General features: G+C 37.3%; 5 protein-coding genes across 9 annotated transcripts; 4 read left to right on the top strand and 1 right to left on the bottom strand.

Annotated features, from left to right (window-relative positions):
- The first annotated feature begins 1,614 nt into the window (after positions 1-1,614).
- Positions 1,615-10,882, top strand: LOC103453650 (U3 small nucleolar RNA-associated protein 21 homolog). 3 transcript variants are annotated; one of them, XM_070810678.1, is made up of 18 exons: positions 1,615-1,931; positions 2,018-2,045; positions 2,499-2,603; positions 2,894-3,093; positions 3,226-3,469; positions 4,336-4,511; positions 5,189-5,271; positions 5,636-5,708; positions 5,825-5,890; positions 6,949-6,991; positions 7,373-7,512; positions 7,738-7,950; positions 8,297-8,381; positions 8,482-8,776; positions 9,318-9,573; positions 9,714-9,930; positions 10,054-10,265; positions 10,429-10,882. In XM_070810678.1, the coding sequence occupies exons 1-18, from the start codon at positions 1,806-1,808 to the stop codon at positions 10,576-10,578; spliced, it is 2,712 nt and encodes a 903-aa protein (XP_070666779.1). In that variant the 5' UTR covers positions 1,615-1,805; the 3' UTR covers positions 10,579-10,882. The 3 variants fall into 3 exon arrangements, with proteins under 3 accessions (XP_070666779.1, XP_008391428.3, XP_008391429.3); XM_008393206.4 differs by having other exon boundaries at positions 1,663-1,931; positions 2,499-2,599; positions 2,890-3,093; XM_008393207.4 differs by having other exon boundaries at positions 1,665-1,931; positions 2,499-2,599; positions 2,890-3,093; positions 6,949-6,988.
- Positions 10,883-20,171: 9,289 nt separating this feature from the next.
- LOC103453651 (cycloartenol synthase 2) lies at positions 20,172-33,065 on the top strand. Of its 3 annotated transcripts, none has more exons than XM_008393208.4 (19): positions 20,172-20,556; positions 20,691-20,891; positions 23,107-23,292; positions 23,491-23,580; positions 23,739-23,933; positions 24,067-24,151; positions 24,727-24,893; positions 25,427-25,615; positions 26,398-26,511; positions 26,995-27,117; positions 27,216-27,338; positions 27,414-27,512; positions 28,653-28,709; positions 29,360-29,406; positions 29,507-29,650; positions 29,775-29,952; positions 30,840-30,920; positions 31,498-31,581; positions 32,669-33,065. In XM_008393208.4, exons 2-19 carry the CDS (start codon positions 20,694-20,696, stop codon positions 32,777-32,779), a joined length of 2,271 nt encoding a protein of 756 aa, XP_008391430.3. In that variant the 5' UTR covers positions 20,172-20,556; positions 20,691-20,693; the 3' UTR covers positions 32,780-33,065. The 3 variants fall into 3 exon arrangements, with proteins under 3 accessions (XP_008391430.3, XP_070666692.1, XP_070666691.1); XM_070810591.1 differs by having other exon boundaries at positions 29,775-29,957; XM_070810590.1 differs by lacking the exon at positions 20,172-20,556 and having other exon boundaries at positions 20,578-20,891.
- A 2,532-nt stretch (positions 33,066-35,597) lies between these two features.
- On the top strand, positions 35,598-40,500 carry LOC103424169 (TORTIFOLIA1-like protein 2). The gene is made up of 8 exons (XM_008362257.4): positions 35,598-35,946; positions 36,244-36,987; positions 37,544-37,738; positions 37,828-37,930; positions 38,348-39,003; positions 39,180-39,887; positions 39,993-40,158; positions 40,251-40,500. The coding sequence occupies exons 2-8, from the start codon at positions 36,337-36,339 to the stop codon at positions 40,253-40,255; spliced, it is 2,484 nt and encodes an 827-aa protein (XP_008360479.3). The 5' UTR covers positions 35,598-35,946; positions 36,244-36,336; the 3' UTR covers positions 40,256-40,500.
- Positions 40,501-43,133: 2,633 nt separating this feature from the next.
- LOC103424168 (probable serine/threonine-protein kinase PBL17) lies at positions 43,134-48,434 on the bottom strand. The gene is made up of 6 exons (XM_008362256.4): positions 47,784-48,434; positions 46,678-46,982; positions 45,906-46,041; positions 44,744-44,880; positions 44,334-44,457; positions 43,134-43,885 (listed from the first exon to the last, which is right to left on the bottom strand). The coding sequence occupies exons 1-6, from the start codon at positions 47,845-47,847 to the stop codon at positions 43,359-43,361; spliced, it is 1,293 nt and encodes a 430-aa protein (XP_008360478.3). The 5' UTR covers positions 47,848-48,434; the 3' UTR covers positions 43,134-43,358.
- Positions 48,435-49,574: 1,140 nt separating this feature from the next.
- Positions 49,575-52,293, top strand: LOC103414775 (prefoldin subunit 1-like). Its single transcript, XM_008353147.4, has 6 exons — positions 49,575-49,805; positions 49,892-49,945; positions 50,037-50,142; positions 50,296-50,302; positions 50,423-50,507; positions 52,050-52,293. The coding sequence occupies exons 1-6, from the start codon at positions 49,782-49,784 to the stop codon at positions 52,161-52,163; spliced, it is 390 nt and encodes a 129-aa protein (XP_008351369.3). The 5' UTR covers positions 49,575-49,781; the 3' UTR covers positions 52,164-52,293.
- The last annotated feature ends 18,439 nt before the right edge of the window (positions 52,294-70,732 follow it).

Raw genomic sequence — 70,732 nt, 5'->3', positions numbered from 1 at the left:
CCTCAATGGCCCTTGGATCGACATCTACATTAATGGACTTCAAAACGCATCTTCTACACGTGACAAACACATGTATACGATGCACCTTGAAGTGGGGGCATTTGTAGACATCGAAATTTCGGTGAAATAAATATTGATCAATAATTAAAATTTCAATGTTCACATGTCACATAAATTTTACACATAGCATATAACTCAACGAAAAATCGAGAATCATCAGAAAAGTCATTAAACATGACATGTGTCAACACTTGGCAGAAATGATTTATTTCATCTGATTATTTAAATCCAAAAATCAAGTTTTGGAATTCTATAAATAGGAAGCCAAGGCATTCATTTTAAGGACACCAATTCATAACCAATTCACATCACACAAAAACCTTGAATCTTTGAAACTCCAAAGCTCCCAAGCAAATCCCGAAGGATCAAGAAAGGTTTCTTCGTTCTTCGTCAAATCCTCCTTCAAGATCAAGTCCCAACGGCCCTTGAAGAACTTCCACCAATTCAAGATCCAGCCCTGACGGCCCTTGAAGAAAGTGTTCATCGTTCATCACCGTTCATCCTAAGATCAAGCCCCCGATGGCCCTTTGGATCAATAACATCAATAAATTTGTTTGTACCATACTTGACCAATCCCGAAACTACTAAGCACCGGTCAACGTTATACCGTTAATGATCCAGAAGAGTTTCCCTTTAACCAGGAGGCCAATCACAGTGCAACACATGTCAACATCAGAAGCCAATCATAGCGCGACACGTGTCAACATTAGAAGCCAATCACAACACGACACGTGTCAATGTCAGAATGAAACTAGAAACTCTCTTCTATAAATAGAGATCATTCTCTCACAATATTTCCTAATGTCAATTGTACTAAAGCATTCACTAGTACTCACTAAAGGAGAGCTTGAAACTATGTACTTGTGTAAACCCTTCACAATTAATAAGAACTCCTCTACTCCATGGACGTAGCCAATCTAGGTGAACCACGTACATCTTGTGTTTGCTTCCCTGCTTCTATCCATTTACTTACTTATCCACACTAATGACCGGAGCAATCTAGCGAAGGTCACAAACTTAACACTTTCTGTTGTACCAAAGTCCTCGCTGATTTTGTGCATCAACAAAATTCATCCACTGTTCTTCAAGATCAAGCCCAAAAACCCTTGAAGATCCGTACACCACCGTTCATCTTAAAGATCAAGCCTCGACGACCCTTTGGATCAGCAGCCCATCCACAAATCAACACCTTATGGAGATCGAATCAGAGGATTAAATCTGAGAGATTGTAACCCCAAAATCATTTATACAAAATATTATTTTATACATGTGTTCTTGTCTCATTCATTTAGGAACTTTCGTGTTTACAAACTTAAGACTCAAAAAGATTTATTTTATACTTTGTATCTTTCTTTTTAAATATAGAAAATTTGAAGTATAAAATGAGAATTTTAAAATGCCAATAACAATTGCCTTTTGTTTTGTTGAATTTAATAGCTAAATTTCCCAAACAAATAACTAAATAAAATTTAATGGCTAAAAAAATTGATTAGACAAGACGCACCGATTTTGGGAGGGCTTATTTGTATTTAAACGTGTCTACCAAAACGCACCGTGTTGGTTATCATCGTTTCTTCCCTCCTCCTAACCCCTAACCCCTAACCCCTAACCCCTACCCCCGTCTCAGTCCCTCCTCGCTGCTTGGCGTCTCCATTTTCCTCTCTCTCCCTCTCTCTCTCTCTCTTCTCTATTTGTTGGCTTTCGGCAAGCTCCAGAAACCCCTAATAAGATATAAAGAGAGAGGAATGGGAATATTCGAGCCGTTCAGAGCAATCGGCTACACAACCAGCTCCGTGCCCTTCTCTGTTCAGCGTCTCGGCACCGAAACCTTCGTCACTGTCTCCGTCGGCAAGGCCTTCCAAATTTACAACGTAATTTTTAATTCATTTATTTATTTATTCTTCAAGAATGCCCATTAATTTATGCTTAATATTTTTTAATTTCTACTTGGTTGCAGTGTGCAAAGCTCAGTCTCGTCCTCGTTGGTATGTTTCTATGTTCTTTTGTTTTCAAATTTGAATTTTTAATTTTTATTATTATGAACAATATAATTATTTGAATTACTATCTAAAGTAATGTTCGGAATTGATATTAGTAGTATCAACGAGGAAATGGGACTAAGTTGGCTACATTTGCCTATATTCTTCCAAAATATCTTGCTTTCGATCAATCCTGTGCACGAATCTGCATAAAGGGTACCTTTTTATTTTTATTTTTATTTTTTATTTTTTTAAATCAGCTTGGAGTTGTTTAAAAACTTTAGTTTTACTTTCACAAAAGAATGAACAAACCGTTGCGGGTGCAAAGTAACAACACTTTTAATGTTGGAGGAGCAGCATGACGTTATGCTGGAGAGCATCATGAGGTTATTTTAGGCATTTTAGGTTATTTTGTTCATGCATTATAATTATGATAATTTTTTTTATCACCTATGAAAGGTCCACAATTGCCAAAGAAGATTCGAGCTCTTGCTTCCTACCGTGATTATACATTTGCTGCATATGGGAATGAGATAGCCATTTTTAAGCGAGCTCATCAGGTTGGTTGGCAGTTCTTTTCTATAAAATTTTCTTAAAAGGAACGAATGTTGCTTATGTAGTCCCACCTGCCCTTGTCTTGAATCCCAAGATACCTCCACACCCATCCTTTGTTTGTACGTTTCAGAGTTATTGCTTTCTTTCCCTTTGATATTGGTTAACCATCCTAATTTCAAAGCTCTTAATTAGAATCTTATAAATAACCTGCTGCAGGGGAGTCATATGCGTCTGTTATCAGAAGTATCTGATGGACTGAACTTCACGTTTAACACGTTATTTAATATTTTAACAGGCAGCAACATGGAGCAGCCATAATGCCAAGGTCATTTCTTTGCTATTGTTTGGAGAGCATATCCTAAGTGTTGATGTTGAAGGTAATCTGTTTATATGGGCATTCAAAGGAATTGAGGAGAACCTTACTCCGATCGGACATGTTATGTTAGACAACAACTTTAGTCCTAGCTGTATAATGCATCCGGATACCTACCTAAATAAGGTAAATACATTCTCAAAGAAGCTCTATTGCAAATTTCAATGCAAAATAATCATAAAATGTTCAGTCATTAAATTTGATGCAGCTTCATTTTCCTCTCAATTTAAGGTTAAAAGCTATCTATAATCTGTACAGATTATTATTGGGAGTCAGGAAGGTTCTCTTCAACTTTGGAACATCAGTACAAAGAAAAAACTCTATGAGTTCAAGGGATGGAATTCTTCAATCTGCAGTTGTGTTTCATCTCCTGCACTAGATGTTGTTGCAGTTGGTTGTGCTGATGGAAATATTCATGTTCACAACATTCGTTACGATGAAGAGCTAGTCACATTTTCTCATTCGGCACGAGGTGCTGTGACTGCCTTATCTTTCAGCACAGGTAAGAGTACCAGGCTTTTGGTTTATACTTTACACTTTATGTTAATAGCTGTCTATGAATTATTATTTTGACCATGGTGCCGTGGAAGTTGCTGTGTTAGGCTGTGATACTGTAGACGTATTTCTTTATTTCTCTTAGTTACCAAAATAGAAAAATAGAAAAGGTATTAGTACAATTCTATCCTGGGCCTCTTTAATCGAAATAGGTTGAACCTAGGACAATATAAATTATCATGTAAGGCTTAGAAATCTCGATATGGGGTTCTATACTTTAAACACACCGGCTCACGTAGAAAATGTACAGTGGTTGATGTGGAGCATGTTTTGTTGAAGGATTGGACCAAATGGAAATAAGTTGAGACGTCCAAAATCCTATATATTGTTATGCAAGCTTAGATTTTCCATTGTGGGAATTCTCACCACAACCCATCACATGTGGGCAACCGAGCCAAACACACTGAAAAATTAAATTGGGTGACGCGGAGCATGCAAGGCTTCGATGTCATGTTAATGTTAGAGCATCCAACTAAAAACCAATTGGAAATGGGTGGAGAGGCCCATGTCATTATATCTTGTAATGCAAGGCTTGAAATCCTCGATATTTATTCTCTAATCTCCATCAGGTGCATTTTGGAACGAGTAGTATTTTTCATGCTGCTACCGTCTTGCAAATAGTCTATTTTTTATGGGGACATCAATCTTGATTTACGTCTCCTAGTTAGTTCTCAGTTGTCCTTTTTGAGTTAGGAATTATATGTTTGTCCTACGCAAAAAATAAGAGAAGGGGTTGTGTCTGCTATATTTTGATGATTATCCATGAAGTCAATTACTAATTTATGCTTACGTTTATTTATTCCTCCTTGTTAGATGGGCAGCCTCTTCTAGCATCTGGAGGTTCTTCTGGTATCATAAGCATATGGAATCTTGAAAAAAGAAGGCTTCAATCAGTAATAAGAGATGCCCATGATGGTTCCATATTATCACTTCACTTTCTTGTGAACGAACCCGTGCTAATGAGTTCATCATCTGACAATTCTATCAAAGTAAGAGCACCTAATTGTCCTTTGTAGGTTTCATTTGCATCTAGTTGTCAAATCTGTGGGGATAACACATGCTATTCCCCTAATCATGTATTATGAGTGGAAATTTATTTGTTAATGCTCCGAAGAAACATACAACCATGATTAATCTAATTTCCTTCTTCATCAAGCAAAGAACCCGTTTTATGAGTAACATGACCCCTTGAACTGTTTCTACTACTTCAGATTTATAAAATAGGTAGATACTAGATAGTAATTAGTAATTACTTAAGAGTGTCTACCAAGTTACTAACATAAGCATATTGGTTGAAAGTTGGACCCCAGTATTTGTTATTACCAGACAAAAACTTTGGCCTTGCCAAGATGGTATGCTGTCCTCTCTGCCATAGGATCCGATTTGTGCTCACCTTATATCAATCATTAGTTATTTTCTTTTCTCTCTTATCTTCTTTTTCCTTCAAGTTCCACTGTGAATTGTTTCCATTTTTCATTTAATTGTTACAACTTACAATTGAGACGTTGTGGCTGAGTTACTACTTTGGTAGTTTGAACATTTCAATCAATATTTGAAGAATTTAAGACATTAGAAGGTTTTTATACTATCATTATTGTATAACCTTGGTTTACTTAGAAAGAGTGCACCTGTATAATTGATTTGTACAACTCTTTATGCCCCTTAGATGTGGATTTTTGACACAATTGATGGAGATCCTCGACTTTTACGATTCAGAAGTGGTCATAGTGCTCCTCCACGATGCATAAGGTATATTGGTCGTGACATTAATTTTAAGTGAATTTTAAAATCTGTCAGTGTTGTTGTTGCCATAGATTTGGTGCTATAGGATTCACGTATTTCTGCCCATTGATTTTACAATCTTTGGCTTCCATCTATGTTATCTTGTGGTGCTTATATGTATGAAGCAAAATCCAGTTTTCTATTTCTTTGTCTGTTGCTCCTTATCATGCAGCATTTCTACACGTTAAGTTAAGGACTTGATTTTTAGTTTAAATTGTGCAATAAATCATTTGTAAAGGCTTTGGGTTTTCCATGATGCTCAATCCATTGCTTTATTTTGAGGGTATTGGTTGCATTTCAACCTTCTTTATTAACCATGCTTGAGTTTTAGGTTTTATGCGAATGGGAGACACATTCTATCGGCTGGTCAGGACCGTGCATTTCGCCTTTTCTCTGTAATGCAGGTTTGGACTCAGTCAGCATCGTAGTCTGAATGTTGCTTGTGTTTTTTAACCACCATTTTTATTTTTGTAGTTTATAATTCTATTCAGTGTTTTATTTAGTTACATGTTGTTATTAGGATCAGCAAAGTAGAGAGCTTTCTCAGCATCACATATCCAAACGAGCAAAGAAACTGAAGATGAAGGTATGACTTGGAAGTACAATATCTTTTATCCTTATTTGCAGTACTTAGTATAACTCAACTGCGTTGGTATTATTGATTTATAATTTTTTCTTTAATTGAATTTCGCACTGACTCTTTTTGTTATGAAAACATTTAAAAGTGAACTTCATATGCTGTATACACTACAATACATGAACTCAGATGTTCAAGTTCATGTATGATGTGGGCATGCATACAAATGTCTCAATTTTTGTTTGTTTGCTCTTATGTATTTTGCAAGATTCTGTTCACATATTTGAGTGTCTGGCACCTGTACCATTACCAGTGTCTTGTTCTGTTGCCATTATTATGCTTGGGTGAAATCATCCGCCAGTGTGTGATGCTTTATGTCGCATTTCACTATTTCAGTGAGGTTCATCCATGGATAATGATTTAGGTGGCTAGGTCCTAAGATCAGGCCACGACTGATTTTCTGTATTTATATTTAAGTCACCATGATGGGTGATCACGAGATGTGTCAGCATGATGGGTGATCAGTGAGGTCCATGTGTTGCAGTGTGGATAGCAATGAAAAGAATGCCTGATCATTTTTCAATTTAAAAATGTTCAAAACCAGAAAATGTCTTAGATAAATCCATAAATTGGTCACACTACATCTGCATCCTCCCTGGTAAGTGGTAATTAGTGCCTTTTTATAGTCTTTGTTACTTGGACCAGGGGAATTGGTGCTGGATGTGAGTTGTTCTGTTTCCCCTCTCTCCGTTTCCAAATGTTTTGCATCCTTTTGACGTCTGTCATGCTTTTCATGATACTCTGGGGGTGAAGTAATGTGTAAATGTTTTATTGGCCTCAGGATATATACTGTACATAAAGCTTGTTTATTTCCTGTTACTCCCCACCTGCAGCTATACATTATTGTATCAAGTAGTTAAGTAAGACCATGTACCATGGCTTAGACATTTATACCCATTTCCCTTGATGTTCGATGAAACGTACTATCTTGTGAATCATAAATTGACAAATCTATTTGAGTTCGCTGATAGTTTAACTTTGTAATTTATGTTTTCTTTACCTTTTAGGAAGAAGAGATAAAACTGAAGCCTGTCATCTCTTTTGACTGTGGTGAGGTCTTTCTCTCCCTGTAACTTTGTGTATTTGTTTTCATTTAAACTTTATTAACTCTTTTACGACAAAAATTTTTAATAGCTTCTTACTGAGATACTATATAAATTCTAAAAAGTTCTATAGGTTACAATTTGCGATCTTATATTCCAATGATATTACCAGTGAAAATAATTTTTGAATTATAATAAATTTCAAATTTGTTTTGGTCTCTTCTTGAAAGAAATTACTGCTTATGTTTGAAATTTAAATATCAATACCATAGATTTAGTGTAGTTGAAGTAAATAAGACTGTTGTTAATTCCTATAATCCTATTCAATTTGAGAAACCTGTAATGTTTTTAAATTATCTGATTTTCTTTATGCAACAAATATCTTCAGCTGAAATAAGAGAGCGAGATTGGTGCAATGTGGTTACATGCCATATGGATACTGCAGAGGCATATGTATGGAGACTTCAAAACTTTGTTCTTGGTGAGCATATTCTGAAGCCAAGACCAGAAAACCCCACACCAGTGAAGGTTAGAATCTGCTTGAATATAGCTCATTTTTTGTAACTTCCATTTTCCAAGTTTGAACAATCAAATTTGAAATTACTCTCTTTGGATTCGTATGGTTCCCAATGAATCGGTTCTAATGACTATGCTCAGTGCAATCTTAAATACTTGTTAAACCACATCCATACTGAACCATCTTTTTAAAACAATCTACAATATTAATGAATAGTTTTCTTTTGTTGGTAATAGGCTTGTGCCATCAGTGCATGTGGCAATTTTGCTGTACTAGGGACAGCGGATGGTTGGGTTGAGCGGTTCAACCTCCAATCAGGAATCAGTCGTGGCAGTTACATGGACACGTCAGAAAGAAGAAGCTTTGCCCATGATGGGGAAGTGGTTGGAATTGCTTGTGATTCAACAAATACTCTAATGATAAGTGCAGGATATCATGGAGACATAAAGGTCAGTTTTATTTCTTATTTCAAAAAATTATGCTCAACCTTTATGTCAGAGGTACCGGTAGGCAGGCTCTCATATAATAGAATACGAGGTCTGTGGTGCTGAAGGGCAGGATTTAGATTGATTTTTGAGAGTGATGGTGGCAGGCTGGCCTAAACCTTGTTTTCTAAAAGATATTAGAGTTTTGCACGAAGATGCATTTTGCCCTTATATTCTCATCTTGATTTATAAGAATCAGCAAAGTAAAGAAATTTGCTCCATTTCAACTAAGCTTCCCAAGTTAAAGGAAGAAAGCAAAATGGCTAAGTTTAGTTGGATGTTTCATGCCTCACTCGTCTTGACCTCGCAGGTTTGGAATTTCAAGGGGCGTGATGTAAAATCTAGATGGGAAGTTGGGTGCTCTGTTGTCAAGATTGTATACAATCGTTTGAATGGTAACTTGTGTCTGATATATTTTTGTCATTTAGATTTACTTGACTTGGTTTTTTGCCATCATAAATGCCTTGGATAATATTGTGATAAAATAACTTTCAGGTCTTTTGGCTGTTGTGGCTGATGACTTAATCATCCGTTTGTTTGATGTTGTGGCATCAAGAATGGTTCGTAAATTTGAAGGCCATACAGATCGTGTTACAGACATGTGTTTTAGTGAGGATGGGAAATGGCTTTTGTCATCAAGTATGGATGGAAGTCTTCGAGTCTGGGATGTTATTTTAGCAAGACAAATAGATGCGTTGCATGTTGACGTGTCTATAACAGCATTGTCTCTGTCACCGAATATGGATGTTCTAGCGACTGCTCATGTCGACCAAAATGGGGTCTATCTTTGGTAAGTCTTCAATTCTGTTGACTTCCAAATTGCTATTGAGTTTTTATTCGGAGGTTGAGTTCTTAAATGTGATTGTGATGCATATAGAATGGACGTTTCTTTTTCAAAGAAAAAACTAATTTTATCAGGAATACAGTAACAGGAGAGACCTACTAAATAAATGATGCAGAACATAAATAAGAAAACAGCGTTAATGATTACAGCTCAGTAACTCAGCCTATGGCTTTCTTCCAATCCAATATCGCCTAAACGTTACTCTCTCCAACCCTACCCTTTATAACCTTTGAAGACCCTCGTATACCTTTCCATCCAGATTACCCAGGTTAGAGCCAAGACACTGCAACCTCATAGAACCTTAGCCTTTGTCACCTCCACCAAATGCATCATGATGTAGCATAGAATCAGTGGAACGTTAGAATATAAGTTATCTTAAATTTTTAAAGTGAATGGTTTAGCATGCAATAGATCGTTTGATATTGTAATATTGCTTTTTTCATTTCCTTATTTTTTTACCTGAAATTAAACCTGACAATTTGAACAGGGTAAATCAATCGATGTTTTGTGGAGCTTCAAAAGTTGATTCTTATGCAAAGGAAGTTAGGAGTGTTAAGTTGCCATCTATCTCTTCAACAAAAGGTTCTCAAGACGAGGACTCTGATGAGCCTATTGTGGACCATCCGCAGTCTAAGGATGCTCCTGCTTTTACAACTCTTGACCTGCAAATTCCAGATCTTGTCACTCTCTCGTTATTGCCTAAAAGCCAGTGGCAAAGCTTAATCAATTTAGACACTATAAAGGTACTTTCTACTACTGATTATTGTTTAGATTCCACACGTTTGACCTTATTTGGAAATATTATATTTACATTTGTATCTGTTTTCCTGTACATTTTGTTGGTGACTGATCAGTAATTATGTTGCGTCTCTGCTATGCTCAGGAACGAAATAAACCAATTGAACCGCCAAAAAAACCTGAAAGGGCTCCTTTCTTTTTGCCTTCAATTCCCTCCTTTTCAGGAGAAATATTATTTAAGCCCACTGGATCAGAAAATGAGGAGGCCAAAGGTGATAACGTAGAAGACACTAGAATAAAATCTGGTCTGGCACCATCACAATTCTTGCAACATCTTCAGTCGTCCGCAGAAATGAAGAATTGTAAATATTTTAATCTCTTATTACAGTAATATCCCATTTATGTTTCTGTTGACACGTTGCCTTTTTTATCGTCATAACATCTATGCAGGAAATAATGGTCTTGAATTGTGTTTTTGGTTGCAGTTTCAGCATTTACTGACTATATCAAAAGTTTGTCTCCATCGACTCTGGATATGGAACTCCAAATGCTTCGGATTGTTGATGATGAGGAGGAAGAACTTGAAAGCCGGCCAGAGTTGCTTTCAATCGAACTGCTTCTTGATTATTTTATACATGAGACTTCATGTAGAAACAATTTTGACTTTGTACAAGCTGTAATCAAGGTGTTTCTCAAGGTATAGATTTCTCCTTTTTGCCTTTATCCTAGTAGTAGTGTTGTCAGAAGGCTTTTTAGAGCTGTGAGAATTCCGGTGTTTACCGATTATTGCGAGTTCCAGTTGGTGCTCAAAGACCCTCAACTTCAATTTTAACCTCTTTCTTCATTTCCCTTATCAACAGATCCATGGCGAAACAATTCGGTGCCAATCAAGACTGCAGGACAAGGCCCGGGAGTTCCTGGATATTCAATGCAAAACATGGCAAAGAGTAGAAAAACTGTTTCAAAGTACAAGTTGTGTGGTCGCTTTTCTTAGCAATTCACGGTTTTGAGTGGCCTGAAATTTTGTCTGTGTATTTCTGATTATCTAGATGTCCACCCCCAATTTTGTATTATCGTTTGTTCTTGGTTCCATGTAATCGATATTATTTCCGTCGAGACTGGGTTTCAGTGAAATTCGCAGATGTTTAACGAAACGCTGTAGATTTTGCATCATCTGTAAAACTCTGTTGATTTTTGGTCTTTTGATAGGATATATCAAAAGAAAAATCAAGAGACGTAAATTAAGAAGAGTGCGGGTGAGCGGAAATCTTTCTCAATGTACCTTCTTAATGTACCTGTCGTGGCAAATCTCCATTCTCCATGTGTGTATTAATCAACAGTGTGACGGCATATTAACACCAAAATGTAGCTATGTTATAACCGAAAGTGCGTAAGATTGATGAACATGATCAAGACATTTGTTATACGCTGCGAGAGACAGCCAAGAGAAGAGAATAATGATGAACGTAAACATGTGTGTGTGGGCTTCTCTAGTAAGGACATATATTTTTGGGTCCTCTTTCCAATCGGCGCCCAAAAGCTTCTGCTTCTTCCTTACGACGAACAGCAGGGGCAGGAACAACACTTGAAGAGGTCGACATACTTTCTTGAATTCGAAAATGGATCAAGGGAAAAGGGATTTGAAAAGAAAGAATTTCAGACAAAGTAAAGCATAAGCTTTAGGGATTTTCTTCCCTCAACTTCAAGGCTTGCAAGTTTTTAAGCAAGAAGAAGACGGAGAACAAATCTGAAAATATTTATAAAAGATATTCCAAAAGTCATCTTACCCTCGAATTCCAACATACTATCTAGTTGTATTTTTTTTTTACTTGTAAATATATTGCTATATATAGCCAAATATTAGCCTCTAATTTCAAAAATGTCAGTTTTTATAAAAATTTTCAAATATATCTAAAATATCACTTAAATAGACACAAATACCCTAATTCATACATATAACTAGTTGTTTATCAAAAGATTCTTGTGCGATAATCAAGTGGTGCTTTCACTAATTTTTCTAATATGCACCCGAAGAATTTATATTTCGTAAACCTTAACATATGTTTTTTGTACTTTCTAAGAACACAACAAATCTCTCGATTCATTACCACAGTCAATGACAACCTTCAAAACAGAATTCGGACATGGACAACACCCTTAATGCAAAGGTGGAAAATTAAATATGAAGCACATATAATCCATAGGAAATTTGAGATAAATAATGTTTCAAAAATTGACAGTTCATTCTTCCATAAATATTCAATCGAAGGAAGAAACTACAAAAGCAAAGAGAAAACGTAGACGAGGAAAAGTGCAAAAAAAATTAACCATCTACACTCATCTTCGTTTAGGGGTGCACAATTCTTCACCAACAGTCGATGCCTTCACTAGGTCTCCTCCAATTTTAAGGTTTAGCTGTGAGAACTCTTTGGGCTGGTTTGGTATTGATGTGCTTTGAAAAAAAGCTGCTGTGAGAATAAGCGGTTGTAAAAAAATCAACAGAGTGTTTGGTAAACTTTTTTTTAAAAGTGCTTTTGAAAAAAAAAGCAGTCTGATAGTGGGTCTTTTCATTAAAGGAGCACTGTAGCTCCGTGTGCTTTGAAAAAAAACCAGTTTTCCAAAGCTACAAATAACAGCTTCAGCTTTTTCCTTTGATTTCAACTTATTCTCACAGCAGCTTCCAAAATAAGCCTTTTTTTTTCAGTTTACCAAACACCTAAAACCCTCACAGCTTTTTTTCATGGGTGCTTTTTTTTTAAGCACCTCACTCCCAAACCACCCCTTCATCTAATAGGGTTTTCGTTTTTTAATTTATTAGGTTTAAAGCTTAAGGGTATTTGTGTCGAGTTAAGTGATATTTTAGATATATTTGAAAGTTTTTATAAAAACTAACATTTTTGAAATGAGAGGCTAATATTTGGCTATATTTGATAAATACTCTATAATATGGTGGCCTCACTCTTCCATTAACATAGGTTTGTTTGAAAGTGATTTTAGAATAACTAAAAGTGCTTTTAGACCACCAAAAGCGCTTTGATAGAAAAATTTGAAATTGTTTTCTAGAGGAATCACATGTTGTATGCTTCCTTCAGAAGCACTTGCATTTTTCTTAAAAATTTTGAGGCACTCCAAGTAGAAGCCTTTTTTTTTTAGAATAAATGCTTTTTAAATAAGCATTTCCAAAACGGGTCATAACTCCATTTAACTATCGGTGATATTGAGAGTGTGAATCCCAAACTATAAAAAGAAGAGACCATGCATGTACTTGAAGTAGTTGAGCTCCTCATATTACAAATTAGTGAAACCTCAACTTTCTTCATCCTCATTCTCATCTTCCATTTATATTTTCTTTTCCATGAATTCTATTGAGGTCGGATCCTGAAAATCATAGATGCCATACTTTGTCTATGCAAATAAACTTATGGCTTTTTCGCCAAAATAATTCCTAAATTAACATAAGTCCTAACTTTTGTCCCTAACAATGAAATTGATAAAAGTGGTATTGAGTTTGTCTACTGAAAATCATGTTAGTCATCCTGTGAAAATTTTGTCAACTTCGTTAAGTGAGGGGGTTGGTTTGATAAAAATATGGGTAAAAAGGTGGTTTATGTGGTCGTTCAGGTGACAATCTAACATGAAATGATTGGTTTGACAAGAATACCCATATAAAGGTGGTCATGTGGTCGTTCACGTGACAGTTTAACGAGGATATTGACAAATTTTCACGAAATGACCAAAATGATTTATAGTGAACAAACTCAAGGACCACTTTTATCTATTATAAAAATAAACCTAAACTTATAATACTATTCAAACTTTCCCATACATCAACAACCCATGGGGCCATGTGTCACATCCCGGCCCGAGCGCGGACCACTTTCTGGGCCCGTTCCACCACCGTAGCACGATATTGTCCGCTTTGGGCTTACCATTCCCTCACGGTTTTGTTTTTGGGAACTCACGGGAAACTTCCCAGTGGGTCACCCATTCTGGGAGTACTCTAGCCTCCTTCTCGCTTAACATCGGAGTTCCTACGGAACCCGAAGCCAATGAGCTCCCAAAAGGCCTCATGCTAGGTAGGGATGGGAATATACATTTAAGGGTCACTTTCCTGGGCGATGTGGGATGTTACAATCCACCCCCTTAAGGGCCCGACGCCCTTATCAGCACACTTCCGCCCAGGGATTGGCTTTGATACCATTTGTCACATCCCGGCCCAGGGCGGACCACTTCCCGGGCCCGTTCCACCACCGTAGCACGATATTGTCCGCTTTGGGCTTACCATTCCCTCACGGTTTTGTTTTTGGTAACTCACGAGAAACTTCCCAGTGGGTCAACCATTTTGGGAGTGCTCTGGCCTCCTTCTCGCTTAACTTCGGAGTTTCTACGGAACCCGAAGCTAGTGAGCTCCCAAAAGACCTCATGCTAGGTAGGAATGGGAATATACATTTAAGGATCACTCTTCTGGGCGATGTGGGATGTTGGCCAGCATGCCCTCATTCGGGACGGGGTGTGTCACCATGACACTGAGAACAGTCAACAATGTCACTCTATATTCCTATACATCACATGACAACTAATAAACTATTCAAACTTTTATGACAAACCCCTTACTACCTTGGGATCTTAAGTAGGAAACCTTTAACAATTCTGCAAATGGTGATTAAAAATTTGGGAACTTTAACAAAAAGTTCTCGGTATTGTTCATTTTAACGAAAAATCACATTTTTACACTAAAAAATCAATCCTGATACTATTCACTTTACTCTTTATTTTGTCTTTATCGTTAAAACTCAAAGTTTTCAAGCCATTTTTATTAGTTTTCCATTAAAAATTTCTTTAAGCCACACTATGTAGCATGTGAGTCATAAGTTAACCGCCCTCAAAACAACTTGAACTTTTTTTATAAAATATAGTATTATTTTATTTCAATTTCATACAACCGTTAAAAAAATATGTTAAGTTAACCGTTAAGTGATGACATGGCAAATATAGGATCCTCATTTGTGCTAACGTGGCTGCCACATTTGTGCCACGTGGCTAAACACTTAATAAAAATTTTAAAATATTAAAATAATTAATTAAAGGAAAAAAAACAGAAACCCTCTCTTCATCTTCCCTACCTGAGCCACCCCTCCATCTTTTCCACGGCTCCACTCTTTTCCCCCATCACTTTTGCACCTTTCTCTAACCATAAATCCCTTTCATCTTCCTTCTCCTATCACCAATCCTTTGCCCCAAAATTTTCCCACCCCAGGTCGCAGGGCGATCCACCCTATTCCCCCATCACTTGTGCATCTTTCTCTAATCATAAGTCCCCTTATTCATCTTCCTTCTACCCTCACCAACATTTAGACCCAAATCTTTCCCACCGCAAGTCGCACACTGCAGCTACCCCTTGCCTATCACAAAGGAATTGCATGAGGTGGGTCCGATTTCAGGTAGCAGCGATGGCAGGACGTGACTCGGTGGAGCAGATCTGGCTCGACTTGGTGTCGATGCTAGAAGTCCCAATTCGAGGAGGCTCGATGTCATTATAATCGAACATGAGCTTAGTGGGTGGATAAGGGTGGTCAAAATAGAAGGTTGAATCGCTGGAAAACCAGACGGTGGCAGAGGTTAAGGAGAGTTGGTGTTTTGATGAGGAAGATAGGTTTTTGGGTTTGAGAAGGAGTTTAGAATTAATGGGGGAAGGGAGTGGGCTCGAGTGGGGAAGATGAAGGGGATTTTTGGTTTTTTTTTTTTTTTTTTACTTGCTTTAATTAATTATTTTAAAATTTTAAAATTTTTATTAAGTGTTTAGCCACGTGGCACAAATGTGGTAGCCACGTGAGTACAAATGGCAACCCCATATTTTGCCACGTCATCACTTAACAGTTAATTTAATATATTTTTTAACGGTTGTATGAAATTGAAATAAAATAATACTAAATGTATGAGATTGAAATGTTTTAAAGATGTTGTATGAGGTTGTAATTGCACTGAAACCTGAGGGGGTAAAATGTAATTTACCCTTATACTAATGGATGAGATAATAAATTAGTTAAGAACTTGCCATTTTCCAAATTCGAATTCAATATTTGTTAAATATAAGTGAAGAGTACTAAGTGGCAGCCCTCATAATGCCTCAAATGACATCTTTGTGTCGTCTCATATCAATGTACAATCAACGTTTAAGTAATACTCAAATTCCATGTCATTTATTTTACAAATTTAATTTCTCTTGAGTTCATCCATAAATATTCATCTAAAATTGTTTTTTTTTTTTTTAAGAAAACTGTTGTAGTCCTATTAGATTAGGAATGTGATTGTGTAAATTCTTGTATATCTTGGAATATCTCTTATATTCCTATTAGGAGTTGATTACCTATTAAATGTTGTAATCCTAAAAGGAAAGGTTTTTACATATCCTACTACTATAAATAAAGGCACAATGGGGTGGAATAGAACACACTCACAATTACACTTCTCTCTCATTCTCTCCACCTATTGCCGCACCCCTCTCTCTATGGCCTCCATAGTTGTTCAGTAAATTATGCCTACAACATGTTATCGCACGCTCTTAACGTTGTTCTAAAGAAAGCTTGATTTTCAATCGGGGGAGTATTACGTTTTAATAATTCTTTTTATGATTAATTTATTATTTTGAATTGATCTACATGTTATTGATTCAATTTATTTTTTTTATGTCGAACGTGATACAACGCATTGGAGATACAATTCCGGCTTTCGAGAATGATCTTCTACAAATTCAAAGGCTTTTATTGTTTTCTGCCCATCAGGTACGCTTAAAATAAAGTAAGATATTTGAATCGATCATGAAGCATGAAAAGATTCCCCATGATGTATGAACCCCCTATGTTTATATTTTCCTTCCGATATATATATTGTATATGTTCATATATTTGTCTCTATATATATATATATATATATATATATTTGTTTCATGCACTATGTAATTATATTGCTATGTGGAATTTGTGAGTCAAATTATATAAAATAAATTAGAAGAAATTTAGGGTTTTCAAACCCTAATTCTGTCGAAAAATATGGGTACTTGCGGCACCACCACCGCGGACACCTTGGACCCCTCAGGCAGTAGCCCTAGGGCTTTGATGCGCCAATCCAAACTACTAGGCCTTTCGGCCTATCTCTGTTTATAGGACTTGCAGTCCCTAAGCGGAAAACCAGCAGATTTTGGCCCATTGTCCCTGTGTACCTTGGCCCGTGAACTAACTAGGCTTCGCCCCAGTCTCGACTTGCTTGCCATCAGCTTTGGTTGCTGGGCTTAAGTTGCCTCGCACCTAACCCGCAGGCTAGCATTTCGCTGGGTCTGATCCGTGCCCCTTTTTTAGCCCAAAGAGCTAGCTGCTGCTGCTGCTGGGCTCCATGCTCTCGGCTCATGGCCTAAAGACCATTCCGTGGGCTACTTTTGCAGCCATACCCAACTCGAGCCCCTCCTTTGGCTCACGGCACCCAGCCCTATCTTTTGGGCTATGGTATTTTCGACCCAACGCTATTATTTAGCATTTTAAATAATTTAAACCCGAATGTTATTATTATTTTTGCTTCTACGATCGACTCCGAATGGTCTCGATCTATTAAATTAATTAAAAGTGACCTGCAGTCCATTAATCTGATAATGAATCCAAAATTATTGACCTGAAGATCACTTTTGGACATTAACGATTCAATAATTTATTTTTATACTTTGAACCATTGACATACTTTCGTAGTCCCAAAGCACTCACACTTGAGTTCCTGAAGAAACTCAAATCCACTACACTTAGTTGTATATTGTATTCTGTGTTCTTGCAGGAACCTCTCTTTTATGAATTAAACGTTCATAAACTAAATTGAACCTATAGTTTCAAATTTAGTGCCTTTGAAACCCAAAGTTTTCATAAAACAATATACCCATGAAAACCCGATGTTTTTCATGAAAACGATGGCTTAGAACTCGAATGTTCTAACTTTGATGCTTATGGATGATTCATTCCCATAGCACTAATCACAATATTGTTCCCTCCAATTCAGTGGATTATCGAACCGTCACAAGTTTGATTTTCCTAATTTGGACGTTTTCTAATAAAAACCACTTTATGTGGGGTACAAGACGTGAATCTCCATTTGACTATCAAGAAGCTAAGACACCATTAAAGCTAACAATGGCATGGAAGAGCTGAATAAGCCTCCGCCATGATCTTCACTCGAAGACTTATGCCCGAAGCATTACAAATGGAAGTACCTCTCAAACGCGGATTTCATGGCTCTTTGGCTCGCTCATACGGACTGTCTAATCATGAAAAACATTGCCTGAAGCACACTATGATTACGTCCATGAATGAGTACGATTCTGAAGTTTATAAATCCGATCGAATTTTGACTGGAGAATACTTTTCTCATCCTTCCTTATTTCTAACTTGCCCTTAAAGCAGCAATGTAGATAGCAGAAATTTATCAAATTCTCAGATCTAATTACTACCACAAACGTGAGAGAAATGTATGGACCCAGTTTGGCTGGAGTCTATCGAATTGCTCGACCTAGTTCGGTCAAAGCCTATCGAATGGTGATGCACTGCTTCGATAAGGAGACACCAAATGGCATATTCTCTCACAATCCAATTTCGAGTTTGTTTTTACAACATATGGTAGAATCAGGGCCTGCCAAGGTGTGGCATCATGCCCGAAGCATGATCCTTGGTACCTACGACCTAAAACTTCAAGAATAAGGGAAAATATTCTCAAACCTCAACCTTGCAGAATCTACTTCTGTCTCGATGAAATAGATCATTGGTTATGCACATGTTTGTGCCCATACCAATGTTGTTAAGGAGTACCATTCTAATAGTCAATATGTGAGACTAATTTTGCTTCACCAAACATCGTTGGAAAAGCAGAATTTTGACATGGATGGCCTTGTTGGCCGAATCCCCTTAGTAAACTATTTACTTTGTGAACATTTTTCCATATTCTTGGATTCAAGTTTGGTGTATGTTTTACTTATGGACGAATATGAGTTAATTGAATCATGTTTCTTAATACATATGACCGATTCAATTAAACACGTGATTAGGTAAGAATGTGGGAAAGTTAGTTGTCTGGATGAATGCGTACTACGCACACTAACTTTACACCTAAATCACATCTCTAACAATGACTTCAGGTCTATCCAACCTGATTAAGAGTATTGGCACGCTCCTCGTTGTATGAGTGATACTGAATCACCATTTAAGGGACCTTAAATTCTCCTTGACGTTGAGTTTTTCAGGATATTCGAGATGACAATGATCATAAATGAAACCACTGAAGAAAATAGAGTGAAATATCTTTGCACCACCTCCACAAATGAGCCTGAAGCTTTCATTTGGGGCCAATGGGTCGGCCTGGAGCCGGGTGATTGAGCAGTTTACTTGTTTTGGTACGACCTTTTGGGACACTTAGGTCGAACAATGATGCTACAACGCATCTCTTTACTCGAAGTAAGGATCTTGTGCCTACAAGCACACTTTGCGAAGCGTACCCATTAAGGAAATTGATTTTCTATATCATTCCTTGCAAATATACGACACGACTCTATTTTCATAGTCGATTCAAGACTCACCTTACTTCACTATGCCACAAGTGAGATATGGTTAGGAGTTCTTGTTGAACATATTCGAAGTACTTGCTGTGTTTTCATCCATCGTTGAGTCCCGATGACAATCCATGAAGACTATGCCGTATGTATTAACCCGACTAAGCCATGATACATCAACGAAGTCAACACCAAGACATATTGCGTCCACATCTACATCAGCAACTCATCATGAGATTGAAATCATGCAAGCCTATCCCAAACAACCTTGCTGACCTCTACACGACGTCACTGCCAAAGTCAACCTTCCAGAAGCTTGTCCGAGGAATTGGTATGCCTAACTATTCATATGCAATGCTTGTAGTTCTCATTTGGAAGTTATGTCAAACTCAGGGGAAGTATCTAGAAGTATACTCACTTGATCTTAATGTACTCTTTTTCTCTATGGTTAGGAGCATTTTTTCCACTGGGTTTTTGTTACCTAACTAGGTTTTAACGAGGCACCCATCCTGGGCTGATCATACCCTTGTGAGCTCTTCTACTTGCGTCCAAAAGGCATATAGTTTTGACTTAATGCATCTTCTCATTTTTCTCCTTAGTCTATGAATTTTCTCCCAGCTTGAGTTTTACCATTGCGAGGTTTTGTAAGTTTTACTTTTTATGCATTCTTTCGTTAATTTGAGACTCGCATTCACTTATTGTGCCGACGACTTCATCAACTATACTTGCTTCATTACTAAAGACCTGATGCGCCATTTACTTGAGTATTTACACACTTAAGGGGGAGTGTTGCATTCCTATTAGATTAGGAATGTGATTGTGTAAATCCTAGTATATCTTTGAATAACTCTTATATTCCTATTAGGAGTTGATTGCCTATTAAAAATTGTAATTCTAAAGGGAAAGGTTTTTACCTATCTTACTACTATAAATAAAGGCACAATGGAGTATAATAGAACACACTCACAATTATACATCTCTCTCATTCTCTCTACCTATTGCCGCACCCCTCTCTTTATAGCTTCCATAGTTGTTCAGTAAATTATGTCTGCAACAAAGACCTCAATTTTTTAAAATTCACGCAAATCCAAAAGTTCCTATCTTTTGTGGATTCTAATTTACCATGAATTTTATAATTGTTATCAAAAGCATCCCAAAACAATCACGGTGTTTTTGTCGGCCATGAATCCAAATTGTTTAAAATTCCCAACTGCCACATGCCTCCTTCAAGCTCCTTCAAAACGTCGCAGTCACTCGGTGAGAAGTTCCTTCAAAACGTCGCAGTCACTCGGTGAGTAGGAGAGAGAGAGAGAGCGAGAGAGAGAGAATGAGAGACTTGTTTGTTTGTGTTAATTGAATTGGACGCACCATGCAATTCTTCTCTACTTTCGGCTGAGAAAGTCGCAATCTGGTAAGCTCTAGCTTTCTTTTTTGGATCTCAAATATCCCAAAAAAGCAAACGACTTTCCGAATTATTGCTGCATTTCTCTTAGTTTTTTCCGTTTCTGGCATTTGGGTTTTTATATTTTCCCGGGAACCAAACAGAAAATGTGGAAGCTGAAGATTGCGGAGGGAGGGAGTCCGTGGCTGCGTACACTCAACAACAATGTGGGCAGGCAAGTCTGGGAGTTCGATCCCAAGCTCGGTACCCCCGAAGAGCTCCTCGAGATCGAGAGAGCTCGCGAGAACTACCATAATAATCGGTTCGTTAAGAAGCACAGCTCCGATTTGCTCATGCGCATTCAGGTCATTCTTTACTTCTGAATGTTTTTCTTCAATTGATTGCGTTGTTGGTTTGATGAAAACGAAAGCTCTGCTGCCTGTTTTGAGATCGATTACTTCGGTTTTACGCTATTTGGTTTCGGTTTATGGATCTAGTATTTTGTTGAAGACTTGATTGTGAATGTATGGATTTTATATTGTTTGTTGTGATATTACCTGTTAGGGAGTTAGAGTTGAAGTTGACTGGTGGTTATAGGGTTAATAAGGGATTGCGTGGTGGACTGAATTGTGAGACTGGTGGAGAAAAGGAAGTCCTTGAGGTTATTTTTTTTGTTTTTGAAGTTGGTGGGGTTGGAAAGCTAATTGGTAGCGGGTTTGTTTGTGTCACACGGTATTTTTGTTTTGATGAGATACGTAATAACAGACTAACAGTATCGTGGTCGCGGCGAAGACTCTGAGACTTTGAGTCTTCCAGAAGAGTTCCTAAAGTGGTTGTCTTGTCTTCCTTTGGATGAGTTTTCTAAACTAAGTGGGGATTTGTCTTTATTAATAATCTTTGATAATCTAATTGCTTCATAAAATGTCAGTCTTAGAATCAACGATATTAAAATTGAGGATAAACAATTATGATAATGTTTGTTTAATCATATGTGATTTGCATTTTCTACAGATGGTTTTTGACCTGCTCTCTACTGTTCCCATCTTAATTGTTATTTGTATGCTGCTGACTCCTTTAGCAATTATTTTGTTTATGAAATATTTATCAATATCGAATTAGTCTAGGAAAGAGGTCGCACTTGGTGCGATGGCAAGTGCCTTCGCCCATGAGCGGTAGGTCTCGGGTTCGAGACTTGGGAGCAGCCTCTCCATAAATGGGGGTAAGGCTAGCCGACATTCACCTCTCCCAGACCCTGCGTAAAGCGGGAGCCTTGTGCACTGGGTACGACCTTTTTATCGAATTAGTCTAGGACAAGCCCTGCATTCCACATCAATTTAGTGCCATTTCGTTTGTAGTTTCATTGAAAAAGAGTTCTGAACTACTTTTGAGTTTTGAGCTAGGCTCTTCTGGAATTCAAAACTACCAACGTGAACTCTGAACAAGTGCAAGCCAGTGTGCAACTAGAAGTGGTCAACTCTAAAACTAGCATGTGTTGTCCATTCTGAAATCGGTTATACTGTAAAGTTTGCATCGCTAAATTAAGCTAATATAGCAGTAAGCAAGCACCCTGCACAATATCAGGTTATCTACTCGTAGTCAATGATAAATCTTGTAAACCATTTACCTTTCTTCTTTTTTATTTTTAAATGTGAAGGGCTAGTATGTAAGGGCCCCTTTTGCAGATAGCACTTCTGCCCATAAGTGCTTTTGGAGAATGTACTTTTAAATATTTTTCACCACACGTTACCGCAAGTACTTCTGGTTATCTAGAAGCATTGCCTAAACTCTAATGATTTTCGTTAAATAGAAGCATAATGATTTTCATTAAATAGGTGGAATAATTTAACCTTCTCTTTTATCCTAGAGGTAAATTGTTTCTTTTTGTTTAATATACTTCTATTAGTGATATTGTTATGAGTCTTATGACTTGGGTTCTAAGGTTAGTGAAAACGCAATCATAAGCCTTCACCTTTGCATTTCCATTCAGAACATTTTAGTGTTCTGCCTTGGGTTTAAATTTTTTTATCTTTTGTGGGTTGCATCGAGAGAATTGTTAAGAACAGTAGGAGACTCCTCTACACAGATTTCCCTTTGATATCTTGTCCAATATTATTCGAATAATTATGCTTTTAAGTTTTCTGATATAAAATAGGTTCAGAGATCTCCCATATAAAGATAGAATCTAAAATTTCCTACCCTTCCATGCTTAGAATACTGGTCAAGATTTATGACTGGCTACTTAACTCATCCAGAAAATGAAGCTGCCTCCTTGATTACTTTTCTGTTACAATCTCTCAACTGGAAAAGTTCAGATCATCACAGACTATCATCTTTTTTGAGATAAAAAAAAAACATGTGAGAGTATTGTTGAATATATTGGTTGCTCTACATGTTAGTCAGATTGTGAGTTGGTTTAAGCTTCATGGGAGACTGTTCATATGATATATTATTTTTTGTTTTTGCTCTGCTCTGTGGGGAAAGGGGAATGAGATTGTGAATGTTCAAACATTTATCTATATTAATTTATTTTTATATAATCTCACTGACTATAACTATTTATCTTTCGTCACCAAATTGTAGTTTTCCAAGGAGAACCCAGTTCCTGCTGTTTTACCCCAGGTCAAAGTAAAAGACACAGAAGATGTGACTGAGAAGACAGTGACAAATACATTAAAAAGGGGTATAAGTTACCATTCAACACTTCAAGCCCATGATGGACATTGGCCTGGGGACTATGGAGGTCCTATGTTTCTACTCCCGGGCCTGGTAAGTGCTGATGCTGCTAATGGGAAGTCTTAAGTTGTGAAAAATATTCCAGGTCATCCAAAAATGTAGTGGGTTGTATTTTTGATCAATTGTCTCAGCCTTCAGGAACATAGTACAGTGGAGGCAATAAAATCTTTGATTCTTACTCCATAAAAATAATCAGTGATTTCTGACACTTTTTTCCCATCAAATGATTAGGTAATTGCTTTGTCTATCACTGGGGCATTGAATGCAGTCTTATCAGATGAGCATAAGAAGGAGATCTGTCGATACCTCTACAATCATCAGGCAAGGATTCACTTTGGATTTAAATTTGTGACATATGCGCCTTTTCACTGGTGTACCTTCTCATTTGCTCAACTTTTGGTTGTTTATCAGAAGTCTCGTGTTCCAGCATTTCTGCACGAGGGATGAAAATTTGTTAATTTAGAGATGTTTAATTGCAGAATAAAGATGGTGGGTGGGGCTTGCACATTGAGGGCCCAAGTACTATGTTTGGCAGTGTCTTGACATATGTTACTTTAAGGTTGCTTGGTGAAGGAAATAAAGATGGACAAGGAGCCATGGAGAGTGGGCGTAGGTGGATTCTGGACCATGGTGGTGCTACTGCAATTACATCGTGGGGGAAAATGTGGTTATCAGTTCAGAACTTAACCTTCATCTTGTTGGTCTAACTGACCTTCACATCTTTTATTAGTTTGTGCTGGAAAGAATTCTTTGTATACACAATCTAGTGCATTCTTTAATCATTGTAGCATTGCTGGGTGGTAATAGGTACTTGGAGCATTTGAATGGTCTGGCAATAATCCCCTGCCCCCTGAGATATGGCTTCTTCCATATATGCTCCCAATTCATCCAGGTTCTTGCCTTTTATTCATTCTCTGCGGATGAGTGTTTTTCCTGTATGTATTTGTTTCTGTATTTGTGAAGAATAAGTATTTTTTCTTATCAGAGAGGGAAACAAAAGAATAGGCGTTTTCTGTATTTTCTCTAACATGTTACTGGCTGATAGAAAAATTACCTCATAACTTGTGATGCACAATCAACTATGGTAATCAACACAGCTTAGGTGGTCATATTAATTCAATAGCATACATTTGAACCTTCATTCTGAGGCTTTTTTTTCCTTCATCAGCATTAATTTTGAAAAGTTTGACCTCTGGTTGATTGTTTAAGTACCTTGCTAGTGATATTACATTCTTACTCTTACAATAAATAAAATATGCTGTATTCTGGTGGGCTTTCTTCCCTTCTCAAAATTTAGTTTATAATGAGATTTCAAATGCCATCATTCTCGACTAGTGTGGTTATCGTTTAGTTAAAATGAAGTTTCTGCTGTAAAAGTTCAAATAAATGTTTCTTGTGGCATGCATGAATAATTCTTTGATCGTCTAGTAGACACCACCAGAGGAATGATTGCATTTTACTCTGCAGGAAGGATGTGGTGTCACTGCCGCATGGTCTATTTGCCAATGTCATACCTATATGGGAAGAGGTTTGTTGGTCCAATCACACCAACAGTTTTGTCTTTGAGGAAAGAACTTTTTAATGTCCCCTATCATGAAATAGATTGGAATGAGGCACGCAACCAGTGTGCAAAGGTTGGTCAAACTAACTCTGTTCTCAAATCAGAGCTAACATCTGATGTGATACAAATTTGTCCAGTAATAATAATCTCCTTCTTTAACAGCTTGAAAGAAGGGTTGAATATAATAGCTTTATTATTGTTGTGTCTATCATTTTCATATTTCTACCTATTACTATATATCACTATGTTTTCTATTAAAATAAGGTTACATTATCGAGCAAAGTTCAGTTAATGTGTTCTAAACACCTTAGTGGATTACAGTCAGCAGTTGCAGATTGCATGTTTATATTGTTCTATCAATTGGGATAAAGTCAACTAACTGTCTGTACTTTCACATTGACTGTAATTTTTCTCACTAGAAAATTCATTTCTTTCTTTTCAGTAATAAAGGAATGTGTTCTAAAATACCTTAGTGGATTATAGTCAGCAGATTGCATACTTATGTTGTTCCACATACTGGAATACGGTCAACTATCTATCTATACATTCACATTGATCCGAATTTTTCTTAAGAAAATTCTTTTCTTTTTTTTTTTTTTTTTGCAGGAAGATTTGTACTATCCACACCCCCTTGTACAAGATATACTTTGGTCTTCTCTTCATATGGCTGTTGAACCAATCTTAATGCATTGGCCTGGGAAGAAGTTGAGAGAAAAGGCTCTTCGCACTGCAATTGAGCACATACATTATGAAGATGAGAATACTCGTTATATTTGCATTGGACCTGTGAATAAGGTATGTATCCAAGTGGTTTGGCACTACGTACACTGTTTAGGTTTCTGTCTGTTAAGGGGAGCAAATATAATCTTTTAGTGCTGCCACTTATACTACATTTAGGTTTCTGTCTGTTAAGGGGAGCAAATATAATCTTTTAGTGCTGCCACTTATACTACATTTGGAAGAGATGATGAAGAGTAGGAAGGAGGAAAATGATAGTAGACATGGGAAGAGGATAGGAAGAGAGATGGATATAAATGTATTCTCCTCTTGTTGGGTAGAAAGGAAGGAGAGATGAAGAATAGTTTATTTTAAAAGATTGCATATAGTCTTTTACTGGTCTCAGTTAACAATTTTGTCTAGATTTATACCAATTCCACCATGAACCCAGTGGTTTTAGTGGGTATGGAGGGGCTCTTCATCCACCCGATCGTCATTTTTACTCACCTATCTCTGTAGCAAGTTAAGGAACTCCTCTCATTCCGTCCCTTTATCCCACACACTATTCGTCCATGCCAAACTTGTATTAGTTATGATGATAATACTGTGATTAAAATTTTAAGTCGAGAATGGTTTATTAGTTAGGTTCTTAAAATGCTTTCACTGATTTTTAATCTATTTTGTCCTTTGTCTGGACTACTTTTTTAACTGCTTTTGAGTTATTCATTTTGGTCTTTTTATTAATGTTCACATTCCCCCCCCCCCCTCTTTTACACACACACACACATATATATATATATATGACTATATGTATTTGTCAATTACAATTTTTTGAGTTTCGAGGTTGATGCGGATTGCAGGTTTTAAATATGCTTTGCTGTTGGGCAGAAGATCCGAATTCAGAGGCTTTCAAGTTACATATTCCAAGAATCTATGATTACCTATGGATTGCTGAAGATGGCATGAAAATGCAGGTCTGTATACTATCATCATACCTTGAACTATTTTTAACAGTCCATATTTCTGGAATGTGTCCCATCCATTGACACTTTACAGCTGTTTAGCATGCTTATCCTAAAGCTTGCTACATAACTGCTGTTTCTAATTGTACTCAGTAGTCATCAATAATTTGATACTGGAAACAGAAATACGTGTGATGATCATGCGAAAAACAATTGCTAGGAAGTTGAACAAGTTTTTGAAGTTTTAATAGCCTCAAGTGTGAATTATTTTTGAACATTTAATAGCCTCAAAGTGTGACTTATTCAATTATCCAGATATTTGCTTTGAGTGCCTAGTGCTTGCAGCCTTACCCAGACAAAAAAATCTGCGATTTTTAATACCCTCTTCCTGCAAATAAACTCAATTATGCTGACTTTGTTTTACAGCACTTCTTGAGTCAGCATCTTTTTAACGAGTTTTCTGCCAAGTAACCTGATGTTATGAATTTACTGCAGGGGTATAATGGAAGCCAGGCTTGGGACACTTCTTTTTCTGTTCAAGCAATTATCGCAACCAACCTTATAGAAGAATTTGGTTCAACTCTAAGAAAGGGACATCAATACATAAAAGATTCACAGGTGGTGATCTTGTGCATCCGAGTTCATTTTTTATTCTTAATACTGTTACATTTAATGGGCCCCTCATATCCATGATTGACTGTTTATTTTCTCTCAAGGTTTTAGAAGATTGCCCCGGTGATCTTGACTATTGGTATCGCCACATTTCAAAGGGTGCTTGGCCTTTCTCAACTGCTGATCATGGATGGCCCATCTCAGACTGCACAGCTGAAGGATTGAAAGTGAGTGTTGGTCAGTTAAATGCACTGCATTTACTTATTCATTGTTCACTATTTCTATTTTTTTTTTTCTTTCAGGCTGTTCTATCATTATCAAAAATTCCATCTGAAATTGTTGGTGAACCACTAGATGCAAACCGGCTTTACGATGCTGTCAATGTCATACTCTCATTACAGGTTAGCCCAGACCATGATAGTCTGAACTCTGAAGTAGATAAGTGTACGAATTTTCTACCACCCAAGCCATCTCTAGAACTCCTTATAATGTTCTTAATGATGTCGTCAGAAGCGTGAAGTATGCTGCTTGCATGTGATTATGTATAAGATGATTACAATTCTTGAACAAGAAACTTTTCAAACTTCACAGTAGTCATTTTTTCAAAAGATTTTTTAGAATTTTTTGCTATTGCTGTTGTATTTCCATTTAGCTTTTATCATAAACTCCTCTCTTGAAGATCATCAACATTAACAACGGCAAAAGAAGGGTAATTTACATCAGTCCTCCCATAAGGTTACAAGATATCTGTTCTCAATCTATTAAGCTTTCTATCAGAGGCTCCACTCTGTTTCTATGCTAGGTTTATCCATCATTAGATTTAATATCTTATAAATGTATCAATAGTGTCAAGTTCATCGTCATCAGCAGAAGCAGCAGAATTTTGTACTACATATTTGAAATCAATATCCTACCTTGTACCAACCTGAAACCTTACCTATATTTTTCTATAGTTTCTAATGCCTATTGTCTCCAGACAAGTGGTGGTTTTTATATGGGCATGTACCCTTAATTACGAAAGTCTAGAGAGGGATGAAACCACAAACAAATTTGGTTTAAAATTCTGATGTGGACGGTTAGTTGCGATGATATAAGGATACAAACAAGAGAGTGTATGTTGCCATGTGCTATGTGTGACAAGAGTTCTATTCTCTTAGTTGGTCACCCACCCTTGGATTTGATATCAAAGGTTGAGATTAAAACATTAAAAGGGCATCCCTTTCTTCTCCACGTTGATATCAAATTCAAGGGCGAGTGAGCATGTATTTCTTTGTCACCTAGTGACCAGGAGAACATTTATGTGTGTGACAATGCCGTCTTTATTTGGACCTATTACATCAAAATGGGAAATGTTCTAATTGATCATGAAGCTCCTTTCTTCCCCCATATGCTGGTTTCATATAAATACTCTTCCCTGCAGCTTGCCCTATCTACATATTTCCTATGAATACTCATCGTTGCTTTTTTTCTGTAATAACTGATTTATGACCTGAAAGTTTTGTTTTAATCGCTGATAGCTATTTGTTATAATGTGATTGCAGAATAATGATGGTGGTTTTGCAACATATGAGCTCACAAGATCTTACAGTTGGTTGGAGGTAGCCTCATTTTAACGACTCTCCATTGTCATTCACTTTTCTTCATTTTATTTTGGTGGGTTCTGCTAAAATTTGTATAGCATGTGTCCAGTAATATAACTGCCATCTAATAACTCCTTCCGTAAGTGTTTGAATCTGTATTGCGACTGAAAGGAGTTTCATTACTCTGCCTATGCAGTTGTGCTTATTTCCATATTTACATAATTTAGAAAGATAAGGAAAACTTATTTTTCTTCATTTTGTGGGTGCATATTATCAAACCCCTTACACAGGTTCTGTTTTTTGTAAACTAATGATAGTGAAAACCACTCCATTAATAATCGAAAATGTACAAGAAAAATTTACAATCTATGTGGTTCATGCTCTTGTCATTGGTAATCTCAACCCGCTTTTCCTGCAACAACCCCGTGGTTGACATCTTATCTTAGCACTTTATCACCAATCTTTGCCAGGGGAGTCCCATCTTCTCTATTAAATAATACTTGAAACTTGGAGAAGTCACTATTGCATGTCAGGACTCATTGCATGATATAAATAAGAATCCTTTGCTTTCACTGTTACCTCGTGAGATCACAGAGACCTTTGCTTTCACTGTTACCTCGTGAGATCACAGAGACCTAATCTATTTTACTGTTTCATTTATTTGCCAGTTGATCAACCCTGCTGAAACCTTTGGTGACATTGTAATTGATTATCCGTAAGATACCACCACCTTGAACTGCATCAGTTCTATCTTTTCTTTTCTACTTCCATTTTTCTTTCTCTAGAAATTAAGTACTTACTACATGTCTCTGTAGTTATGTTGAATGCACCTCAGCTTCTATTCAAGCTCTGGAATCATTTAAGAAATTATATCCTTGTCATCGGCGAGAAGAAATAGAACACTGTATCAAAAGAGCTGTTGAGTTTATTGAAAAGATACAAGCATCTGATGGTTCATGGTTAGCCCCATGTTTCTTACTTTATAAGCTATTTCTAGCTGCTTTCTCCTTCTCTGATCTATCAGTTCCAAGATCTTGCTCAATCAATGTGAACGCTTTTTATGTTACTATAATTGCTGAACAGGTATGGTTCGTGGGGGGTTTGCTTCACTTATGGTACATGGTTTGGGGTAAAAGGGTTGGTGGCTGCTGGAAGGAACTACAACAATAGTTCTAGCATTCGGAAAGCTTGTGATTTTCTGCTATCAAAACAACTTACTTCTGGTGGGTGGTCAGAGAGTTATCTATCATGTCAAAACAAGGCAAGGTCCATTGATTTTACATCATTCTTTTTTCTCAAAAATATTTTCTATAAATTATTAAGTTCATCAATTCTCAATTATAAACTCTGTTGTATTCCTCATTTTAGCTCTTAATCCCTTTAAATTGAAAATTTTAATTAATTAATGTTAGGTAGTTATTTTGTTTGGTGTGCTTCTTGTATTGTATATTTATAAAGCTGGAAAACAGGTAAAAATGGGAATTCGTTAACCTTTCCTGGTCAATACACTAGGTTTTTCTTCTATTGGTTCTTTTAATGGTTTGCACTGAGCTAAGCGTGTCAATCCTATCTTATCTCTTGTAAGCTTTAACCACCTGCAGTTGCATGGGGATATGACCTTGACTGTACTCAGATAACATATATCTTTACTCCAGTAATTTGATATTTTCCATACTTTGGCCAAAATTTAATTGATGTGGCCAAATATTGTCTTGTTGCTAGTTATTTCTGATACAAGCAAGAAAATAAAATGCGTTTGTAGTGTGTCTATCGTTATATGCTGAATCTAAATGATGCTTTTGTTTCCCTCATCATCAATGTATGGTTATGTAGCCATGAAAACAGTTATAGTCTTGGGTGCTTTGCCTTTTCTTTTGGTAAAACTCTCACAATGATTTGAAAGAGAACAGGTTAGCAAGGTTGAGAATATTTCTAACATTTGTTTTCGAAAATGCACCATCCTTTTACATTTATTCATAATGTTAACTTACATATTGTTGCATTTGCCAACAAAGAGACTCTTGTAACCTTGATAGTAATGGGACGTGTCTTGTCTGAGGTGACAATATTGAATTGGTTGAAGGTATAATTTTGGTAGGTTTTTTGTGATTCATGTCATCAATTGTTCTTATTGCTTTTTCTTTACAGGTGTACACAAATCTTGAGGGTGATAGGTCTCACGTGGTCAATACTGGATGGGCCATGTTGGCTCTTATTGATGGTGGCCAGGTATGCATATAGTTTAACCAAATACTTTCATGTACATTGGTAGGTTGTTATTCAACTTATTCTGGTGCTGCAACTTTTGATTTAAGGTGTTTATTCTTTTTGATGAGAACAAATAGTTTCGTTAGAATGAACTAACATCAATACCACTGAAATGGATCAGCAGTCCGTCAAATACACAAACAAAGCCTCTACTTCCCAACTCACAGTATAATACCAGCATTTCATCAGACAACATAAGCCACTTCAGTGCTGAGTTCTAACAACTAAGGACAATACATCCATGCTTTAATGATCCCTGTTAAGAAAAGAAATGAAGTCTCTCTAAACGAGTAATTTCATAGACACTGAATCCCAGAACACACACAAAATCTGGCCCTATCCCTGGAAATCCCAATCCTCTACATTTTTCAGTAATATTTCTACTAGTTCTCTCCAACCAAACAATTCTAAAACTGCCAACAATCAACTCCAAAAGACTTGCTCCCCATTTTTGTCTTTCCAGATGTTGATTGCTTTCCTTGTTGTTATTCATCGTGTGTGCACTTTTCTTGTTGTGGTGTTTTACTTGTTGGAACAGGCTGAGAGAGACCCTACACCGTTGCACCGTGCGGCTAGATTTTTGATAAATTCTCAAATGGAGAATGGAGATTTTCCTCAAGAGGTACTTCATTGTTTGTTAGTACTATTTAAGATGCATAACCTCCATAAACGTGCTCTAAGCCTCTACCATTTTGCATTTTCTTGTCATTTCGGATTTCTAGTGAGAGTAAATTGTAGCTATGGTCCTTTAACTTTAACTCAATTGGAGCAATGGTCCCTTAACTAAAAATTCATTACCATTGGTCCCTCAACTCATCAAAACGTGCAACTATGGTCCCTCAACTAAAAATTCATTACCATTGGTCCCTCAACTTTAATTCAACTGGAGAAATGATCCCTTAACTTTAACCTAATTGTAGCAATGGTCATTTCAATATAATTCGTTTTGACAAAATTTGACATAGTTGACGAAAAAGACCATAATTACACACTTTGATGAGTTGAGGGAGCCTAATTATATAAATAGTTATTCCAACATAACTTATTTTGACAAAATTTTGACGAAATTGATGAAAAGGATTATAGCTACACATTTTGATAAGTTGAGGGACCAATGGTAATGAATTTTTAGTTGAGGGACCATTGCTCCAATTTGATTAAAGTTGAGGGACCATTGCTACAATTTACTCTTCTAGTGAATACTGTATCCAACAATAAGATTTTCACATGTTAGGATATGAACAAATGATATTGGGTAAATTACCAAGTTTGTGTTTAATTGCAACCTCATACGACATCTTTAAAACATTTCAATGTCATACATTTACTTATTATATCATTTCAATGTCATACAACCTCCTGCTTTAAAATACTAAATTTAGGGTGAAAGCAAAGAAAGTAGCGAGGGATTAGTGTACCGTACAGGGGTACCTGCAGTCTTAGTTTAAACCATGTCAAGGCAGAATGTGCAATGCAACTTAAGCCTTAGACAGTAATAACCTTTTTTTACACAGAAATGAGACGGATGTATGACATTGAAATGAAAAAATAAGTGTATGAGATTAAAATATTTAAAAAAATATTGTATGAGGTTGCAATTGAATACAAACCTGATGGTACAAAATGTACATCTTATTGATTCCTCGCAATTTGTATGCCAATGCTGCCAATACATTTAATCTTTCTTCCTTTAATATTTTCTTTTGCAGGAAATTATGGGTGTCTTCAACAGGAACTGTATGATCACGTATGCTGCATACCGGAACATATTCCCTATCTGGGCATTGGGAGAATACCGCTGTCGAGTGTTGCAGGCTTAGTGAGCTAACTTTGCCACTAATTTGTGTGACATTATGCCTGTGTTTCACATTTGGCTTGTCATCAGGGGTGTGCTGGGGACCTTTGTTTTTGTTGGTGAGCAAGCGGCTTTCGGTGTCGGCTGTTTGATGCTGCTAGGGTTTTCTTCGTTGCTTTTTATGTTTTGGGCTATTGGTTACTGCAGAGGTCCTTTTTTTTCCGTCTATGTATTAGTATTTGGGCCTACTCTTATGCAATATATTGTGTTGGTAATAAAGTAACTTTTTACCAAAAAAAAAAAACAGAAAACCAAATTGCATTAGTTTTGTTCGATTTGGTTTGGCCTATTTCGAAACCTCCACCAAATACATTTAAATTGCGTACATTCTTTTAGGATTAAGTACATAACACTGCTGAATCTTTTCTTTAGGAATAATTCCAAATTGGTTCCAATATGTTAAAACATTCAATAACTACCTGATGTTTTAAAAATTGGACATTTGTTCGCTCACCATGGTTAAGTGACCAACACGACAAGTATTCTTATTGATGCGGGTTTTCACTCTTCTTTAGAGCAACTTCACCCTTAGAGCCCTCCTCCCAGGCAATCCATTATTCAATCTACCCTGTGAACAGTAACTGCCCTAATGAACATTAACTGTCTTTTGCATCTCCATCGTTGTACTTGAATAGCCCTGGCAATAGGTAATAAAATATTATTATTTTTTTTTTACAAAATAATACTAAATAAATTTATTTGTAATTTCGGATAAGATATTTTAAATCGTTCTCGTTGCGCTATGTGTCATTTACCTAAAATGACTATTATTGGTCATAGATTTCGATAAGATTTTTATCCAATGTCATCGTGCCACGTGTCGTTATCTTTTTAGAATCTTTGAGAATAGATTTCGATTAGATTTTAAATCATTTTCGTTGCGCCACGTGTCATTATCCGAAAAGATAATTATTGGTGATGGATTTCGATAAGATTTTTATCCAATGTCGTCGTGTCACGTGTCGTTATCTTTTCAGAATCTTTTAGGATAGATTTCGATCAGATTTTTAACGAATGACGGCATGCCACGTGGCACTATCTACAACCTAATCATTTCAGAATCCTCCATATAATCCATCATCCATCCTTTTAAATCTCACAAATAAATATAATTAAAGTAGGTAACAAATAAATAATACAAACAAATAATTATAATTAAAGTAGGTAACAAATAAATAATACAAACAAATAATTACAATGTAAATTTAGGTACAGTACAAACAAATAAATAATATATTGTTACCTGATCCGTGTAATTTTTCTTACTTCGAAGATTACTACTAGCTTGTGCCAAGGCATCTCTCCAAATAATAAACGATCGGCTAAGTAATTTCCAACGACTAGAAATCGATTCTTTGGTTCTACTCCCACCCATTTTCTCAAGATAATTGGTATGAATAAGACTCCACATTTCTCGCAACTACATCTCATTACCCGTACGCGAATTATGAGTAACTTCAACCCGGCTAGTACACAATGCAACATCTTCAAGAGACGTCCAATTCGTACCTGCTTCAGTAGTCATTTTGTTGAAAAAAATTGGATTGAAACTTTGAGAGAAAGATAGGGATGTGATTGAAAGTAGTTGAGAACATATGAAATTGTGGTGTAAGATAGATGATAATGAGAATGTATTTATAGAAAAGTAGAAACATTTTTTTTTTAATTTTCAGATATTTTTTTCGGATTTTTTACAATTTTTAATTTTTTTTATTCAAATAATTAATCTTTGCCGTTGGATTTAAAAATAAATAAATTCTAATGCTCCAGATTATGCCACGTGCCACAACGGTAACTTTTCTTAATTTTAAAACTATTTTTTTTAATTTATAAAGTAGATTAATATCAACTGTTGATCTCAAATCGAATGGTTGATATTAAATCAGTTTTTTATTACCGTTTCAAATCGGACGGCTCATATTAAAGAACCATTGAGATCGAACGGACCGTGGGAAGCCACGTGGCTCCCCAACGGTCACTTGTTGAAACTGGCACGTGGGCCCCGTGCCCTGTAAAGCTGTCGGCTGACGCACCCCCACTCGCGAGTGAGGGGCACGCACCTAACACAAAAAAAATAAAAAAAGGATCGACGCCAAGCCTGGCGTCAGCCTGACGTCACACCCACCTCGAGTTGCAAGGCTGGCAATCCTCCATTGGCCTGGCCCTCGGGCTCCCACCTTCACTCAGGCTGCCCAACACTGGAGGCCTATCCACCGACCCTCGGGCCCTTTCCCTTCGCCTGTCCCCCGAGCAACCACCAAGGGTGGAGTTGCTCTTAGACAAAGATCCCTTTTTTTCCTCTTTTTTCGGATGGTAATATTTCTCAAAACATAGTGTGAGTCAAAGTCACGTTTGAATTCAAATTGAGATAATGATGCAAGTTATTCCGTTCTGAAATCAATATGTTTTTTTTTTTTTTGAACAAACAATATTATCTACATTAAGAGGGTGGGGAAGTGAGTTAAGCCTCACAATAGACTAGTAATAACGTGGTTCAAATTTACCCTTAGTAAAAATCAAACATAAGGCCTCTCACTTACAAGTAAAGTGAAATACCATTAGATCGTAATACTAAGTGGCAATTCTGAAATCAATATTTAATCATGGAGAAAATTTAGATTCAATTTTTGTTCACTTTGGGTTGAAATCATGGAGAAACTTAAATCAATGGTTCCACGTGTCTAAGGGCTCCACGTGTCTCTTTCAAACCCCAAGGCTCAAATCAATGGTCCAAAATACCCCATCATCCAATCCAAACGCTCCCTTTCTAAATTTGAAAAGCCAAACAGGAAGCGCGAAATTTGAAGCCAAACCCATCATCATCTCTCTCTCTCCAGATTTTCTCGAACTCCGTCCCTGAAACGCTCCCTGAGATTCCTTCTTTTGAGTATTTTACTAATTCCTTTTCTATAATTTATAATATTTTCAAATTTCGGTAATCTCAAAGCCATTCTTTCAAAATTTATCCTCTCTTTCTCTCTCTACATTTTTTGTTTGGGTGCCGAGAAAGCGCCGGAAAATAAGAGAAAATGGGAGCGGAGGAAGCTCTGATACTTTGCTCGGATGTAGCAACGCGAAAGCCTCCTAATCCGGCGAGTAATTCCACTGTGGAACCAACGGAGAATATGATCTGTACGTGCTTCGTTTCAAATTTCTAGGGTTCTAGAGTTTCCTATTTTATAAAATGAATAGACTTTCGTAAATGTCAGAAGATTATACTTTGGATTTCAGTTTGTGATGCTCAAAACACTAATTAAAAGATTGTGGATTTTTCTTTGAAGTGAATCTTTTTATTTATTTTGTATTTTTAGAGATTTAACTCAAGTTTTGGGTTAATTTTTGCATTTTATTATTGATTAAGTTGCTATTGAGTTCACCATGGTAGTATGATAATTCATGTTTGGTTTGTTTTCTACCTTGGCTTTACAGGAATCCAATAGTTTGAATTAGCAGCCCCAACATTGAAGGGAATTAATCTTGTGTAATTAGGAAATTGGGTCTTTTTTTTTGTTGCAATTCAAGATGAAAAGACACGCACTTGTTAAAGGGAGGGGACCTGCGAGGGTCACTGCGCAACAGGTGGTTTTCGAGCTAAAACACAAGGTAGTTATTGCAATGAACAAGCTTGCTGATCGGGATACTTACCAATTAGGCGTTGAGGAACTAGAGAAAATGGCTGAGTGCTTAACTCCAGATGGGTTTGCTCCATTTCTGTCTTGTATTTTGGATACAGATTCGGAACAAAAGAGTGCAGTTCGAAAGGAGTGTATTAGACTGATGGGTACATTAGTTAGATATCATGAGGGGCTTGTTGGAATGCATCTCGGCAAGATGGTTGCCAGCATTGTTAAGCGGCTCAGGGATCCAGACTCAGTTGTGAGGGATGCATGTGTGGAGACTGTTGGTGTTTTAGCATCAAAACTGAGTAATGATACAGGCGAGGGTGATGGGATCTTTGTTGTTTTAGTCAGGCCACTTTTTGAAGCTATGGGTGAACAAAACAGGCAAGTGCAGTCGGGTTCAGCGTTGTGCTTAGCCAGGGTCATTGACAATACTCGTGATCCTCCAGTTTCAATTCTGCAGCCCATGTTGAATCGAACAATAAAGTTGCTTAAAAACCCACATTTCATGGCAAAGCCTGCAATCATTGAATTGAACAGAAGCATTATCCAGGTGAATTTTCAAACTCAAACGTAAGTTTAGTAGTCATGATATTACAGGTTATGTATTATGGTTCTGCTATTAAAAGTTCTTTTTTCCAAATGCTGTATGAATTAAAGGATTTCTATTTGCACGTCCTTTGAATTAGTATTTGTTATATTCTGGAGAGGCCTTTTATGTTGAGTTTCAATTCAAGGTATGGCAATGAAAGAAATTTGAGACAAAAGTTATTATATATACACAGATTGATGTATATGCATCAATATGATTAGTTTGTGTACTTATTTTTGGTACAAAGTAATCTTCTTTCAGTCTCTGTTTGCAAAACATGCTATATGGTGTTTCCTCTCAAATCTGAATCATGGCATAGTGCGTTCTTCAATTAATCATTGAATGGGATTGGACAGCACCACTTGTCTAGTAACTTGCTCAACAACCTATTTTGATGCTACGTATGCTTGTGTTTATTTTGCTGCATTTTTTAATACCACTTGTGTTGTTTACTTCTTTGTAATTTGTGTGGTAGAATATCCTTGCTGTATGGGCTTAATTCGATACTCTATTCTAGGCAGGGGGTGCTCCAACACAAAATGTTCTCTCCGCTGCAATGACTAGCATAGAAGAATCTCTGAAGAGTAGTGACTGGACAACACGCAAAGCTGCTTGCATAGCACTAGGGGAAATAGCTTCAAGTGGTGGATCTTTCATGGGCTCTTTTAAGGCTTCCTGCATTCGTTCCCTTGAATCATGTCGCTTTGACAAGGTCAGTGTTAGTTAAAAATCTACACTTGGATAATCTTCTTTCAGGCAGATGGTTAAAACTAGATCCTCTTGGTGCTTCTTGTGTTGCAGGTGAAACCAGTTAGGGACACAGTCCTGCAGGCCCTACAGTGCTGGAAAAGTCTTCCAGGACCTGATACTTCTGAACCTTCAGAAGCTGGATCTTCAATAAAAGGTTTAATGACCGGTTCCTGTTCTTTAATATTTTTAAGATTTATTTTACTTGCTGGATTTTGCCTCAATGCTTATTTTTCCGCTGGATGCTCCCATAAAGATATAAATGCATAATTGTTTATACTTGTTTTCTGTTACTTTCTTGTGCTCTTTCTGGATAGTCTCAACTCTCAAAGTCTCAATTAAGCTGACAAGAACTGGAAACTGGTGCAGTTTCAATGGGTTACGGACATTTTGTGATGCATATCAAATCTGAGGATTACTAGGGTGTAGCTGTTCAGTTTTATTAGAAAGTAAAGTAGCATAGATAGCCTGCATTAATTAATAAAGATGTCATTCTTTTTCTTTTGTAGTTCTGCAGAATTTTAACTGTGCTATCCCTGTTACTTCTCATAATGCTTATACCAATTTTCTTCAGAAAATTTCTTTGGTGGTGACTACAGCGATATTACTAGTGCCAGTGAATCTGGACGGAAGGATCTCGCCCACAAGAAAGTTGTTACTGGCTTAACTAAGAGCAGAGCTCCGTTGTCTATTAGAAAAACATGTCCAAGTTATGGGGAAAGTCATCAACGTTCCAGTGAAGATGATTGGCATTTTGAAGTTGCAGTTCCAAAGACCCACAATGCTTGTTTGCCCGAATTTCAGAATGAAGAATCTGAGGGTAGCTCTATTACAAAGACTTTAGAAAGGACGAGTACAGATGTTACAAACACACAGGACAATGGATATGAATATGTGCCTATGGATGATAAACAAGAGTGTTCTTCTGGGTCAAATCTTGTCACTGATGACTTAGAGGGAAAGTTTGTGACTCATAGCAGTGACAAGGGTGGTTTGCAGAAGCCAGCGGGAAGAAATCAACAGTTTTCAGCTGAAGAGATTGGTGGTAGTGAGAAACAGATGTACTCTGAAAGGATACGCGACCGTAGAAGTCTGGATTCAACTATGACAGAATCTAGTTCCCATGCTCCACATGGGTGTTGTTTGCAAATGGTCAATGAAGTGGTTTGCATTAGAAAACAACTTGTGGAGATTGAAACCAAGCAGTCAAACTTAATGGATCTTTTACAGGTACATAAAGACATGCATGTATGTTAGTAGCTGCACCGATTGTGTAAAACTCCTAGAGAAAAACTCTGATATGCTGGTCATTTTGACACAATATTGCTCAGAAGTTAGAATATACGTATTTTCTTCTCTATATATTCTAAACCCTCTATTTTTCTTGGTTTAAACTTTGTTAACAGGTGTTTACATCGGGCATAATGGATAGCTTGTCTGTCTTACAAACAAGGGTGGTGGGTCTAGAGGATGTTGTGGACCGGTTAGCTCAGAACTTTGAACACAAGAGGGACCATTCAAATTTAGCAACCTCCAAACTCATGAAACAGAGCCAAACTTTGCATTCTCCAAGGCTCTCCACAAGCACTCCAAGGCCTTCTATAGATATAACCAGCCGACAGCCTTCAATGTTGTCCGTGAAACATTCTGATACTTGGGTGGAAAACACAACTGGCAGGAGCCGAACAAACAATTCTGTAAGACATGGTGCAGAGACATGGAGTAGCAATATGGGGAAGCTTACCAGGAATCCTACTGGGAAAGACATCAGGAAAATTCCTGGGCAGGGAACACAGAGGTTAAGTAATGGTCAAATAAGGACAGATGCTATGTTTTCTTCAGCTTCTAATGCCAAAGTTAGACAAAATGTTGTAGAAAGTAAGAATAACCTCTGGAAACAAGTGAAAGGTTTCCTATGTGAAGGGGACCTAGACTCTGCATATGTGGAAGCTCTTTGTTCGGGTGATGAAATTGTTCTGGTTGAGCTTCTTGATGGAACTGGTCCTGTTCTGGAATGTTTGTCGCCTAAAACTGCCAGGGATGTTCTCAGCACTTTAACTTCATATCTCCTAGAACAAAGGTTTATCAACACCGTAATTCCTTGGTTGCAGCAGGCAAGTGCTTTCATACATGATATATGCAACATAATTTTTACTTGGAAACTGACATGTGTTCCAAATTGAAATGTTAACGCTTAAGATGATTTTTCACTCGTTTAGATTGCTGACTTGAGCACCACGCATGGACCAAACTACCTTGGCCTGCCAGTGAAAGCAAAACATGAATTCTTGTCTTCCATTGAGGAAGCTGTGAATATGGAATTTTCCAATCCTTCAGAGAGAAGATCTGTCACTCAGTTAGCTGTGAAGTTGCACCATCTATGGGGTAATTTCATCTCAACACTTGAAATTTGAGTGCAGATTCTAAAAATGATCCGTCGACATGCCTTCGCTAACGATGATTTCCTACTTCTGCAGGCTAATGCTCATGATAATCGGATAACGAACCAAGGTTATGATGTTATGGAACTTGCAGATTCCAATTGGTAATTTGTTGTTTTAGAAATTTGAAGTGGTGTTTATACAATTTTAGCCAGACGAGGGTTGATAGTGCGGTCATTTAGAATCTTAGTCTGGATTAGAATTTCCTTTCCTGTAGTACGTAGTTTAATGTGCACATTGTTATCTCTGTCGTGTAATGAAAACCAAGAGTTTTTCTGTTGTCAGCGACTCAGCGGCGTTGAAGTTTCCATTTTAATACACATCAATTTATTTTTTTGATCTTGAAAAGCATAAAGGCGTAAAAGCAAATCTCACTTAGTGGGATATGACGATGTTGTTGTTGAAAAAAGCATAAAAGCGAGTCCACGGGTAATTGGGCAATATACAATTATTGCCTTGGTGAATATTAATTGTCTAAGTGCATATTCATCTCGCAAATCAATTGCTCGTGCAATTTGCATTTTTTTTTTAAATTTATAAAAAGATAATATTATGATTAATTCTAAATAGGATTTTTGACTAATTCTGTCAACATCACGTGTCATTATTCGAAATTACAATTTTTGTGAAAGAGTATGGTTGGGTATTTATAGGAAATGTTTAAAAAAAACATTTCCATTTTTTTGTATTTTTATAATTTTTAACATTATTTTCTAACCAAATTAATTTTTAACATAATTTTTAACCAATCCTATCACCACAGTGTCATTATTTGAAATTACATTTAAAAAAATTTCTCTATTTTTTTAGTTTAATTTATTTTTTAAAGAGTGAACGCTTTCGCTATTTTGGATCTATCTTACAAAATAATAGAGAATTAGATGGAGAACTTAACCATATATTACATGCTGAATGGATGCATCAGGTATGTTGTGTGACTGTTGTATGCCACTAAAACTTAAGGGAAAATTTTATAGGACGACAATAAGGCCATCAATGCTTTATGGCACGGAATGTTGGCCGATCAAACATCAATAGGTACACAAAATGAGTGTAGAGGAGATGAGAATGCTTCATTAGATTTGTGGACACTCGAGAAATGACATGATTAAGGTTTCAGTGATATCCGAGGTAAAGTAGAAGTAGCTAAAATTGAGATAAGATGAGAGAAAATAGATTAAGGTAGTTTGGACATGTGAAACGAAGACCTACGTGTACTCCAATTAAAAGATGCTGTTACGAGATAGAGTGCTTAAGGCTAAAGAGGTAGAGGAAAACCTAAGAAGACTTTGAAAGACTTTGAAAGACTCTAAGAAAAAACTTCGAGTAATTGGATCTAACGGAAGACTTGGCACAAAATCGAGCGTAATGGCGTTTTAGGAATCATACAGCCGATCCCACTTAGTGAAGTAAGGCTTTGTTGTTTTTGTGTGTAGAAATTTTTTCCAACCAAATTAATATGACTGTTAGATTATTTCAATTAAGTGTATCAGATTGTGCCACATGGGCACACTGGTCACTTTCCTTTTCTTTCATTTTTTGAAAATTTTCAATTTGTTTTACCCGAAAAAAGGCCTAATTAATAAGGAAAACTAATGAAAAGGGCTTGAAAACTTTGGGTTTTAATGATAAGAACAAAATAAAGGGTAGAGTGAATAGTACCAGGTTTGACTTTTTAGTGTAAAAATTTGGTTTTTTGTTAAAGTAAATAGTACCGTGGGCTTTTCGTTAAAACTCCCCTACTTAATAAGGACCGTTGGAGATCCACAGGCCCAGATTTCACTACGTGTTGACAGCCTACATCGCAGTCTCCACGACGCTTTTTTGTCTCTTGACATACCACCCCGCCGGCGTGTATTGCACAGGCTTGGCACAAGAAAAATAAAAGCGTAGCTGACATCATGCTGACGTCAGATAGAACTCGGACAAGGGACCAGGCACGAATTGCCTATTGGGTTTGTCGAGCGGGCTTGGGCCCACTCAATTGCCCTACTTTAGGTTATGGGCTGGAGCAGTTTTCTTGAATTTTTGGGCAATAATTGCCTAGTTGCTCAACTTTTGGGCATGGGCTGGACATGCTCTAACATTCCGTTTGTCTCTTCTTCTTTTCTTTTAAGTTTAATGAAGAAAGATTAGGTGAGATTAACTGATCGGCAATTTAAATGCAATTATTGTGTGTATAAAGCTAGTTGCGTACCTATTAATGAAGAAAGATTAACTCATCGGTAATTTAAACGCAATTATTGTGTGTATAAAGCTAGTTGCGGTGATAATTGAGGTCATTAATTAATTTAATTTTATTATCTAAACTACATATGAATAGAATTCTCTTTGTCAATCAAAAGAGGGTGAAAAAACTATTTAATCTTCTATTACAATAAAAAAAGTTAAGGGCAGTAACGTAACTTACAAACCTAAATTTGTTTTTGTTTTGTTTAAGCATCACTTAGAGGTGATTTGAACATCTCTAATATAAAAAAATTAAAAATAAAAAGACCTCTTTCTCCCCAGTCCCACATTATCTCTCATCCTCTCTGTTTTAATTTAAAAAACAAAAGTAAAAAATTTCAGGCACTTTGTGTTGTGTGTGTGCATAAACTAGTATTCATTAAACAAGTGCCAAATACAAATTTGGATTACATTTGAGCCCCATGGAGGAGTGTTGCAGAAGTAGAGATGATAAATTAAAATCCCCACCAGTGAGCAAATAAAATTACAGACAATAAATTTGAACCAATGTAAATTTGAACATCATTAATGCAGGCTAAAGACGTATCAAGATTCAAGAGTTAAACATGATCATAAATACATGAGATATGCTGATACTCAAGTTCTTGGCCGATTTAAGGCATATTTGGTGAGGGCAATAATGTCAAATGATACGATACCTTGTGTTAAATTACAGTAATATAACGAAAATATAAAATCATATCGTACATGATATGATAGTGATTAAAGTAAAATGTAAGAAAATGACTTACAAAGTGTTAAATTGTTAATCACAATTAACAATTTTGGCCCGGCCCCGGCAAATGGATTTAACTCAAAAACACCACATGGATAGACCAGCTGATATCATCTTGTACAGTTTCAACCCTCCATCCACTATCTAGTTACAAGTTTAACGTACGTAGGAGCTACTTTTCAAGTGACACAAAAATTTGGAGACAAGTTACTACGATCAAAATCATTCATAGGCTCACTCTTGCTCCCTCCATTTCCCGGTTTGCTCCTCCTATGTGCCTCTCCTCCCCTTTCACCGTCTCTTCTGTTCGGGTCTCTCTTCATGGGGGTAGTTCCAAAGGTTCCCTTGGGAGCCTCATAAAGAGTCACACCACCTTCTCCACTTTGAAGTTCATGGTTTCCTGCTGTCTGAAGAGACTCGAGCAATTCAACCACCTGGCTCATAAGGGGCCTCCCTTTCGGGTTTTGGCTAAGGCATTGATATGCCAGATGGGCCACCTTCATTGCTGTTTTAAGTGAGTACTGCCCTTCCAGTCTAGGGTCTACGATCCTCAGAAGTTTCTTATTATGGTTTAAGAGTGGGCGAGCCCACTCAACCAGGTTGTGTTCTTGCCCGGGTCTGCTCTTGTCCATTGCTCTCCTTCCAAGGAGCAGCTCAAGTAGTACCACTCCAAATCCATAAACATCACTTCGAGCGGTTAAATGCCCTGTTTGGATCAAGTTAATACTTAGTCATGACTCATGATATACTATCATGTAAATATTACCAACAATAAGGAATTATGTCATATTTCTTGTTATAAGGTATAATGCTATGAAAACCAAGTTGAGATAGGCTTGAAACAGATATTGTTTCATCTACATAAGCATTCATACAATAGCACTGACTCATCAATTTTATGTATATGGAGAGAGAACACAAGAGTGAGGAAGAGAGAAACGGGATTCTTCTTATCGATATTCAAATATGACTTTCTTTTAAGTTTTTCCTTCAAACCATGATGAAAACCACTGCATATGATGCGATTTTAGTCAACCAAGTGTAACAATGAAGGACTACAAAGATGCCCTGAGAAACCACTGCAATAATCGTCTGTTTCCATCAAGAAAAGAATAATGTTTTATCATATAAATCGGTGGCATGAAACCACTCACCAGTCATAACATACTCGGGAGCAGCATATCCATACGTGCCCATCACTCGTGTTGAAACATGGGTTTGGTCTCCCATTGGCCCTTCCTTTGCAAGGCCAAAGTCTGACAACTTTGCATTAAAATCCTGCATATTATCATTTAATTTCAGTAAAAACAACCAGCATAATTTAATCACAAGAAATCACTCATTTTCCTAGTCATGCATAATTGTATTCAATCATAAAATACCACTCTTCGTTTGCCAGAAATTGATAAAGAATCATGACAATTAGTGTCCATGTGGAGTTTATCTTCTGGTTTGGGTTTCATTGGAAAATTATTTTCTTTTAAATTTTTCCAAATGCACCTCAAGTTAGATGCTCAACAGTTATGAACACAATGTAAAAGATAACAATGAGAAGACAACTAACCCCATCCAACAAGATATTTGAAGTCTTGAAGTCGCGGTAAATGATTGGTCTCTCTGCACCATGAAGAAAAGCAAGCCCTTTTGCGGCATCTAAAGCAATCTTCATTCTTCTTGACCATGTAAGCGTACAGCCCACTCCTTCGACCCAAAACAAAAGAGATGATTATGACATTAAGCAAATGAGGCACAATGTTCTATCGATGGTATTCAAAATTGAACACAATATCCAGTAAGTTCTTCACGTGTCAACGGTATCAAATAGAACACCCAATCGAATATTTATAATACAGTAATTTTGAGATATCTTAGCAGTTGGTGGATCAATGTGCAGTTTGGAGAAGATTAATATTTTCAATACACTTCCTGCAGCATACTTGGTATAAGCAATGATCCATAACATTCCAGATGTTGAACAAATGGAAACATTTCCGGTCACAAAACACTTGTTCACATCTAATAAATGTCATTTCATGGCCAACATAAAAATAAAGGAGGATGAAAAAGTGTCAATCTCCATTCACAGGTTTTAAGTTTACAAGTATTTTGAAGTGAAACAAATATGTAAAATGAAGAATATAAGAAGAAAATAAGTATTAGCATAAGAGAAAATTGGAGCTTTGGTCCCTGAACTAAAAATCCATGACTATTGGTCCCTGAACTTGTTATAATGTGAAGCAATGGTCCTTTTGGCTAACTCCGTAAGAAAGGGTTTTGAAAGGACAAAAAATGTAGATGTTCTAACAAAGTTAGCTAAAAGGATCATTGCTCCACATTATTACAAAGGGAGCAAAACTCACAAACTTTTAGTTTAGGGACAAAAGCTCCAGTTGGACTAAAGTTCAAGGACCATTGCTCCAATTACCTCCTTAGCATAAAGATAAGAAGAAAATGATACGAGTCAAACTCAACAATTGACTTTTAACATTATTAAGAGCGTGAAAGACATTTAATTCTAGAAGCCCACCTAAAAGAGTGTGGGAAAGCCAATGAAAGATAGAATAAAGACTACCCAAAAAGGAAAGACAAGAATACAAGAAATACTAAAAGGTGGTACATGATATGTTGAAGCATAGGGATTAGGGATGAAAAAAACTGAGAAATAGATGGCATAAGACATCATTTCCTCAACATCCCACGAAATTTTGATGGCATAAGACACTTACTGCGAAAAAGATGTTTTTCCAGGCTGCCACTTGCCATGTATTCATAGACCAGTAGCCGATGGTCATCCTCACAGCAGTACCCAATCAGCTTCACAAGATTAGGGTTACTCAGCTGTCCCAGATAGTTAACTTCTGCCTGCAAGACCAACAATCAATGAAAAAAGGACCAAATTTTGTTTTTGTTTTATGCATATAAAAAATGTTAATAGAAATCAGATGATAAAGTCTCTCAGTGGTTTCCAACATTCCTGTCCACTGAACTAGGAATTGTTGAAAGAATGATACCTGTTTAAGCGAGAATATCATCTACTGTATTCATTTCTAAAGCCAATTCACAGGCCATGACTTTTCATATTTTTCTCTCCTTGAGAAGATCCTTGCAATACAAATTTAAAATAAACTTCTCTCGCTTATATCTATCTTTGATTTTACCCCAAATAGCCAATTCACTATTAAGAAAAACACGCAACACGCCATACATGTTTCATTTTTTTGCTCCAAAAATAACTTTTGGGAATAACCAATTCTAAAACATGCTAGATTAAATTCATTCCGATAGTAAAGGTGTGTACTATCCTACCATGACCACGAAATGAGAAGTGGAAGGGAAATGGGGACTGCTTGGGAGAATGTTAATGTGCACTGCAACTTGTATGAATGATATGGAAACCACGTATAAAACCTTTGACTTGCACCACTTCAAAAATTGACTACAGTAAAGACTCATTTCTCAGAAATTAAATAAGATAAAAGGGTAAGATAAGTCAAATACCAGCCATTCCCTATCACCTTGGTACCCTTCTCGATTAAGCTCCTTGATGGCAACTTGCGTGGTCTTGTATCCAGCCCTCACGGTGTCATCAATAACCCCTTTATATACAACTCCAAACCCACCCTCACCAAGAATTAGATCTGGCCGGTAACGTTTTGTGGCCAAACTCATCTCATCGTAAGTAAAGATGCTGACATTGATATATCCGGGGCTTTGGCGAAGGTCTTTGACATTCTTGGAAGCCAAAGGAGTGGTGTTTGATGATGTTCTACGAGGAGTTTGAGATACAACAGAGTCACCTCGTACTTGATTTGAATTTTTTCGCAAGAAGAGAAAAGTGATTCTATCAGTTACCCAATATTTCCGAAAAATCCACATCACTAATTTTGTTGAACATTATACTAACATAGAAAGAATGGTATTTCTGGTTTCTTCTCAGCAAATTCATCTCTAACAGTTGTTTTGTATATCCAATAAGAGAAACAACAACAACAGAGCCTTATCCCACTAAGTGGGGTTGGCTGTATGAATCCTAGAACAACAACAACACATCACCAATAGAAACGATCGAAAATTTTGAAACATGGAAAGTGAAGAACAAATCGTTTTGGCCGCAGAAAATGCAGAGAATGAACCTTAAATACACTTCACGTATATCAGAACCGTACTCAAGAAGTAAACTTACTTTCATGTGACAAAATACTTACGACTTCTAAAGGACACACGAAAAAGGAAACCACAATCAACTCTAACATGAAAATCCTATGATGTTTCATCAAAAAAGTATCCACTAACTTCACTAAACGCTTCAAATCCGTTCACCTCGTTAGAAAATGCGACAAATGACAAAAACTAAAAACCAAAAACTTTGTTTCTTAAAAAACCAAATTTATAAAAATGCAAGAAGACCCAAAATTTTCCCTGCCATTGTGTCATGCATTTCCAGGAGACCAAAAAGATCCCCCAAAAAATTAATATGGTAATTAAAATAAAAAAGTTGAAAAACTGCAAAATGCATCTAAAGGCAGCAAGCAACATTATCCATTTTCCATGTTTTTTTACAGAAATAAATGTGAAATTAAATTGTATGATGCAATAAATAATACCTTGAGGACTGGCGTGTGTATAATTGGAATGCTGGTCCTTTTCAGAACTGAAACAAATCCCCATGAATCTGAAAACCAAGCCCGTGTCCGCACCCGAATCCGGTTTTACATGTCAACCCGTTCCCTTCCTCCAACTATTACCATTGACAACTGAAAAGCTTCAATGACCCACATACATATCTAATGTGGGTTCATCTATCAATTGTCAATGTGGGGTTGGAATTCGGGTCCGGATTGGATCTGGGTCGGAGCACAAGTACGAACTTTCCGATGTGGGTTCGCCGGGAAACGAAGATAGACTTTGTGCCCTTTTTTTTTGTGTGTTTTGGTTTGTTTTTCTTGGGCCACCAGAAAGCCACTCAAAGGATGAAGAAAGGAGAAGATAAATATAGGGAGGAGAGAGAAAGCGGTGAAAAAGGGGAGGGAGAGAGAGAGAGAGAGGGTAAGTTATTTTTTGAAGAGAGAGAAAGATTTGGTCCTTATTTGTCAAGCTTGGAGGGCATTGGGGCGAAGAAAGCGCCAAACCAGACGTACTCCGAATTGCTTCAATCTCTAAAAACAATGGCTTTTCTGGTCGGTCTGTCTCCTTTCCTTTCTCAGAATTCTCTCTCTCTCTCTCTCTCTCTCTCTCTCTCTCTCTCTCTCTCTCTCTCTCTCCAAATCTTAAATCCGAGTTGGGGTTTTTTGTCAATCGAAATTCAAAGATGGATTGTGTGTTTTTTTTTCTTTTGGGGTTATTTGTTTTAGTCCAATTCATTCAACCACTGCAATGTTCTGTCACTTTGTTTTGTGTTTTGCCAAGTCTTCGACAACAGCGTACCAGTCTCGTTGAATTGACCCAAAAGACTAGATTGAAAAGCCCTAAACGTCTCTATTTTTGGTGTGGAAAATATACACTAATTTTCGTTTTTTATAACACTAAAGACGTTGTCTTGGTTATCATATTAATCACCAGATAATTAAAATATCATGACAATTCCTTTTGATTTAAGATAAAATGTGAAGTGTAAATTGATTCATATTTTAATCTTAAACATTGATTAACAAATCCAACAGTATAGGATTTTGAATCGTTAACCGCCAAATGACTAGGAAAACGGAACTTTTAAGAGGAGGCACCCACTTAGGATGAGCCTACAAGAATCCGACAAGGTACTATGCCACTTTCTTGTTCTTTTGGCGTGAAGTATTTGTTTCGCATATTCCTCTTACCTGTTTGCTTTAATCCACTTTAGGTGCGACGTGTCCTTGTTTTTATGAGTTGTAAAATCGATGGTGTACAAAATGGTAATAAGCCAATAACCCTGTCATTTATGATTCAATCATACGTGATTCAAGGACATTCGAAGAAAATCCTCAATCACCATCATAAACAAAAGAAAGTGTAATATTCTTACATTTATGCTACTAACCTTTTTTCTTAAATAATTAGTTAATACTTTCGTCATAGTCCATCATTTCAGAAGTTAGAAAGACTCACATAAATATTTTAGCCTTTTTTTGACCGATATATAATTCATTAGGGCCAAGTTGTTCTATGTGAAATACGAGCTTGAAATTCTCTAATTGCTCAAACAATCTATCTACTATTTATTACACTACTCACTTATAAAAGAAGAGATCATATTTTCTACCAAGTTTTAACAAAATTTACTAATTAATGCATTATGAGCTGAACATGCATAACCAGACAGGTCGCGAGTGCGCCAGATGGTTGTCATGGGTATTGAATCATTGATTTTTGACCAGCAAAAACATAACGCGTTTAGCATGCAACAAAGACACCCTAGGAAGATTTTGACACCCCACCAATGAATTCACGGGCAGGCATCCTCTACTAATTTGGGCCAATGGATTTATAGAAGGGCCAAACCCGACCCAAATACCCAAAACCCATTTACCAAATCATCACTGACGAGTGAAGATGGGTAGCGAGTTGAGAATTCTGATTTTCAGCCTCCCTCGCGCTCCGACTCAGAAAGCTTCAATCTTGCAAAAATGGCCGACGAAGCCAACCGAGCTGTAAGTCCCCTCTGTCTCTCGATCTCTTTCGATTTTCAGCTGTATCTTGCTCGCTTCTACTTACCAGAACAATCAAATTTTTGCAGGCGTTCATGGAGATTCAAGGCCGCATGATTGAGCTTACTGCGAAATTGAAGCAGGTTTTTTTTCATCCGTATTATTTTTAATTAATAAATCATAAACACACGGTGAAAATTGAACTTATTGGTTGAGAATTGAGGTGGGTTTCAGGTGCAGACGCAGATGCGGAACAAAGAAGGAGAAAAGAAGCGTGCTTTTCTGACCCTGGAGGAGCTGCGGCCTTTATCTGATGATTCAAATACTTACAAATCTATAGGTACTTCATTTCAATCAACCCATTTTCTCTGTTCTCAGTCTTAATTTGGGGAAAAAAAGTTGATCCGGTCCTTTTGGGTTCTGATATTTAAATTTGATAGTGCTTTTAGGGTTTAAATTTGATGAATTTTGTTGGGTTTAATCTGTTTTGCAGGGAGAACGTGAGTTTCGTTGCCGGTTTTAAACATAAAATTAGATGGAGTAGTTCGGGTCTTGTTGTTGATTTGGGTGCTGTCTGATATACTCTCTGATGATACATTCTGTTACTTTATGGTGGGCAGGTTTGTTTTAGAGCCGAAGTCGGTGTTGGTGAATGAACAGGAACAAAAGCTCAAGGATAGTGAGAGTGCAATAGCCTCGCTCCAGGTATATCTTTGCTTTCATTTGAATAATAATGGCCCCTTTTCTTCCTCTATAGTGTGTTTGCACCTTTTGTTTTGTTTCGTTTGGTGAGAGAGAAAAGTTCAATTAACCTTTTAGAGAATGCCAGTGTTTAGGTATCAATAAATTAGACCCCGTTCAAACCTTAACCCAGAGTGCACAAGAATTATATTACAAAGTTCCAGATACAAATCACAATATTCAACTCGAGACCTTTGGTAACAATTGCTAGTATATAAGCTAAATCCAAAAGCTCAACCTAAAACAAACTATTAGTTATCCATTGACCAATAATCATAGCTGGACTGTTGTACAAACCAATATCCAATACAGAGATGCCATTTGGCATCCTAACACAATAGAATCAATACTTGCTGAAATTTGTTTTCATTTTAAAATATGAAATTTGCCATCATAATGTATATGAACTTGAAGGACTTGCGTCACCTCATTGGTAGTCCCCATTTACGAACTTGTTTTACCTTGCAAAGTTTTCTACATTGTGCACGTCTTTCTTGAAGACTTCTTTCTGCATTACCCTGACTCCACATACAATTTGTCTTCCTTATGTAAAGACAGATAACAACATCCATTTTGTGCAAAGGTTCATCATATTGTTAATTTTTCTTCCGCTCAAATGGCCACATGTAAATGTGGTGCGGTTCTGATTGTGCTATTTCAATTCTGTTAAGATTGAAAGATACGGTAGTTTATGATTTTATGCATGCCAAGTTGATAATATCCCATAATCCTGAATGTCTAATTTCTCGTAACTTTCGTTTTATGCTGTTACTTAGTTTCAGACTCAGTTCAGTCTGTCTAAAAAGTTGAAACATGAGTAAGTAAAATGCTTAAATGAAGCTCTGACCATCTTTATAGGGCACTTTATTACTCATGACAGCTAATAGAACACGGAGGCAATAACTAGGAAAGAATGAGAATGTCATTCTAATTAGTGTGTCAATTTACGAAAATTTGTCAATGGCTAAGACGTGGGTCATCTCCTGGGAGGCTTTGTTGTTTTCAGAAGGTGAAGATTAAGCAATGAGCCTTTGTTGTTTCTAGAAGGTGAAAAATTAAGCAAGTTTTCCTGAAGATGTAGTGACTTGTTGGTTGACATTTAGCTAGCGAACAGCAACCATGCTGGAGTAATAGTATAAACTAGTGTACAAATTTTTCTTATCACGTTCATGAATTACAGTATGGATGATCCCAAATTGTGCATTTCTTTGTTTGCCGAAAACATTTTCTTTTGGAAGGCGCAAAAGAGCAAGAACATGGAAGCTATTGAGTGGGAGGCACAGAAAGAAAAAAACAAATGATTACTGAAAGTTATAGAGGAGAGGAAGCGGAGGGTTTGTGGGGATAAGTGTGTTATTGGGATTGCCATAGGCTTCAATTTCTTTTGTATTTCAGGATTTATATCTTTCCATTCGTGCGGATTAGAAGTTTGCAAACTCTTTTCTTGCTATTACCCATCTTCTGGACTTTTTTGGAATTAAATTGTTTCTTTCCTGCTCTGGACAGACTTCAAAGGAATACATCGAGAAACAGGTTGCAGAGGTGGAGAGCAACCTGAGGGAGCTATTGAACCAAGATCCCGGTCTTGCTCGCCAGATAATGTCCATGACTGTAATGTAACTTTTAAATTCGTGAAACTTTTCTGCAGTGATTTTGTTTTCCATTCGGAACAAAACAAGAAATTTGTAGTATTTATTTGTTTTCCTCTCAGCTTGCCTCCTTTTCATAATATAAACGTAGTGTTTTCATATATTGTCATGGATGATAGGCGACATTTGATAGATGAAGCAGCTTATGCAAGTTATTTGTATTTACGTGAGCAAGTTAACAAATTCTCTGCCAAAACTTGTTCGTAGTCGAGATCAAACTTCCAAGGAAAAACAGAAAGACGAACAAAATTTGGGAAACAACCCTTAGTTTCATGTTATGCGCCCTCCAAATTTAATCCTTGTCCCACGGATAGCATTTATCGTAGTTTTTGTTGTCTTGGTTGCACCTGCACGGGCCTAAAGTTGTGATCATCCATGTACAATGCCTGCAATCATCCCTTTTGTGTACGAAAATGTCGAACCGACGAAATTGGCCACTCCATCGAAAGCTGCAATAGAATCGTGTAGTCCTCCAATAGTTAGGCCTGAAACGAAACTCGAAGCTGCCTCCGGGGCGAAGAGAGTGCAAGCCTAGATCATCGTTCTTGGATCTACAACGAACGTTAAGATCTGTCCGCGGACTCAAACCGTTGATCATTTTAACATCCGTTGGAACCCAGAAAGTAGCACCCTGACAGATTGTGGGGAATGCGAAAATCAACAAAATTGTCAATGTCTTCATATCTGTGTATTTTGGATGTGCGAGAGAAGCATTGAGTTTGAGGGATGCCTAAAAATTTATGTATAAAAGGAAATAGAGGGCTGGATTATCTAAAAATGCTTTTAAGGTACCATTAACAGCAAAAGTTACATATGGCTATGGGAACAATTGTTCTTCCTGTACATGGTTGATGCCGTGCCATTTAAGGCTGATTTGGTTTTGATGTGCTTTGAAAAAAAAAAAAAAACTACTTTTGCTGTGTTATGAGAATAAACAGCTGTGAGAGGACAGAAGAGAGACATGGAGGAGTCGGCGACGAAGTCGACGAGTATAATGTATCATTTATTTAATTGCTAAAGGCCATTTTGGGTATTGGAAAATTTCATTAAAGGCCTCAACGCCTCTTGCGAAATCGGTTTGCGCAGAAGCTGGGCAAGCAAAAAAAAGTCGGTTTTTCAAAGCTGTGTTTTGCAACTTCGTGTTTTTGGCCCTTTTTTTTCATCCAAAATTGTGAAAAAAAGCTGAAGTTGAATGTTTACCAAATTTTTTGATACCCGCTTTTTTCAAAAGCACCTCAGTACTAGGGGTGGGCACGGTTTGGTTCGGTGCGGTTTTAAGTGAAACCGAAATCGAAATCGAAATTTTTTACGGTTTGGTTCGGTTCGGTGCGGTTTCAAACGGTTTCGGTTTGGTTTTTAAGAAAAAATGTACAATTTGTAATTTAACATATTAATAAGCATTTCCCAATAGCAATAGGAAAAAGACATTTGTTATGTAAACAATTAGCATGTTACATGCAGTTGTGATGTTAAAACATGTTTGTGCAACAAAAGGGTGTCCCTTACAATGTTTATCATAAAACAAGTTGAATAAATTTGAATTTCATTAAACGTGAGCGAAACTTTGATACTAGAATATGTGATATCATGCTTCAAATGAGTGGATTTCATTAGATCATTGTTTGACTCTTGATAACAAAATTAGTCCACCCTTGTACATATGTGTGTGTGATGGTATAAAATAACAAAGGTCCTTCAAGTTAATGAACGAAAGAAAGTGATGAATGATGATATTCTAGTGTGGTTCAGTCTCATACTAAGTGTATGGATTCTAACAAACAACCAATTAAAACATGAAATATAATATGGACATTTAATTAAATGTTTATTAATATTTGCGGTGTGGTTCGGTTTCGGTGCGGTTTTCAAAAGCTAAAATCAAAACCAAACCGTTTTCTATATTGCGGTTTGGTTTCAAAACCGCAAAACCAAACCGTTCGGTGCGATTCGATTTGGTTCGTGTTTCGGTTTCGGTTTTCGGTTTTAAGTGCCCACCCATACTCAGTACCAAACCAGGGCTTAGACAAGTTATTTTAGGTAAGAAATGCACTAGCATGGTTTTTTTAAGAAGAAATTATGAGAATGGACATTAACTCACTACGTTATGGGTTAAAATCATCTTTACAAAATATAAAAAATCAACAAAATATAAATAGTTAAATTCAAAAGGACTTTATAATTACTAAAAATCTTTGGAAGTACTACTAGAAGCAACCAAACCTCATAAGAGCATCTCCGAAAGTCTATAAAATTTTGTTACTTAAGTGAACAATGCCAAACTATCTTTCTCATTAAAATGCCAAACTTGTAGGCCTATTTAACTAAAGAATTGTACAGAGAGAGGAAAATGGACGGCAAACAGAGAGAAAAGAGAAATAGGTGAATTTTGTGGTCGTGTTTTCTCACCTCATTGTGTCTTTATTCATAGTAATAGGGAAGGTAAATTCCTCACCCTATAGGTATTACAACTGAAATAGGACACTATCTGAAAGATACTATAGAATCCTAGTAGGATTTACACAAATACATCCCTACTAAATTAGGACTATAACACTCCCCCTTGAGTATGCAAATATTGAAACAAAACGTTGCATCGAGTCATCCACAGTGAAGTAAGTTCAGTCGATAGAGTCGTTGGCACAATGAGCAAATGTCTCAAATTAATGGAAGAATGCATTGGTAGTAATACTCACAAAACCTCGCTATGATAAAACCCAATATGGGAGATAGCCCATAGTCTAAGGTGACAAGTGAGAAATTACAATAAGTCAAAACTATACTCTTCTGGACACAATTAGAAAGCTCACAAAGGTATGACCAGCCTAAGGTGGGTGTCACGTTAAAATCTAGTTAGGTAGCAAAAACCCAATGAGAAAATTACTCCTAATCATAGGAAAAAAGAGTAAAAGAAAGGTGGTAGACTTGTAAGAAGGTTGACCACATAAGAGTGAACCGAAAAGCTCAGCTTTGAAGAGATTAAAATTTTACTTTTTCCCCAGTTATCATCTTGGGACATGTTCCCTCTTCAACTCAGCACTTTATAGGTAGGCATTTTTATTGAGAATTAAGGTAACCATTTTTTTATAAAAGTAGCCAAGCTCTCACAAATAGAACATAAAGATTTAGTGAGTATACTTATGGATACTCTCCTTGAGTTTGACAAAACTTCCAAACAAGAACTAGAAGCTTCTGGAAGGTTGACTTCGGTAGTGACTTCGTGAAGAAGTTGGCAAGATTGTCTGGAATCAGATTGTTTGACTTCAATCTCCTGATGATTTGTTGATGTGATGTAGACACAATATACTTGGTGTTGAGTTGTTGATGTATCATGTCTTGTCTGGTCGATATATGCAGCATACGTTTCATGGATCGTTGTTGAGACTCAACAATGAATGGAAAACCGTAGGTACTTTGAATATGCTCAATATGAGCTCTCAACCACTTCTCTTACGATGTAGTGAGGTGCGGTGAGTCTTGGAACGATTCAAGATTTTGCAACTAAGTTTTATATCATGGTCCTCCAAGATATTACGGAATCCCTAACGGTAAAGACATAACCATTTGGGAACGTTCCTTGTGCGGGTTTGGTAAGTAACTAGCGTCAACATAACGAGCAAGGCAAGCATTAGTCCGATGATCAGGGGGTTGGATCCACTTGGGATGCGTAAGGATAAGTCTCAATCCATAGCACCTTCAAGGTAGTGGAAAAAAACCTCTTAATGCTAATTGAATGGATGTGGGTATGCGCAGTGCTGGATTTTTACCAATAAATCAACAACGAAAGGATGTCCTATCTAATGTAATGAGCTACGTACAACGAAGCGCAACGTTGAACTCAAATATGAAACTTCGGGTTTCACAACCTCTTCAAGGGTCTCATTTCCATCTAATGTATGGATGATGATGGGCATACTCAAAAGATAACAACTTGGGGGTGTAGTTCGAATGGTGAACTAGAATACCTTCATAACAATGCTTGAACTTTTGGCCAAGGCATAAACAAGTTCTCCTAAGATCCTTCATCTCAAATTCCGTCTTCAGGTACGAGTCAATTTTCTTAAGCTCTTCTAGAGTCTTTGTGATATTCATGTCATCGACATAAACTGCAAGTCTAGCAATTTGGAATATGACCTCTTAATTAACATGCAAGGGCATTAATTCATATCCCTGACTGATCTAATAATCACTTAGATGGTATACGACATTCACCTCTATTGCTTCAATCCGTAAAGTGAACACCTCTTTTGAAATGAGAGGGTGTTTTGTGGTCTAGAACTATTTAAACTAGCCATGTAATTCTTTGAGACCTTACATGTAAATCTTCGTATCAATATCCTAATGGAGAAATGTTAACCTCATTCGTAATGTTGTAGTCAATCACATGACGCTTGAGAAAAACCTTGCGCTATAAGGTGTGGACTACATCGCACTATTTCATCATCTCATTACGCTTCATTTCCCACTAGTAACACTATAGGCTAACTTGAGTAGTGTAGGAATGATAGGTCCAAACACGAATTAAACCTGAATTATAATTTTGGTAGTCCAATCAGTTCGATGTTATCACTAATCAACAGAATGTTGTTTGATATTTTTGCATTTTTTTCTTTTTTTAATGTCAGTAGCTACCATATAAGTGAAACATCACCGATGATAATCTCATTTTAAATTTATATCTCACCCAAACTAGTGTACTAGACCAAGATTCAAGTTTCGGGGATAATCGAGATTAATCTCATGAGATAGAAATGATTAAGACAACGATCATGTATGGATTCGGTTTATGCCGTGTCCTTCCTCTTTTAGGGAAGTGGATCCTACGACCGAGTGATCTGTTGCGCGATAGACAAATTGATTCATTATCAGCCGGTGTATCGGGTCGTTCAACAGGGATGGCCAACCATGCTTCAACGGCGGCATATCCTTCAGGAATGTTAACTCGACGTTCGTTAGGTAAACCTATCCTTGCAAGAATGTTTGTAGTCGGTATATTATCTTGTCACTTTAGGTAGATTACATGAATGTGTCTGGAGTAACATTCTGAAAGCTAGAATACATAACACGTGCTTGATCATACCTGTGCGGTATGAGGATCAAGATGAGACATAATGGACAACGTCTACGTTATATCCTGCTATTCTTCAGGAACGTTGACGTTCTTATCTCCCCTAACGATGGGAAGATTGTCTCATTTAAGTGACAATTTGCAAAATGAGCAGTAAAGAGATCGAATGCAAGGGCTCTAAAGAGCTAATTCAAAGGAGATTCATAATCGACAAAGATTCACATCCTTCTTTGTGGACCCATATTGATACGTCGCGGCAGCGTAACTTGGCACAGAAAATGCACACCCAAATGCGTAAGTATGAAATGTCAGGTTCATAAGTACCCCAAGAACCAGCTGTGATGCCAAAATGGTTGGGTGGAAAAAATGGTTCATAAATACCTAGTAACTAACATAATTGCATACAAGATTGCATAGCCCCTAGACAAAAACCGAAGGCTTGGTACATTCACCAAGGTCTGGGTGACACATCCCGACCTCAATCGAGGCATGCTGGTCGTCACATGAGGATGACGTAGCCATGTGTGCAGTGCAGAAGTGATATTGATATATTAATGAGGGTAAATAAAAACCAACTAGCTATCCTACACTATATAAGTATATAGGTACTAGTAAAGTTGTTTAGAGTGTAGATACGCATATAACTAGAGCATAGGTATCAGAATGCAGTCCAGACAACTAAGTACTGATTATACAGAATATGAAAGAAATCCTACATTGGTGGATGTCTGTCAGAACCGTCGTAGAGTCCTCGTGAGCCACCAACACGAACTTCTATCTAGAACCTGGAGGGGCACAAAATAGAAAGTGTGAGTGGGCAAAAATAAAGCTTTTCAAAACCATTTATCTTTCCAAAAGTAATAACCTCTCACCATAAAACCCGTATAAATTCCCATAAAATATTAATATATACGTATATAAGAATCATGCTCGAGAGTAACGAAAACCAGGGTATGCCATGTCAATCATCTTAATCATGAATAAGTAAGCCAGGTGAAATGAATCAATATAAAATAACCTATCAGTAGGAGTTACCTAACGTGACCTGTACGGCTGAGTCTATAACTCATCAGTCAAATCCTGCACACGAGTCGGAACCACCTAATGTGGTCTGTACGACAAGCTAGGTGTAAATAAATACGCTCAAGCACTACGATCACGTGAAGGCTGTGTGAAGTATCCCAAGTCACATACAAGTTGGAACCACCTAAGGTGGTCTGTACGACAGACTGGCACCTGTTTTGGATCCAAGATGAGCGTGTGGTGTGGGAGGTGAACGATCACGTAAGGCTAGACCCTGGCCTCGGGCGGAACACTAACACCGGGGTGCAGAATGATGAGCACTAAATGTATCTCAACATAACCATACACACTACAACTACTATCATTAATTTATACACAACTACTATCATTAATTTATACTCACCTGTAGCTTACCTGACGCCCGCAGCGTCAAGCAATGATACGCATATCAATACTAATGCATAAACTAAAATATAATGCAATTGACATGACATTTAAAAACGTAAATCCACTTTAAACAGTTTCTAGGAAAAATGTAAAGCATATATATGTATATATAGAAAACCAAAAGCCTACTCGTTGGTATGTAGCAGGGTCGTAACCCCCGAGTCTCACTTAACTACGCTCGTCCTCCAGAAATGTCTCACATATGTGCGAAACAACTAATTTAACATTAATTTGAAGCACATAACCAAAGTCGTGTAATTACTTCTCATACATTGCTCAATTGGAGTGTTTAAATATACCATCATGACTTACTCAACACCACGAGCATCTTCATATTCTTAGAATAATTTGAACTTAACCTGATTTAAGTATAAAGTCTAAATTACAACTAAGTGGACTTAATTCATCTTAAACTTAAGGCCTAAACCAATTAATTAGTTTAGGTCCAATTTGAAAAGAGCTTAAGGGTTGGGCTGGCCCGACATATTATTTAATTTTTTTCTGAAATGGGCTTGAGTTTGGGCTGATCACACAGCCCACGAAATTGGGCCTTCAAAATCTAGGTTCTAATTTACAAACTAAAACAATGGGCTCCTCATTTGGGCTAGGACCAAATTGGCTCAAACAGATTGTGGCGCGCCGGAAAATATGAAGAAGAACACCGGATTTTGGGTGTTCTCGCTGGAAACTTTCCCCGTTCTGGTTTGGGGTCAAAACTCAACCAAAAACCTTCATTCAATAGCCAAAATGAAGATCAAGGAGTAAGGATTCGAGCCTTACCAAAATGGAATGGCGTTGCCGTCGAGATTGGTCGGAAAAACCCCTAAAACCCACGGTCACTCGCCGGAAAATTTAAAAACTTTATTTCCCCCCAAAGATTCTGCATCCACACCATTCCAAAATGTCTCAAGACACCCTTAACTATCCTAACACAATTTTATAATGGTCTAAGGTGCTTACCTTAGTCGAAAAGTTTGAGATGTCGCCGGATATATCACCCGGGAACTACACCATATTAAAGGGGTGAGGAAGGTTGTATATGGGATGTGAGGGAGAAAATGAGAAGTATTGATAGTTGTGGTGTGTGCAAGGATGTGGGTGCGTGTGTGTTGTGTCGGGGACGAGAGCACCGAGAGAGGGAAAGGTGCGGGAGAGTGTGAGGGAGAGAAGAAGTTTCTAGAGTGGGGGGAGAAAGGAACGGGTAGGATAGGTAATAATAAGGCCCTTGTTTGGGCCCTAGAGTTAAGCCCAAAAATAATGGGTCCAAAGAGGAAATAAACCCATCCAAAAATAGAATTTCGCCCATTCTCGTTCTTAATTCATGTCGACATGCCCGTGACGTCGAGCACCATTAAATTTTGCGAGTGAGAAAATAGTTCGAAACTATATACGTGCATCCACGTCACCAAGCCAACGAGGGCATAATCATCATTTCCATACAATCGAGGATAAAAATATATTAATTCGGGACAGGTCGTCACACCGTGTGATCAATTAAATTACGCTTTATAATAGCTTTGCAAGAATATCTTGGGGGTGAACATGGGGAATTCGATGTTCAATCTCAATATAAACTCTATGGCAATCAAAATTACATAGCCTTAGACAGAAACTCACTTATCGAAACATCTTTGATATCAACTCTTTGGCATTATTCAGTCTTCCAAACTTTAGCAACAATGTGTGTGAAAAAAAAAAGAAAAGAGAATTGGGTGGATTTTGTGGTGAAGGGGCGGCAAGCAGAAAAAAGAAAGAAAGAGAGAATTGGGGGAATTTTGTGGTGGTGTTTTCTCATTCCATTGTTCCTTTATTTATGAGAGATAATATAGAATTCCAATAGAATTTACACAACCACATTCCTAACTAAATTAGGACCGCAACAAAACTATCTTTTTCATTAAAAATATTTGGGGCAGAAAAATAATTACAAGAAAATTTATGGCTTAAATAAAGAATATGGAAAAATCATGGCTATAAAAATTGGAATAACTCGTCAATAGGCAATTTTGAGGGAATGTAAATACTCGTCTCGCCGACAAGTTTATATATTATTGGGTAATTTTAGGGAAGTTGATAATTGGATTATTATTTAAGTATTGATAAACGTGCTTATTACTTATTAATAACAGGTAATGCTAACTAAATTTGTAGACAAAATTTGCAAACTAAATGATGTGTCATCAAAAGAAATGAGCACGTTTATTAACGTTTAACTAATATTTTATTTATCAACTTTCATATTATTTAATTTACAGAGTTTTGTCTATAAATTTAGTTTTCATAGCATTACTCATTAATAACACGTCATTTAGTTTGCAAATTTAGTCTACCTATTACTCATATTTATTACATCATCAAGTGAGAACAAAAAACAATACCCCCACGTACGGGTTTAGTCCAAATTTAATTTCGTCTTCATCGGAGTAAAATCCTGATTTACATGTCCCGGTTATACAAATGAGATGTACATATAGTTTTTGTATTTCAAATTTGCATTTTTTTGATCTTTTTTTCTTCTGAGCAAACGATATTAGTTAAAATGCTCTAAAGAACATCACTGGCAGACTATCTAACCATTTTATCATTTTAAGCTAGTTTACCCGAAGATATGAAAATTTGAGAAGTTAATTTCCTCGAAATGAAGTATATAACGGGAGAGAAAAAAAATGATTGTACAAAAGTTATAATGGTTGCTACTTAGTACTACAATTTAGTGGTATTACTCTTCACTTGTAAGTGAGAGTCTTAGGTTTGATTTTCGCTAAAGGTGAATTTGAACCATATTATTCATAACCTATTGTAAGACTAAGCTCCCCTCCCTCTAATGTAGATAATATTGTTTATTAAAAAAAAGTTATAATGGTTATAAAATTGCAGGCACATTAAGATTATAAAATATCCAGTTTAGAATGCCATAAGCTTCACTGAGAGTTCTACAATCATTTTCTTTTGATACATTGAACAAACACGCGACTGATTTTCTCTCTCTAGGCTAAGCCTTATTGCATATTTTGTTGGCTAAAAAGAAAGTTTATGGTAGTAGTATTACTAATACACGGGAATTTTTTTGTTCCACTTAAAGCATCGATCAAAAGTTCAGCAGTATAATTGTACATGCATGGTCCTCCAGTTCTCACCGACCACGTACAAAACTTACAATCGTCCCTGCTGTGCTTGAAAATGTCGAACCATTGGACTTGGCCAGGCCACACAAAGTTACAGTAGAATAGTGTTTTATTCCAGAAGTTGGGTCTGAACTGAAACTGAAAGCTATCGTTATGGCGGAGTTGAATAACGCCGATAAGGTTAACCAAAGTCTTTCTACATTAATTTACATATAATTGAAAAAAAAAAAAAAAAAAAAAAACATTAACTTAAAAATATTTTACAATGATGTGTGAACTAATAGCATTCATTGGTCAGGTGGTGCTTCAGTAGTCGGCGGTGCTTCAGCAGTCGGCCGGGCAACAGAAGGAGGAGGCAACAGAGGTTGATCAATTGGAGCTTCACTACGCGGTGCCGCTCCAGAAGATGAAGGCATATGCTGTTGGAACGGACCCACAAACTTCCGATGATCCAGTAAAATTTGACCATCAGTGTCCTGCATCTGGTCAATCTTCCTCTTCATGCTGGTGGCATAGCTGTGTGCGAGCTTGTGCAACTCTTTATTCTCATGCTTAAGCCCTTTAATCTCTTACTTGAGACTCTGTATTTCAGCCGCCAACGATTCAACGTGACGGGTTCGAGCATATAGGCGTTGGGCCATGTTGGACACAGAACCAGCACACTGCACGCTAAGAGCCAGAGACTCCTTAACCGCCAATTCATCAGACCGTCTAGCGAGCAGTCTGTTATCTCTGGGGGTGACAAGGTTCCGGGCCACCACCGCAGCTGTCATATCATTTTTCATCACCGAATCCCCCACGGTAAGGGGACCGGTAGGGGATATGAAGGATGGGCGCCATATGTTGTCTGGTGAAGGCGGAGCTGCCTCTTCACCAAGGTTCAAGTCAAAACGACGATCGGAAGGGCCAGATATTTTCAGAGGTGGTGAAGAAATAAGAGAGGAGGACTGATCAAGATTAAACAAGTGCAAGAAGGGAGTGTTTACAGGAGGGAGCTCAAGTGTGTTGTGGAACAAAATTAGCGCCTCTATAAAAAGAAGAAATCAAAGAGGCGCTCCTCAGAAATTGAAGAGGCGTCCTCTCGCAAATCGAAGAGTCGGGGCTCTGTTCTCAAACGCCTGATTCTTTTCTCAAAAGAGGAGTTTCCTTTCTCAAAAGCCGGATTCTTTTCTCAAAAGAGGCGTTTCATTTCTTAAAAGTTGGGCTTGCTCAGAAACCACGAGCCGAACCCCGGATTTCAAAAGATCAATTTGTCCAGACGTGTCGTCACTCGTCACACGCAAATTGCTTTGCGAAAATCTCGGGCAGTTTGTCGAAGCACCAATTCAGAAATCGAAGAGGGAAATTCAACAGTCAAAGACACGCTAGGTTTCTCAAAAGCTGGGCTTCAACCCACGGGCAAATCTTCTTTTCCAGATTTATCTGCACGTGTCACATGCTACCTCTACAATCGACGATGCTCAGAGCTCGAAGCGCCGATTCCAGATATCAATGAGGAATCTGCTTTGCGGAAATCACGAATTGCTGGTCGAAAATTTATGGTGAAGTGGGAAAGCACATTGCACTGTTCTTTTACTCGTGTCGGTAACCCTGGGATAATTGAACAGTACCTCTACCAGCCATTAAGAAAATTCTATAAATGTTAAACTTCATTGCAAAGTAACCTCACTCAAACCTTCTTCATCTCCAAAAATGCATCCCCAAAGAATCCTCCTAAGTTACTCTGTGTTCCTCATTCCTTGGGATACTCCTGCGAACAACACATTCAAAGCAAAAGTATTTCATATCATAAAGGTTGAAAGCAAGAGTATCTCATATCATGCTTTCTCCCTGTCCTTTCTCCAGCCAGCACTTGCTCTCGAGTACTCATCATCTTGTGTTTCCTCTTCGTCTCTTACTTAAGAGGGAAGTGAAGATGATACCTCGAAGCATGTGGAGACAACGTGCTGATTCATCCTCAACTAAGGACAAGGAGAAATAGAGCAAGAGGTGGGCACTTGGAAAGATTGAAGAAAGAAACAGACCAACACCTCTCCCTCGTGCCTGCCCGTTGTGCCCCGTTGTGCAGAAGAAACAAGCAGAGAAGAATGCAGCTCGTACAATCAACCCAGCACAAGGAGTCCGAGCTGAAGAACTAGAGAAGCTGCCACATCTGCTTGGAGAACAAATAAGGAACAAAGCCTCGCCGTACAATATCATCAAATCATCACTTGCAAGTAAAAAGCTAAGTGTCACCCTGTTCAAGAGGAAAGCTGTGGAAAGTCAACAAGCACGACCAATGATCACTTATTAGTTCTATTCATTGTCTTTTATCGTGATTTTCAATTTTTCGTTTGCAATTTTTTTTATATTTTCTTGTGTTACTAAACTGAATTATTTCTTTTCTTTGCAGGAACTTTTGGTTATTTCCACCCTTGAAGTTGATTGCAGAATTTTAGCTTGGGGGGTCATCACTTGGTTTTACTGCAAACTAGGGAAGTTTTAAGTCCAATTGCTTTATTTTGTTTCTTATTATTTATTTATTTTATTTTTATTTGCATTATAGTGTTTTCTGACATTGGGGACAATGTCCAGTTTAAGTGTGGGGGTAGACATCTCTAGAATTTCATTTGAGGACGTGTTGTTGTTTTTTGTTTTCTTAATTAGTTTTGTTTTCTTTAAAAAAAAAAAAAAAATCAGAAAATTTAAAAATCCAAAAATATTGTCTTGTTCCCCTTATTGTTCTGAATTAGATTTTTGTTAGTTTCCCGACCCAATGATATAATTGGATCAAATTTGAACCATGATCATCAAGAACTTAGTTAACATGTGTTTTGTGAAATTCCTAATTCTCTTGTTAGTTTTGTACATGTTTGATCATCCTTGAAAAACCAAATGCACATAGCCTTGTTAATGTGAAACTAAAGTATGACTTAAAGCTTCATATGTGAATTTAGTGACCATATACATCCTATGTGAGTTTTTGAGCCTATTGAAAGTGTGTGCATTTTTCATACACTCCTATTCTTTCATGTGTGATGAACTTATGTGAGATACATCTCTAGAACTTGCGTAACGATCTTTCGAAATGTTTGTCATTGATTGCATGAACTTGGAAATGATAGAGGCATTAGGTTTACCACCATGGCCCAAATAACCATGTTTCCCAAAGAAAAATGATATCATTAGATTGCCAATTTGAGCCGTGTATGTTGAGCCTTTTATTTCTTATCACCAGATATGTCTACCCTTATACCTGAAACATTTTTCCTTACCCTTTCCAAGCGAGCAATGCGAGATTGTCTTATGAGATACGTTTGTAAAGTACTTTGAAGGTGTTTGGCAAAAGAATAAGTGTGGGGGTATTTCATGTTTGTATTTAAAAAAAAAAAAAAAAAAAAAAAAAGAAAAGAAAAAGAAAGATTGTATACAAAGAAAATAAAAAGTTTTTAAAGTTTCAGTTTAAGGGTGTGATTGGAGGTATCAGAAGAATCGTTGGAGAGCTTGAGTTCTTATAAATCTAAACAAAAGAATTGCTTGCAATGTAGCTTGGAACTTGTGTTTACCTATTCTTTCATTTCAATAACCCTCTCCCTAAACCTCATTACATCCAATAAAAGTCATCTTGATGTAAGTTTTGCAATTATGATTGTGGAGATGAGATCTTTATGCAAGCTTATGGTAGAAATTTCACATTTGATTCTTTGAGCGAAACACATTTAAACTAAACACATGTGTGATTGAGTGTATATCCCGTGAGAAGATTACTAGTTTGCATATGATGATTTTAAAAATAAAAACTTGAAATTGCATTAGCATGGCTATCTCACACACTACACTTCAAGGATGATTTAAAGATTACTGCTAATATTTGAATAAGGAAGATGAACTTGGATTAGTTCCTTGATGCTAGCTATGGTTCTTGATGATTTGTTTTCTTGAATGAAATTCTATGAGGGTCACATAGGGGGAAACTAATGTTTTTCTTGTTACTTCTTGTTCTTGTTTTCTTTGTTTTGCTCGAGGACTAGCAAAAGTTAAGTGTGGGGGTATTTGATCGGATCATATTTATATATATTTTTACTTCGAATTCACTCGTCTTTTCTTAGTTAGTTCCTTATATTTTTGAGCTATTTGCGTTATTTTTGTGTTTATAGGATTTGTTATGCAAAGAAAATAAAAATAGAATAAGTGAAATTTTATGTAATAAATTCGTCAAACTTGTCTGTGTAGATCAACTTTTAAATAAAATCAATAAAAGAAATAATAATGATAAATCATGATGATGTTTCATGTTTTGTGGCATAACAGAAAATAAGAGGAGAGACTAGAAAAGCTTGGAGTCTCGAGATGGTCAAGGGGAAGACGGGCAAGTGCAAGCTGCCGTGGGACGCAGGTGGACCAGCTGGTTTACATCGACAGAGAGGACGTGAAAAGAAGAATCCAAGGAGACAGCGGGGTCAGAGGAAAAAGAGGAGAGACGTGAGGAACGGGGAGAGGACGTGCAGAGGTTATAGAGAGAGGAGAGTCACAGAAAGAGGGCAGCTTTGAACGAGAGAAGAAGAAGAAGCGGAAAGAGGAAGGCTGCCTTTGGGCAGCGTGACAGGGCAGCATGAAAGACAGCGTGAGACCAGATGGGGAATAGAGAGAAGCAGCAAAGCTGCAGTGGCAGCGATAGAAAAACAGAAGCATCAGAGCTGCAAGCTGCACAGAAAGCAGAAGGCTTCAATCTGTTTTCTCGGGGTTAAATCTTTCCAAACTTATATTTTATTTCTGTTTTAATAATGTGTAAATAAACTTATTTTGGCTAGAGGTTAATTCGAAACCATGAATATATTTGTAATATGAATTGATTACCTTCAGTTGTGATTTCTGAGTTGTGATTTAATTTGCTTAACTGCTTGATTGATAACTTGTTTATGTATGTGGGTTGAGGGTCGACACTTAATTTGCATGCCTAAACTTGATGCTAGAATATAAGTGAATTTCACCTAATCGTTATGAACTTATATTCACAAGTAGTGAAGGTTGCTAGTCACAATCACGTTAAGTAAATTCTTGGCAAGAGTATCATGCTTTTCATAGTTACGAATGCCTCGTCAATGCTTATAGTTTTCACAAAGTTTAATGATCTTTGATTGTATCTCTATTGTGCTTTTCACGTAGGGGACTTTTGAAGAATGTTTTGAATTGTTGTATGCGTTTTTCCGTCCAATTCAATAACTTAAGGAAAACTTGAAGATTAAAAAAGTGCTGTTCACGGTTAATCTGAAGTATTGAGATTCACAATTTATTGAAAGAACAACTGAAAATCAATTTAGGTTGCATATGTGTCATGTGTGGAGAAAAACCCTCTAGCTAGTCCGACACCTATCCTTTCACCTTAATTTCATGTTTTTGTCAATTCTGTAATTTATTTAAGTTTAATTTACTTTTCATCAAAACCAAACCCCCCATTATTAAATTATATTATTTAGTTAGTTTTCATTGTTGTTAGTCTTTTAATTCAATTTCCGTCCATTTCAGTTCCTAGTATCCAATTTGATTTTTATTATTTTGAGTCATTCTTAGTGTGTTTCGAGTTATTAGAGTTTTTAGCCTAGTTTTGTGTCCTTGAGTCTTGTTTAATATTTTTAAATTAATTTAGAATAGATTAGCAATCCCTCCTAATCCCCGGCCTAGAACGATACCCTACTTACATCTATACTACAATTGTCAAAAAGAGGGTTTAATTTGTGTGTTAACTTATTTTACGCATCATGTCCCTTACTTCTTTTACTAAAATGAGACTGGTGAGGATGAAAATCTTTCCTTTAGCCCTGAGATTGATATGTCTGTTGACTTGACAAAGTATTAAGTAAGGCAGGGAGAGGTACCGCTGCCGTTTGGAAGGTCGAGGTCTTCTTATTTGGTTGGATCTGGCTTTCACTCTCTACTTGCTGATAAGGGGTGGCTGTGGGGGGTTTCCCTTGATATGTCCTTGCCTCAGCGGAGGCATGGTTGTAAGCCTGTGCCATCACCTCAGGGTAAGTCTTCTAAGTGTTGGCATTGATCATGTACTTGAAGAAACAATCACGTAGGCCTGCCGTGAAGGCCTTGAGGGCGGTTTTGTCATCTGCCTCAGCACAGCGAGAATACACATGGCTGAATTGACCGGCATACTCTCGCAGTGACTCATCTGGCTTCTAGCGAATAGTGTACAAGTCATCTGCAGAATGCAAGCAATCGGTTTGGAAGATGTGTTGAGAGACAAACAATTTCCTCAGTTCCTCAAATGAGTCTACTATCTCAGGTGGAAGAAGGCAATACCAGTTTAGAGCTCCGCTAGAGAGGGTGGAGGGGAAGAGAAGACATCGCTCTTTGTTGGTGTGCATCCGATATGCCATGGTGGACTCAAAGAGGTTAAGGTGTTCAATTGGGTCTTCCCTTCCAGTATAAAGTTGTAAACCAAGTTTTTGTTTTGTCTTTGCTTGAAGGGGGTGTTGAAGATCCTCCTTATGAGAGGGCCAGACTTGGGTTGGTTCCAGTCAGGTATCTCGGCCTGACGTTCAGCTTTCAACTTGTTTACTTCCTCAAGGAGCTGTAAGACAATGGGGTCCTGAGTGGAGTCATGTACCACTGGTATTTTCTTTCGTAAGTCTCCACGCCTCTTGGAAGTAGGAAAGTTTGAGCAAAGGTGTGTGATTTTTCCTTGGACTCGCCGTACTGACTTCTAGGGCGAGTCTGTCGGAATACCTCAGAGTCCCTTGTACCTTCATGTTCATCTAGGACATGTCGTTCATTCCCTAGATTGGCATCTGGCCTGGGTTGTGGGAGGGGACCGAGTCTTTCAGAAACCCTTGGGCCATTGAACTTCGAGCATATGTGGAGGGGATTCTCTCGACGTTGCTTTACGAAGTCTCGGCAGTCACGATAAACGACTTTCGATCCTTCCAACCTTTCTGCAAGGAGGTGTCTTCCTCTACTTCTCTTGCTTCGGGTCGAAGCAGATGGGTCGAGAGAAGTCTCATGTTGATCAATGTTTTGATGATTAGCTCGCTCCTCATCAGGGATACCCATGTTGAAGGAAGGTGACCCTCTGTGCTGGGGGGCACCCATATGATGGTTGATGTCCACAGGGGCAACAAGCTCGCGTGTTTAAGTACGCATAGTTTCGTGGAGCGTCTCAAAGAGCTTTTCATACTGCTCCTGGAGGACCTCATTCTTTATTGCTATCTTGTTGTTTTAAGCTTCTAGCTCATCGACTTTAGCTTGAAGAGCAACCCTCTTTCCTTCCTTCTTTCGTTGCTTCGCACTAGGTGCAAAAGGGGTGTCATTCTGTGTGTTGTGGCTTCCTTCGCTCCCCATGTTGGAGAAGGATGCCTGGTCAAAAGAGAGTATGAATGGTGGAAACCAGCTTGACAAAGCTAAAGAGAGTGGGAATAAGTGTCGTTCCCACAGACGGCGCCAAATGTTGATGCACAAAATCAGTGAGGACTTTGGTACAACAGAAAGTGTTAAGTTTGTGACCTTCGTTAGATTGCTCCGGTCACTAGTATGGATATGTACGTAAATGGATAGAGATAGGGAAGCAAACACAAGATGTACGTGGTTCACCCAGATTAGCTACGTCCACGGAGTAGAGGAGTTCTCATTAATTGTGAAGGGTTTACATAAGTACATAGGTTCAAGCTCTCCTTTAGTGAGTACAAGTGAATGATTTAGTACAAATGACATTAGGAAATATTATGAGAGAATGATCTCTATTTATAGAAGAGAGTTTCTAGTTTCATTCTGACATTGACACGTGTCGTGTTGTGATTGGCTTCTGATGTTGACACGTGTCGTGCTATGATTGGCTTCTGATGTCGACACGTGTCGCGCTGTAATTGGCCTCCTGGTTGGAAGGAAACTTTTCTGGGTCCTTGACGGTATAACGTTGACCGGTGCTCAGTAGTTTCGGGATTGGTCAAGTATGGTACAAACAACGTTATTTGTTGGTCGAAAAATTCCCTAATAATGGGATGTAAAATAGTCATTTGGTAAACGTAGTTGTACTATCTATTATGGAAAAAGAATTTGAAATTTGAGAAGGCTTATTATATTGAAACCCCACATATTGTTGAATACAATCCACGTACTTAATACACCCCACATTTGCTTTTTTAATTAAAACTTATCTTAATACACCCCATTTACTTTCCTATAATACCCTTACACCCCACACTCTTACCACACACCCCACATTTTCTACATACACCCCACACTCTTCAAATCTTAGGTGCAAATACATAAGGTCATTCAAAGGCACCTTCGATGTAAAGCTGAAGCTGGTGTGATTCCGAAATTTCTTAATTTTTCTATTGGAGTGATGCCTACAATTGTTTGATTATTTGCATGTGTTTATCCCTTCATGTTTCTCTATCCTCTCCATGGAAAGAGGTGGAAGGCTATGGGTATTCCGTACTAGTAGATGAGGGAGATAATTTTGGCAGTAGTGGATGAGGAAGATAAAAATCCAAAAAAAAAAAAAATTGGCAGCTATAGAAATGTAGAGCTTTATATAGAGTAGCAACAGTGGCACTGGGTAATGGGGATTAAATAAATATTGGGGTTGATGATGATGATTCCTCTTCTTTTCCTTTGATCAAATCATGGGAATGAATTTAATTATTAAATCATTGAATTAGAGGAAGATATTAGGTTGTTAGGCTGCTTTTAATTTCAAGGGATCTTTGTGATCTAATGTGGTTAAGGTTTATTAGGTGTGTGGTTCTCATTATCAATCATATTTTTTTAATGGATATCATTCATAACGCAGCTATATGATTGTCGTTGAAATCACTAAAACAATGAAATAGAAGTCTTACCTCATGTGAAGTTTCCAAAACGTTGATTTCACGTTTCATTCATCAAGAATAA

Source organism: Malus domestica, chromosome 13 (genome assembly GCF_042453785.1).
Source record: "Malus domestica chromosome 13, GDT2T_hap1".
NCBI classification, from domain to species: Eukaryota; Viridiplantae; Streptophyta; class Magnoliopsida; order Rosales; family Rosaceae; genus Malus; species Malus domestica.
The sequence above is the reverse complement of the archived record's forward strand: the minus strand, read 5'-3'. Positions and strand labels throughout refer to the sequence as shown.

Excerpts from the sequence above, each read along its gene's own strand:
- LOC103453651 (XM_008393208.4), top strand. The coding sequence starts at position 20,694 with ATGTGGAAGCTGAAGATTGCGGAGGGAGGGAGTCCGTGGCTGCGTACA. Across the intron at positions 23,934-24,066 it reads GGGGGAAAATGTGGTTATCA|GTACTTGGAGCATTTGAATG; the intron begins GTTCAGAACTTA and ends GGGTGGTAATAG. Across the intron at positions 29,407-29,506 it reads GACATTGTAATTGATTATCC|TTATGTTGAATGCACCTCAG; the intron begins GTAAGATACCAC and ends ATGTCTCTGTAG.
- LOC103424169 (XM_008362257.4), top strand. The coding sequence starts at position 36,337 with ATGAAAAGACACGCACTTGTTAAAGGGAGGGGACCTGCGAGGGTCACT. Across the intron at positions 37,739-37,827 it reads AATCATGTCGCTTTGACAAG|GTGAAACCAGTTAGGGACAC; the intron begins GTCAGTGTTAGT and ends CTTGTGTTGCAG. Across the intron at positions 39,888-39,992 it reads TAATTCCTTGGTTGCAGCAG|ATTGCTGACTTGAGCACCAC; the intron begins GCAAGTGCTTTC and ends TCACTCGTTTAG.
- LOC103453650 (XM_070810678.1), top strand. The coding sequence starts at position 1,806 with ATGGGAATATTCGAGCCGTTCAGAGCAATCGGCTACACAACCAGCTCC. Across the intron at positions 3,094-3,225 it reads CGGATACCTACCTAAATAAG|ATTATTATTGGGAGTCAGGA; the intron begins GTAAATACATTC and ends TAATCTGTACAG. Across the intron at positions 6,992-7,372 it reads TGTCATCTCTTTTGACTGTG|CTGAAATAAGAGAGCGAGAT; the intron begins GTGAGGTCTTTC and ends AAATATCTTCAG.
- LOC103424168 (XM_008362256.4), bottom strand. The coding sequence starts at position 47,847 with ATGGGGATTTGTTTCAGTTCTGAAAAGGACCAGCATTCCAATTATACA. Across the intron at positions 44,881-45,905 it reads GGAAAAACATCTTTTTCGCA|GAGTGGGCTGTACGCTTACA; the intron begins GTAAGTGTCTTA and ends TTTGGGTCGAAG. Across the intron at positions 43,886-44,333 it reads TCCCGAGTATGTTATGACTG|GGCATTTAACCGCTCGAAGT; the intron begins GTGAGTGGTTTC and ends TGATCCAAACAG.
- LOC103414775 (XM_008353147.4), top strand. The coding sequence starts at position 49,782 with ATGGCCGACGAAGCCAACCGAGCT. Across the intron at positions 49,806-49,891 it reads CCGACGAAGCCAACCGAGCT|GCGTTCATGGAGATTCAAGG; the intron begins GTAAGTCCCCTC and ends AAATTTTTGCAG. Across the intron at positions 49,946-50,036 it reads TTACTGCGAAATTGAAGCAG|GTGCAGACGCAGATGCGGAA; the intron begins GTTTTTTTTCAT and ends GGTGGGTTTCAG.